At 38.2% G+C, this 60,948-nt stretch overlaps 3 protein-coding genes across 6 annotated transcripts; 2 read left to right on the plus strand and 1 right to left on the minus strand.

Annotated features, from left to right (window-relative positions):
• Positions 1 to 21,305: 21,305 nt before the first annotated feature.
• pus7l (pseudouridine synthase 7 like) lies at positions 21,306 to 30,987 on the minus strand. Of its 2 annotated transcripts, none has more exons than XM_047389121.1 (10): positions 30,792 to 30,987; positions 29,708 to 30,503; positions 28,629 to 28,788; positions 28,281 to 28,494; positions 27,780 to 27,878; positions 25,021 to 25,102; positions 24,310 to 24,475; positions 24,054 to 24,180; positions 22,410 to 22,463; positions 21,306 to 22,318 (listed from the first exon to the last, which is right to left on the minus strand). In XM_047389121.1, exons 1-10 carry the CDS (start codon positions 30,810 to 30,812, stop codon positions 21,995 to 21,997), a joined length of 2,043 nt encoding a protein of 680 aa, XP_047245077.1. In that variant the 5' UTR covers positions 30,813 to 30,987; the 3' UTR covers positions 21,306 to 21,994. The 2 variants fall into 2 exon arrangements, with proteins under 2 accessions (XP_047245077.1, XP_047245076.1); XM_047389120.1 differs by having other exon boundaries at positions 28,275 to 28,494.
• A 12,171-nt stretch (positions 30,988 to 43,158) lies between these two features.
• On the plus strand, positions 43,159 to 50,066 carry LOC124883127 (tetraspanin-8-like). Of its 2 annotated transcripts, none has more exons than XM_047390058.1 (9): positions 43,159 to 43,390; positions 43,626 to 43,691; positions 45,869 to 45,985; positions 46,083 to 46,157; positions 46,307 to 46,402; positions 46,909 to 47,001; positions 48,265 to 48,342; positions 49,016 to 49,078; positions 49,411 to 50,066. In XM_047390058.1, exons 1-9 carry the CDS (start codon positions 43,331 to 43,333, stop codon positions 49,549 to 49,551), a joined length of 789 nt encoding a protein of 262 aa, XP_047246014.1. In that variant the 5' UTR covers positions 43,159 to 43,330; the 3' UTR covers positions 49,552 to 50,066. The 2 variants fall into 2 exon arrangements, with proteins under 2 accessions (XP_047246014.1, XP_047246013.1); XM_047390057.1 differs by having other exon boundaries at positions 43,161 to 43,390; positions 49,016 to 49,099.
• Positions 50,067 to 52,814: 2,748 nt separating this feature from the next.
• Positions 52,815 to 60,272, plus strand: LOC124882972 (tetraspanin-8-like). 2 transcript variants are annotated; one of them, XR_007042043.1, is made up of 9 exons: positions 52,815 to 52,966; positions 55,468 to 55,536; positions 56,161 to 56,277; positions 56,385 to 56,459; positions 56,611 to 56,706; positions 58,276 to 58,362; positions 58,645 to 58,769; positions 58,980 to 59,063; positions 59,265 to 59,322. XR_007042043.1 is itself a non-coding variant. In XM_047389720.1 (9 exons), the coding sequence occupies exons 1-9, from the start codon at positions 52,907 to 52,909 to the stop codon at positions 59,397 to 59,399; spliced, it is 795 nt and encodes a 264-aa protein (XP_047245676.1). In that variant the 5' UTR covers positions 52,817 to 52,906; the 3' UTR covers positions 59,400 to 60,272. The 2 variants fall into 2 exon arrangements, 1 of the variants encoding a protein (XP_047245676.1); XM_047389720.1 differs by having other exon boundaries at positions 52,817 to 52,966; positions 58,645 to 58,716; positions 59,265 to 60,272.
• Positions 60,273 to 60,948: the final 676 nt, after the last annotated feature.

Genomic DNA, 60,948 nt, shown 5'->3' on the forward strand with positions numbered 1-60,948 from the left:
CAACAGCGTTAACAGAAATCTTAAATAAATGGTGCTATTATATTTACATTACACTGGTATGCAGCTTGCTACTTCGATGTTGAGTTGGGTCCTTTTCAAGCAAGCTGAAACAAAGGACACATTAGATGCAAGAACTATGCATTAATTTACATTCTTTAACAGGGTAACAGCTGCTTCATGTTGCCTCTTGAGCTACTGCGGAAATAGTGGCTTGTTATGCTGGACTACAGCCCAAATTGCAATTAAAAACTGTGTCAAATGCTCCCTGGTTAATACATGAAATAGTTTTGGTAAGTTTGCAATGCTAAACCACAATGCTGTACAGTGCCTTGGAAAGTATTATAACACTTGAATTGATTTCACATGTTGTCATGTTTTGCTGCAAAACAGCTGCAAGTCTGTTGGAGTATGTCTCTACCAGCTTTGCACCTCTATAGACTGACATTTCTGTCTGTTCTTCTTTGCAAAATACCCCAATTTCAGGGAGATTGGATAGACAGTGTCAGTATACATCAAACGTAAGGTTTTTTTGCCCAGAATCTCAATTGGGTTTCAGACTGGACTTTGTCCTGCTGGAATATGAACTACTGCCAAGGTCTCAATTTTTTGAAGCCTCTGACACATTTTCTTCAAGGATTGCATGGTATGTATCTCCGTTTATGTTTTAAACAACTCTGGCACTCTTCCCTTATCCTGCAAAAGAAAAACATTCCCACAACATGATACTGCCACCACCATGTTTCACAGTGGAGTTGGTGTTTTCCTGTTGATGTACAGCATTGGTTTCTTACCATACATAGTGTTTTGCATGTAGGCTAAGCAACTTTGGTCTAATCTGACCAGAGCACCTTCTCACAGATGTTTTTATACTTGATTTGACTAAATGAGAGTCTAAGCCAAAAGGATTATGCAATTACCTTGGAAACGAATATGATGGGAACCACCCTGACTGCGTTAAATTTCCCACTCTCAGAAAAATCAGCATGTCCACCCAACCAAGTGTTAGGTGAAGAACAATAGGTGAAGGTCGGAAAGTAAACAGGCAAGTAAATCAAAAGCTTTGCCTTCTGGCTTACCATTTTCTTCACCTTGACAGAATGGAGGGCAGTCCCAAACGGTGTTCAATCTCCTAACAAAGGAAAATGCTTCTTCACCAGAATTCTCCAGACAAAATAAAAAAACAAATTTTGTTTCATTTTTACTTAATCTGAAATGACAAACAAAAAACTTGTGTGATGTGTTTATGATTAACAAGATTCATTCTTTTATTCATCTGTCTTTTATAAAATACAAATTTTATGACAGCAGTATGTCTTGAGCAAAGCCAGATATTATGACTCTTGAGTGTCCTGAGTTTATGTTACCTTTGGAAGCCTTGAACATTTTAATGCTCCCTAAAGGACCTGAGCACAATCTGGCTGTGAGTCATCCCTCTGTTTTCTGTTTGTTATATTAAAATCAGTTTGAGAAGTATTTTGCAGCTTGCAGTCATGAACTTTTCTTTAGCCTGAAGAAGGAACATTTATCTCCTTACACAGTGCGTTTGACCAAGTTTAAACCTTGTTTGACGCAAACGTTCAGGCTGCAGATTGCATCGTGAGCCGACCCTCAGTTGAGACTTATTTTGACAAGTTGAATTTTGTTGATACAGAAACAGTTGGGATAGAGTGACTAGCAAATGTTCTTAGCTCACTGCCTGAATGTGGAATACTCTCTAAAGTAATCAAAAAAACATGCTGGGTTTGTGCTGCCTCAAAGAACCATGTCGGTGAATGAAAAGCAGGCCACTGCGGTTTACTTGTTTGTATTTACTCAAATAAAGATCAAAACAATAGTATGATAAGAAATTTCAACGATATGGAAAAAATGCTTGAGGTGTGGAATCAGTCAGGCTTTTTTCTTATTATGAACTAGAAAGTGGTTATGTTTTATCACTCCAAACATCTAAAAAAACAGAAATCATGTTTCCCTCTGTGTGGCCTGAACTGCTCTTGCCCTGAAACAATCAAAGATGAACTCATCTGCTGTTTCTGCCCTGCAGAATGCCACCAGATGAATGTTTTTGTTGATCTCTAATGATGAATGATTTATCTTCCTTTTTCTCCCACTAACTGGAACATATCCATTTCCGTTGCAAAAGAAATGAATTTTTCAGACAACCGTACACACACAAATGCACATCAGGTTTTTCCAGATGCTTCGAAACAAAGACTCGATTCTTAGAAAATTTCCCCCAACTCCAAATTTGATTAGACGTTTGAACTGGTTCTGCTTCCCAACCCTTTTTGTTTTTTTTGTGATCTGTGCTTTATTTGCTGGCAGTTAGTGTCATGTCAGTGTACAGCTCAGCCAAGTGATGCTTCTCTTAAATGGGCTAGAGAAAAAGTGGATTTCACTATTTATGATAAAAAAAATTGTTTAATGAGATGGTTCAGAATTGATAGTACTTTATATCTTTAAATTACATCAAATTAGTTACTATTTACATGCCTAATTGTGGTAGGAGGCTGCATGCCAATAATGAGCTTCCCCTCTGAGACATATTGTAACATGGATAGGATTTGTCTTTAGTGGTTGAAAGAAGCAGACAGTAATATTCAGCAGGACAGTCAAAACCCACGACCACATTGGTACTGGGAATTCTAGTGGTTGTTATTTTATTAAACCCACTCTTCTTCAACCTTACAACGCCTAGTTGGATGGCTGCTGTCCCATGATACATGCTTAACAGACCCATTAAATTACTCATGAGTTAGAGATTATAGTACACTGCTCAAAACAATAAAGGGAACACTTAAAAAACACAATATAACTCCAAGTAAATCAAACTTCTGTGAAATCAAAATGTCCACGTAGGAAGCAGCACTGATTGACAATCAATTTCACAGTTGTTGTGTAAATGGAATAGACAACAGGGGGAAATCTTTGGCAATTAGCAAGACACACTCAATAAAGAAGTGGTTCTGCAGGTGGGGACCACAGACCTCTTCTCAGTACCCAAGCTTTCTGGCTGATGTTTTGGTCACTTTTGAATGTTGGTGGTGTTTTCACACTCGTGGTAGCATGAGACGGACTCTACAACCCACACAAGTGACTCAGGTAGTGGCAAGAAGGTTTGCTGTGTCTGTCAGCGTAGTGTCCAGAGCCTGGAGGCGCTACCAGGAGACAGGCCAGTACACCAAGAGACGTGGTGGAGGCTGTAGGAGGGCAACAACCCAGCAACAGGATCGCTACCTCCACCCTTGTGCAAGGAGGAACAGGAGGAGCACTGCCAGAGCCCTGCAAAATAACCTCCAGCAGGCCACAAATGCGAATGTGTCTGCACAAACTGTTAGAAACCGACTCCATGAGGATGGTATGAGGGCTCACAGCCCAACACCGTGCAGGACGCTTGGCATTTGCCAGAGAACACCAGGATTGGCAAATTCACCACTGGCGCCCTGTACTCTTCACAGATGAAAGCAGGTTCACACTGAGCACATGTGACAGACGTAACAGAGTCTGGAGACACCGTGGATAGCGATCTGCTGCCTGCAACATCTTTCAGCATGACGGGTTTGGCAGTGGGTCAGTAATGGTGTGGGGTGGCATTTCTTTGGAGGGCTGCATGGCCCTCCATGTGCTCGCCAGAGGTAGCCTGACTGCCATTAGGTACCGAGATGAGATCCTCAGACCCCTTGTGAGACCATATGCTGGTGCGGTTGGCCCTGGGTTCCTCCTAATGCAGGACAATGCTAGACTTCATGTGGCTGGAGTGTGTCAGCAGTTCCTGCAAGATGAAGACATTGAAGCTATGGACTGGCCCGCCCGTTCCCCAGACCTGAATCCAATTGAACACATCTGGGACATCATGTCTCGCTCCATCTGCCAACGTCACGTTGCACCACAGACTGTCCAGGAGTTGGCGGATGCTTTAGTCCATGTCTGGGTGGAGACCCTTGAGGACAACATTCGCCGTCTCATCAGGAGCATGCCCAGGCGTTGTAGGGAGGTCATACAGGCATGTGGAGGCCACACACAATACTGAGCCTCATTTTGACTTGTTTTAAGGACATTACATCAAAGTTGGATCAGCCTGTAGTGTGTTTTTCCACTTAAATTTTGTGTTTGACTCCAATTCCAGGCCTCCATTGGTTAATAAATTTGATTTCCATTGATGATTTTTGTGTGATTTTGTTGTCAAAACATTCAACTTTGTACAGAACAAAGTATTCAATGAGAATATTTCATTCATTCAGATCTAGGATGTGTTATTTGAGTGTTCCCTTTATTTTTTTGAGCAGTGTATAAAAGTTCAGCTCATGTTCACAGTTCACCCTCCAGCAGCATGCACATTTCTTCCATAATTTTCTACAGAGTAGTGGAGCAAATTAGTGTTGTGTGTACAATGTGCTGAGAACGAACTATGTAAAACATTTCCAGTTAGATAAGGAGAGTTGGCAGGCCAATTGAGCACAGTGATACCATGGTCAGTAAACCATTTACCAGTGGTTTTGGCACTGTGAGCAGGTGCCAGGTCGTGCTGAAAAATGAAATCTTCATCTCCATAAAGCTTTTCAGCAGATGGAAGCATGAAGTGCTCCAAAATCTCCTGATAGCTAGCTGCATTGACCCTGCCCTTGATAAAACACAGTGGACCAACACCAGCAGCTGACACGGCACCCCAGACCATCACTGACTGTGGGTACTTGACACTGGACTTCTGGCATTTTGGCATTTCCTTCTCCCCAGTCTTTCTCCAGACTCTGGCACCTTGATTTCCGAATGACATGCAGAATTTGCTTTCATCTGAAAAAAGTACTTTGGACCACTGAGTAACAGTCCAGTGCTGCTTCTCTGTAGCCCAGGTCAGGCGCTTCTGCTGATGTTTCTGGTTCAAAAGTGGCTTGACCTGGGGAATGTGGCACCTGTAGCCCATTTCCTGCACACGCCTGTCTGATATAAAACATTTTAAAAAGAAAACATTCTAGTAATTTAAATGAATGATATTTTATAAATTTTTAGCCTGCCTTACTTTTCTGTTTGGTAGTTGCTCTGACTGTAATGATTTAGATCTTCTTTTTTCTGTACATATTTCACACAGAAAGATCATTGTTGGAGTGTTGCATCCTACCACCATTTCCCATATAAGTACTCATCACTTTTGGTGTAAATAGCTATGTATTGCAAACATGATGATGATTTAGAGGTTTTAAAATAGTGTTTGCATAAACCACTATGAGACTGGAGTTGTTTAAGATACTAGAAGTCTGTTTTAGTATTTGCCCATCTCTCACCACCAGCTTCAGACACATGGACTAATCTGGAGTTATGCTGACTACAGATGCCAAGAGAATCATCTACTGCATGTGAGATAACATAGCATATACACCTTTAGCAAAACCTCACTTCAGAAATCCTTAACTAGCCTTTTAACATATGATTTGTAGGTGTAAATATAACTTCAACTTGGTAACGGTTGTACCAGTAAACAACTCCTTTCACTGATCCTCAACAGGCACACTTTTTAAATCATACATTGAATTTACATGTTTTAAAACCTCTCATTTCTCTACAGTTTCTGTTTATGTTGTGGTTTACAATCTCATTCAAAGGAAATTATTGGTAGACACTACAGTTTACCATTGCTACGTATTGAATGACCTCTGTTGTTTTCAAAAAGTATTGGTCAGTGTGGAGTGACAACTCCAAAACCAATGTGTTAACTTCCTTATTCAGACATTTGAATTGATGACCCTGATATTTTGATATATTTTATTCCAGGAACAACAATTGAATGCAGTGGTCCCCAACCTTGCTCATCAAGGTCCCCTGTCTTGCATGTTTTAGGTGCCTCCTTGCTGCCACACACCTGACCTAATTACATAAAATGATGTTCATTTGTATGCAGCAAAATAACACATTATGTATTTTTACTATTACATGGTTTATATTAGTATTATGATACTCTCTCACCAAAAATGTTCAAAACTCTGCAGTCTCTCCTATCCATTTTTCTTGTGGGAATAACATTTTCTGCAGGGCAGCCTCAATATGCAGCTTCAATGTAGGGTAATTCGGTTAAGAAAGCTACCATAATATTCTGGTAATATATCACCTGAAACGTGCATAGCTTTGTCATATTTATCTAAACCTACACCTGACTCAACTCATATCGATACAGTTACATACAGATAAATTCTCCTTAGGCTAACAGTGACATGTTTTCTCTCTGTTTTGATGTGACTTGTTGATAGTAACATATTTTATTGCAGTTTTGGTCAAATGTGAGTGGAATAAACTTACAACTCCTAAAAGTATAGCTCACTCTCAAATGTAAAGTGCAAAAAAACCTTTATACTGTTTGGGAAAACTCAGACTCGTTAGAAAAACCAAATAATGTGTGCAGTCTACATTACAGTTTTGCAAGCAGTGCAAATAAAAACAGAGCATAAGTTTTACAAATAGGCTGTGCAAAATGTGGTTCACATAACCAAGGACATTAAACCAATAACGGGTATTGGGAGTTGAGTTTCTACACAAAACGTTTGTAAATCAGAACATTGGCTTTGAACATCCCAAGCTTTAAGGAAATAATAGATGAACTAAGCTTTGCCTAAACATTTCTCATAAGCTAATAGATAAACCACTGTCAATGACTAACAGGATTGTTATAGCCAACTCAGCATTAATATCAAAAGTACTTCTTCCATCCGGATCTTTAAGTCCAAGCTAAAACTTTACCTTTTTAGATTGGCATTCCTGCCTGCTTATTTTGCTAAATGGCCTGCTTGCAGCTTATTGTTTATTTTTCTATACTGCTTGATTAAATTAGCATTTTTTTGTAACTTCCTTTGTTCAAGAAGGCTTCACTTAATCTTTTTTTTCTGCTACTTAATTTATTTGTTGTTGATTTTTAAATCATTTTTTAGAAATGATTTAAAACACTTTGGGCAGTGGAAGTTTGTTTAAATGAGTTAGATAAAACGTAATTTTATTTAATTTTCTGTGTCTGTATTCGTGGTCTGTTCCTGCATGTTTTTTTATGATGTGGTCTTATTTAGTATTTTGTGGTAATATTTAACACAGTTATATAGAATCATTAATCATTACATTTAGACTTCATGGAGTCAATTTGTCATGCTATTGTCATGCAAACTGCTGAAAACAAAAAAACAGACTGTTTCTTTTGGGTCATTCAATGGATTTATGTAACCAAATAATTTTGCCAGATAAAACCTAAATACATAAATACAAATAAATAAAGATAAAACATAAAATACACCAATATTATAAAGTGCATAAAAGCTTAAGCTAGAAAGCTGTAAAGCAGTCTAGTCTCTCTGCTTTTGATCCCGTTTACCTGATGGCAGCAGTTTAAAAACTTCACAGAAAGGGTACAAGGAGTCCTTGACAATGTTCAGCTTCCATTTCCTGTAGCAGCTCAGAACCAGACCCTGGACATAGGGTAGAGACAGCTCAATGATCTTCTCAGCTCCCCTCACTGTCCTCTGCAGAGCCCTGTAGTTTGCATACCATAAATTCTATCTTAGCAGTTTTCTGGTTTTGTATTGCCGTAGAAAGCACTTTAAAGTACAGGTCCTTCTCAAAATATTAGCATATTGTGATAAAGTTCATTATTTTCCATAATGTCATGATGAAAATTAAACATTCATATATTTTAGATTCATTGCACACTAACTGAAATATTTCAGGTCTTTTATTGTCTTAATACGGATGATTTTGGCATACAGCTCATGAAAACCCAAAATTCCTATCTCACAAAATTAGCATATTTCATCCGACCAATAAAAGAAAAGTGTTTTTAATACAAAAAATGTCAACCTTCGAATAATCATGTACAGTTATGCACTCAATACTTGGTCGGGAATCCTTTGACAGAAATGACTGCTTCAATGCGGCGTGGCATGGAGGCAATCAGCCTGTGGCACTGCTGAGGTCTTATGGAGGCCCAGGATGCTTCGATAGCGGGTTTTAGCTCATCCAGAGTGTTGGGTCTTGAGTCTCTCAACGTTCTCTTCACAATATCCCACAGATTCTCTATGGGGTTCAGGTCAGGAGAGTTGGCAGGCCAATTGAGCACAGTGATACCATGGTCAGTAAACCATTTACCAGTGGTTTTGGCACTGTGAGCAGCTGCCAGGTCGTGCTGAAAAATGAAATCTTCATCTCCATAAAGCTTTTCAGCAGATGGAAGCATGAAGTGCTCCAAAATCTCCTGATAGCTAGCTGCATTGACCCTGCCCTTGATAAAACACAGTGGACCAACACCAGCAGCTGACACGGCACCCCAGACCATCACTGACTTTGGGTACTTGACACTGGACCTCTGGCATTTTGGCATTTCCTTCTCCCCAGTCTTTCTCCAGACTCTGGCACCTTGATTTCCGAATGACATGCAGAATTTGCTTTCATCCGAAAAAAGTACTTTGGACCACTGAGCAACAGTCCAGTGCTGCTTCTCTGTAGCCCAGGTCAGGCGCTTCTGCTGATGTTTCTGGTTCAAAAGTGGCTTGACCTGGGGAATGCGGCACCTGTAGCCCATTTCCTGCACACGCCTGTGCACGGTGGCTCTGGATGTTTCTACTCCAGACTCAGTCCACTGCTTCCGCAGGTTCCCCAAGGTCTGGAATCGGCCCTTCTCCACAATCTTCCTCAGGGTCCGGTCACCTCTTCTCGTGCAGCGTTTTCTGCCACACTTTTTCCTTCCCACAGACTTCCCACTGAGGTGCCTTGATACAGCACTCTGGGAACAGCCTATTCGTTCAGAAATTTCTTTCTGTGTCTTACCCTCTTGCTTGAGGGTGTCAATAGTGGCCTTCTGGACAGCAGTCAGGTCGGCAGTCTTACCCATGATTGGGGTTTTGAGTGATGAACCAGACTGGGAGTTTTAAAGGCCTCAGGAATCTTTTGCAGGTGTTTAGAGTTAACTCGTTGATTCAGATGATCAGGTTCATTGCTCGTTTAGAGACCCTTTTAATGATATGCTAATTTTGTGAGATAGGAATTTTGGGTTTTCATGAGCTGTATGCCAAAATCATCTGTATTAAGACAATAAAAGACCTGAAATATTTCAATTAGTGTGCAATGAATCTAAAATATATGAATGTTAAATTTTCATCATGACATTATGGAAAATAATGAACTTTATCACAATATGCTAATATTTTGAGAAGGACCTGTACAGTAATTAGCCAGTAAATAAGCAGACAATCAGACAACAGTCTGAGTATAGGTACACACATAAGCTGAAGGACTTGAAGTCTGGCTATTTGTGTTAAAGAGAAAGACCGCATGGATTATATCTCATTTACCCTCAATAAAGACTTCCTTTTGCTTTATATATGCTGCACATAAGACACCGTGTTTGAAATAAAGAGAAATCCGACAACTTGTGATAAAAATTGACATTACTTTCAACAACAAAGGAAAACGGTATAGCACAGGGCTCTATGAATAGAAAGTAATAGAAAAGAGGTGTATATTTAGGACAGAAAGAGTCAGAATTTTAAACCTGCACAGCAACATCAGTGCAAACACTTTCTTCTTTGGAAACTAAAGACAGCATATGTGACATTTTTTACTATGGCAAAGCATCCTGCCAAATTTTGCTCGTTTTGAACAATTGCATTCTACAAATGCACACACAGACAGCTGGGAGTTAGTCAGCTAGGTAATTACAGGAGGCCAGCCAGGCTGCAAACCAGCTTCGCCGCTGAAATGCTGATTGATTAAAAGAGATGACAGTGACAGGAAACAAAATGGTAAACCCCAGCAAATTTACCTCTCAAAGCATGAATGTCTCAGGTTTTATGGGAATCACTGCAGGTTCTATATAGTGAATGTGAGGACATTGTGGAAGACATCTTTTTCCCAACCTGTTCAAAGGCTTTTGTAAAAGTTAAAATTTAGAAATAATGTTATTAGTTGATTTTACTGTAAAAATAACTTTTATTATTGTAATAAAAAACACGATTAGGAATGAAGACCATAAATTAAAAATTAAAGCTTTTCCGAAGCTACAGAGCAAGAGAGAGTAAGATTTTTTTTTTCAGACACAAGATCTGTGTGGAACTTTGGCCATTTATAGCTAATAAATAGTAATTATACAAATGTATATGTTGAACCACCTTGTTCATTTTGTAGGCTTTATTTTTTGATTAACTTTTATGATATTCAAACCATTGTGAAAAAATTGCTATTTTATGGAAGATAAAGGAATTTTCTGATAGATGGGCTGATATCACAGAACAAATGACACGAGTATGATTTTATATTTAGCAGGGCCACCGCAATCTGGAGTCAGAATCACAAACACTGTATTGAATCCCAAGGGACAAACTGGGTTATATTACCCTTGCTTTCAAAGATGACATAGACAAAAGCCTAAGTCTAATTTTTATATTTCAGTGCCGAAGCTAAAACTGATAAAACTAACTGATAAATCTCTCCTTAAAAATTGAGAGTTTCTAAATGAACAGATATTTGAGATATGAGCTTAAACATGTTTTAAAAAGAAGTCATTTGATCATTATTGTAGATATTGTACATATTTCCTCCACCACTGTTGCTTGTGAACCAGCTGACACTCCTAGCTGCTGCAGCATAATCAAAGCAGCTCTGATAGTGACTCTATTGCTAAATTTGAAGACTTGGTAAAAATGAGACTTTCAGTATAGAATGACTCACATTTCTAGATAGAAAGAGGGCAATCTGTCAGTTTTTCACCCAAAGCTCAAAAATATACATGGTTTCGGCATTTCCATTAACTTGTGTTAAAAGCTGTGCAGTAATGCCTTTTACTGTTGTTTGCTGAAGTGTCACAAAGAAGCAAAAAGAAGAAATCTATAAGGGCCAAATACTTTGTCACAGCAATTTAAGGTCCAGAAAAAAATGTATTTATGGATTGAACTAAATAAACACATTAGTTGCACTCATTAAAGCTCCCTCAGTGTTAGACTTTAATGAACAACTTCAGCTAAAATTATGATCATGTGCACGTTAAAATGTTTATGATTGTAGTAGTTATACAAGGAACTGGCGTGAGATGGGTTTCCAAAAAATAAACTCATGAAAAAACCAAAAAATACTATTTCATGCTTCTTAGTGTTTTCAGAGCTGGCATTGTATCGACTTAACAGTGTTTCATTTTTGCATTTGGAGAAAAAACAGGCTGTGTGCCTTTTCCTCTTGAACAGCGGAGACGTCATTAAAAATAATTTGCCCTTCAGCTCTTTTGCTGCCGATCAACAGTTTTACTCTGGCACAGGCTGCTCACTTTCACCAAGCAGAGATTTAACAGCTTTTTTCTTTGAAACTTAACAGTGTGAGAAAAATGAATAGCCTAATAGCACATGCAGAAGCAGTTAACCACAATCCTGTTGGTGTTGTTCAAGAGTTGTTGCTAAAGTTGGGTAATTTTATGGGTCACAAACAGGGCAGGAAATTGACGTTTTCCACTGACTGTATATGGTGACTGGCCACATACAACCCCCTCACCTCTAAAAAAGAAAATCTAATCCTAACAGCCAGATGTCTTATGACCTTTCTGTTATATTTTATTTGAAAAAGAAAACTTTGGTTTCAATCTGGGATCCAGACCAGGATCGGATCCATAGCCAGAAAAGGAATGTGGCTAATGGTTACAACATAAATGTTTCACCCTGGATGACTTCCCAATGTACAATGGATGGTGTTTGAAAAACCTACATGTACAAAATTAACTATGTGAAATGTAATTTATATTTATGTATTTATGCGCTTTGGTTGCACATTATGGTCTATTTCTTCTGGATGTACAGTAACAAGTGATGCTGCCAAAGCACTGCAGCATTAATGAAACCATTAATCGACCTTTTTTCATTCATTTTTTTTGTTCTTCTTTCCACTTGTCAATAACATTGTTGCAGTTATTAGGTCAGTGTATTTTCCACATGCAGTCCTTTCCACATGTGGGACACTGACTGTAGGCTACAGGCATGATCGAGTTGCCTCTGGGCCAACACAGAGATCCAGTGGTATAATAGTGTCCCAAAGTGAAAATGTCACGACTCGTGTCTTGCTCATACTCCTGTCATACAATGGCCTGTTTGCCTTTCATTTCTATGGCAAAAGATAACATGCGGCTTTAAGTAAATAGAAACATGATTCTGACTTTCTGCACATGATACTGTAGCCTACACAGTTTTACCTCTAGGAAAGGCACAAATTTTAAAAATATTTCACCAATTTCAAAAAAATTCCCTAACATGAGCAGTGACACATATGCACCAATGCCATGAAAGATATTTATTAATATTTGCTATGACATTTGTGTATTTGTGCAAATGTCACAGCAATAACCTTGAAAGCTGTGTTTCGACAGTTAAACAATTTCCTAACAATGACCAACCGTTTGATGTCTTCCAGTCAGGCTTCCTCCTCACCACGGTACACAGACTGCTCTTGTCAAGCTGTTCAATGACATCCGTATAAATGTAGACTGTGGAACAACCACAGTGCTGGTATTATTGGAGCTTACTGCAGCATTCGACACTGTTGATCACTCCATTTTATTAGAGCGCCTGGAAAACTGGGTCGGCCTTTCTGGTACAGCACTCATTTGGTTTAAATCCTACTTGAAGGACAGGGACTTTTTTGTCAGTAGGTAACTTTACATCAGAGACCACAAAAATCACATGTGGCGTTCCCCAAGGATCCATCTTAGGACCCCTCCTGTTCAATATCTACATGTTCCCCCTAACTCAGATTTTAATAAACAACAACGTAAGTTATCATAACTATGCAGACAACACACAGCTATACGTTACAATATCACCAGGTGACTATGAACTTATTCAAGTGCTGGGTAAATGCTTAGAAGAAATCAATGCTTGGATGGGCCAAAATTTTCTTCAGCTGAATCAAAACAAAACTGAAGTAATAATCTTTGGACCAAAGGAACGTTTAAAAAAATGCATTAACTAACATTAGTGGGAAACATATGCCGCCTTGGTTGCAATGACACCAGAAGGAGTTTGATACAAATTCAAAATGACAGTCCACAAGATGTCATTGTCATGCAGGCACTCTTTCTACATTGATATAGATTCACTCATCTCAGCATTCGGCATGCTGAGATGAGTGAAGAATGAGTAAAAAATGAGAATGTGTAAAGACCATAGCACTTTTAGTCCTAAATGGTCAAGCAATCATTAAATATGTGGAAATAACCCTGATGTGACACCACAGCAAAAAATAACTTAGTCCTGACGCAGTAGCAGACTCAATTATTCATTACAATATGCACACAGAACAATGATCATAGATGTGACAAAATGTGATGATTCCGAAAATGTGCCTTTTTTTTACATTATAACCTAAGTAACAAGAAACAGCAACATAGAGAGAAAGATTAACAGTGTGATAGCAGTGTTAGTGTTCATGTTTAAAACCATGACTGGTTTCAAATTAATGACTATGAGACAAATTGCATTTTTAAAGTACAATTTCCCTAATACTTTACAAACATAGTTGACAAGTTGGCAGGATGTGTTTTTGGAATCAGCTACTTGTGCCTGGATGTTATATAAAAACATTTTGAAAATTGTCCAAGGTCTGGTTTTAATAAGAACTCTGCTCAGATTTGGTCTTTTCCTTGCAATCAGGGGGCCAGGATTATATGCGCCAATTCCTTAACTCAGTTTGTCATTTAAGTAAATGACGTGAACAGATGCATGAAATGCAGGTTTAAAAGTTCCTATAAAACACTTCACATCCAAAATTTCTACACTTCATTTTCGTCACGTGACAGGTGAAAAATAAACTATTAGACCACAGAAATGAGCCGCCAGGACTCCAATGGTCCTTTTCTGATGCTCCTAAAATGGATGTTTATACTGGCTGTGCACAGCCGCCTTGTTTATATGGTGTGTCAAGTCTGGACAGTACCGGGCTGTGATATCTGCACCAACACAGGTGACAGGACCTCAAAGCAACAACAAACTCGCACTTGCACTTTACCTGTAAAGCGCTTTGAGCGGTCTGTATGACCATTTACCATTTACCTTCAGCATGCTCAGACAAGCACAAAGCACAAGGGTGAAACATGAGTATAAGTGTCTGCACAGGTTAGGACAGCAAGCACGGACTGATGATCAGCTGAGACGGATCAGACAAGACAAAGGCCGGCAGAATTATTTTGCAACTCATCATTATTGTGTATACAGCAGCACTTTCTGTAACGGATATAAAACCAATAAGTGTCAGACAAAACAGGTCTTTAGGTGCACCTACATTTACTGTAAAAATTACAATTTTGTTTATCATCTTCCTATATTCTTATTTGACAGTTTTACATACTTAATTGTTAAGCAAGTATATGTTTTATATGTTCCAAAATACCTACCTTATATGGATCACTTAAAATTGTGCACTTGTGCACAAATTACACTTGTGGCTGTATGTAACATTCTGAAAGCAAAAAAAAAGATGCTGCTCATGGCCTCCAGGCCAGCAGGGGGTGCCAAAGAGCAATAGTGAAAAATAAAATGTCAAATTTGAAGTTGTTTGCCCGCTTCTAAATTGGTCTGAAAGTGGAAAAAAATGTAATACAATTATCAGTCCTAATCTAATCACACTGGTTTATTTCTTTTGCCTGTGTTTATTCTTGAGTCACATTTAAAGCACGCTAATAGATCTCTGTAAAATACAGATTTTTTTGTGTTTGCTTGCAAATGACAGGGGACAAATTACTGGTGCAGTTTTCCTTGACCTGAAAAAGGCTTTTGATACGGTGAATCATAATTGACCAATCTCAAGGCTTTCATTATTTAATTTCTCAGAACGCTCATTGTCTTGGTTTCAATCATATTTGAAAGATCGTGAACAGTGTGTTGTCATTAATAATAGTAAATCTGTCTTTTGTAAAATAGTAACAGGGATTCCACAAGGAACTATCCTAGGAACGGTCCTTTTTAGTCTGTATGTTAACAGTCTTCCTGAAATTTGTCCTGAAGTTAACCTGCAAATGTATGCTGATGACACCATTGTTTACACATCGGACAAGAGCAGTATTGTAGTTAGTGAAAAACTTCAGGACAGCCTGCAGAGATTATCCTCATGGCTAAATGACTCTTGTTTAACTCTCAATACAAAGAAAACAAAGTGTATTTGCTTTTCAATCAAGAAAACATCATTACAGTCCTTGAATATCCAGATCAATGGGGATCCTATCGAGCAAGTATCACAAGAAAAGTATTTAGGAATAATTCTGGATGCTCAGCTAAATTTTAGGAGCCATGTTGATAAAATCAGCAAAACTGTTAGATCAAATATAAATTGTTATAAAATTATTAGAAACTGTTTAACACTTCACTGTGCAGAGATGTTTTTGAACTCAATGATTCTCTCACATTTTTCATATGGAGCCACTGTCTGGTTTCAGACTGGTCAAACTATACTCAAACCATTAGCAAGTCTCTATAATCGGGCTTTAAAGGTTTTATATCAAAAGCCAATCAGATTCCATCATTGTCACATTTTGGCCAAATTCGGCATTTTAGACTTTACTAATTTTATAAATTATAATCTTTTAAAATTGATTTTTAAGTGTTTACATGGATATGCACCTACACCATTAAGCGATTGCATACAGAGACTGCAGGGCAATAGCAGATCTACCAGAGCAGCATCAGATGGAAATTGTAAGGTCCCCTTTCGAAGAACCACTTTTGCTCAAAGTGCTCTGTCCGTGAGAGGAACTGCAGATTGGAATTCACTTCCTGTTGATTTAAAGTCTGTAACCAGTTTTAGTACGTTCAAAAAACAAACAAAACTCTGTTTATGTCAAAAACAGAATTGTACCCATTTTTGATATTTTATGTTTCACTGTTGTTTGTTTGTTTGTAGATGTTGTCAACATTATGTTGTGCTATTTTAAATGATTATTACTTTAATTTTTAGAGGTACTTTAAAAAAAAAAAAAAAAAGCCCATCTAGGGACAAGTGCTGCGAATTAGCTGTTGCTATTGCACTATGACGCAAACATGGGACTGCTGTTTTGTTCAGTTGGTCTATGTCAATGTGTGTCTGTCCTTATCAAATAAACTTAAATAAATAAATAACCAGTTAAACTTTGAGAGTCAGCTCGTATATGTATTCAAAAGCTTTATGCCGGTGAGGACAGCCAAATTAAATTAGCAGTCTGAGAAAATAAACACAGTCTTCAAATTTGTGGAGTTTTCTCTACATATAAAGAGATTAATCCAACAGGTTAGCAAAACAAATGTTTACACAGGGTGTTTATTTAATTGGTTTTCTTGTAAACCATGAAACTACTGGTTCTTTGAGGGCAGGTGAGTGATATCGTCCTAACTGGAAGTGGGCACCTGATTTAAATCCTGCTCAGGGCCCCGTACAATCTTTGGCTGGCCCTGCCGACACTACATTTGAAAGACCCAATATTTCCTTTGGCGCAGATTCTGAAAGTTTGCATCTTTCCAGATCAGGTCCTTTGGCTAAAACAAAAAAGCTATGATGTTTACCAAAAATTTGTAACCTTTTTATAGCCTTTCTTCTGACTATCTGCAAGCAGAAATCCAGCAAAGTGTACTGATGCTAAACCTCTTTCACAACTCCTGACCTCCTTCTCATTTTCCTGCTTTCGCTCTTCCTTCTGATGAGCGAGATGCATAATAATTTTGTCATCTTGGCTGCTGAATTTGGGTCAACATTTTTCCACAGCCGGCTGGACCAAGAATCTACGCCAGAGGCTGAAAAAAGACTCACTCTCCGCTGTCTGTGTGTGTGAAAGGATTCAGGCTGACAAATATATCATTCATCTATTTCTGCCTGCAATGTAAAATCAGACTAATTGTGGTCTGGTTCAGTGTTTTGCCATTTTATTTAAGGAATCAGAAATTATCCTTTTAGTAACTTACAGTTTCTTCAAAACCTGTATATACCTGTTGAACTTTTTCACATTTTGTCACATTATGACCAAATGTACTTTATTGGTGTTTTATGTAGTAAACAAACACAAATTAGCACATAAATGTGAAGTGGAAGGAAATGCAGGCATTTATTTTATTTCGTACAATTCAGAATCAGAAAAATGCGGCAAGACATTGTTAAGCTACATTTCACTGTAGCTAAAAGTCTCTCAAGAGGCTACACATTTTGCCAAGTCTTCTTTGCAAAATAGCTCAAGTTAAGGCAAAGTGGATGGAGAGCGTCTGTAAACATAATTCTATAAGATTGGTAATTGGATTGTGGCCCAGACTGTGACCGGGCCAGTTTAACTGTTGAATGTGATCTAAACCATTCCAGTGTAGTTCTGGCTAGATGTTTTGGGTTGTTGTCATGCTGTAAGGTGAACCTCCACCCCAAGCCTTTTGCAGCCTCTAACATGCTTTCCTCTAGGTTTGCCATGTTTTTAACTCCATTTAACAGCCCATCAACTCTGAAGAGCTTTTCTGTCCCTGCTGTGGAAAAGCATCCCCACAGCATGATGTGGCCCCAACCGTGTTATATGCTGAGTATGGTATGTTAAGGGGAATGTGCATCCGCCACATGTAACTCTCATCTGTCTCATGTGATCAGAGCACCGTTTTCCAGATGTTTGCCCCATCCCCTGGTAGCTCTAGCTAAATGTTTAGAATGTATATGCTGCAAACTAGGTTGAAAAAGGGCGGGTATACATATTTTTGCAAACCACTGTAGCTGTTCATTTCTAGTACAAAGGCTATTACTAAATTCATTTTTCTGTTATTTTCAGTCAGAAGTGAATATGTTAAGGAACTAATTATGGCCAATGTGTCTCTCTGACAGACAATCTAGCTTACAGCCAGGTACTTAATCAAGCAGTGCTTTAGTGTGAGGACAGGCGGCGTGTCAGAACCAACTTCAGACTGAAACATCTGCCACCCTAACTCGCTTCTCAAACTGTATACTGTTATGGTAATGTAATATTTATAAAAGCATTAAAGGGTCTTGAGAATGTGTTTGACTCATTATGAGGGACATTTTTTCTGCTGCTCTCATTAAATCTTTCAGTTTAAAAACCCCTCTGCATGGCAATTAAACCAGCGTAATGCCTTTACATTATACAGTCGTTGTCCATTAATTTCAGTAATGTGATACAAGTGCTGATTTAATTCGTAAGGGTGTTAATATGCAGAGCCTGGAGTAATCCGATGGACGCCTCAGCATCTAACTTGCATAGTTTACAGTATCTTTGCAAAAAAGCAATATGAACTTAATTTGCTTGAAAATGTGCCTTTATTGCCATCTAGAGGACATTAGTAGGTAACACATTAGCCAGAAAAATTTCTGTAAGCCATACCTCACACTTGTGCGAAGTGGGCAACCACACAGGGCCTCGTCATACTAGGGGACCTCAAGCTTTTTTTATGTAAATGCATTTTTTACATATTGTGTTTTTCCGTCAAGGACACATAAAAAATGTAAAAGAAAATCCAACAAATTTAGCGGGTTTTTCATTGTGGCTATGTCATTACGCCTCCCTGAAGAAAGAGGTGGGAACCAGACCTGTCAGCTGCAAGAGAACTCCACCGATTTTGCAAGCACGAATTGGGTTCTTAGAAAAAGAAAACATTTAAAAAGGAGGAATTTAATAAGTGACTATGGGGATCACTGGATAAATTTATCAGCACTTCCAGAGATGTGGTGGCTGAGCTGATGCCCAAAGCTAGCCATCTGAATATGCTAATGTGGTGGAACCAATTAGCATCACCCTCACTGGCGCAGTGCTAGAGCCTAGCGGGCTTCAACAACAGAAGGACTGAAACGTGGGCCCTGAGGATGAAGCCCTGATAAAGAGCATTGCTCCGACAGTGAAGTCCCGCCGCATCTTGCAGATCTTAACGTTCCCAGCAGTTGGTCTGTGCACTTGGATACCAAAACATTTGATTTACTTGTGGAAAAGGGACCACTTAAGGTCTCCAACTTTGATTTCCCTGTGAATTAAGAAAAAATAAATTTTTCTGATATATTTTTCTGTTCTATGTAAGAAAGTTGCCCAATGGTGAAAAAGCTTGCAGAGATTGGCTTGTCTGTATTTTGCTTTTGTGACAAAGTGTTTAACAAGAGTGCAAGTCGACCAAAATGAGCTAATAATGGCAGTAATGATTGAAGACATTTGAGTACTCTGTTGAAACAACACGAAACGTCCCCTGATCATATCGCACATAATGGATGGAGACCAAACGAAGATTTGAAACACACACAGCTCTACACGAGTCACATCAAAGAGAGATAAACAGAGAAAAAGCACATTGGCAGGACGTTTTAACATGCATTTTAGCGGCTGTTCAGTATTTGAGCATAATTTGGCATTTCGAGGGGCAAATTCAAAGCTTTATAATGACAACAATTTCTCAATTAATCCCAAATTTTTGGGATAAATGGGGACGATTGCCAAATTTGATCCCACTATGCAAGAACATGTCAGGTGCATAAAAAGTAAGCAAACTTATGCACATTATCTAGGACCTCGGATCCAAAATTTGTTAATTTCTCTTATGGCCACAAACGTCAAAAACTCTATTGTGAATCTTTTGTTATTATGAAAGTTTTGTCAATATGACATCATTAGAAGTGGATGTAAAGTGGATGTAAAAGTGGATGTAAAAGAACATCTCATTGACTTCATCCCAGTAAACGACCAAACTGGAAAGAGACTATCAAATGCACTACTGGCGGAACTGGAGGCCCTTGGACTGAATATAAATGACTATCGTGGCCAAGGATATGATATTGGAGGAAATATAAAGTGACAAAATCAGAAATACATTCTGCGTCTCAATCCCCGGGCTTCATGCCATGCGGTTGCCACAACCTGAATTTAACAATGTCATTTTTTGGTATTGTATGACTTTATACCATATTTGTTACCTCTCCTAAATGGTGGAAAATACTCAAAGCAAAAATTCAGAATCTCACGGTTAACCCTCTGTCTGAAACAATGTGGAAGTGACGGGTAGAGAGTGTAAAAGCAATACGCTATCAAACAAGTGACATTAAGGATGCTTTACTCCTCGTGTCAGAGGACAGTAACGACCCCAAAATTAAAAGTCAAGTCATGTCGGTGGCTAATGAAATGCAAAGCTTTGAATTTATCATTTCCATGGTGATATGGTATGATGTCTTGTTTGCTGTGAACACCATCAGTAAGACACTCCAGTCAAAAGACATGCAGTTTGGCGGGGCCTTATCGCAGCTATATGGATTCATTGACTTCATGCAAAAATACAGAAACACTGGATTTCTGTCTGCAAAAGGTACTACAACAGAGATTGCTTCTGATATGGACACTGAACCTGTAATAAAAGCAGCACGACGAGTGAAATGCAAACGAAAGCAAATGAAAATATTCCAGACCCAGAGTAGGTGTATATATCGGGCTATTTTAATGTGATAGCGGACCAGGCCCTCACTGCTCTCCATAACCACTTTAAACAAATGGAGTTTGACAGAATGTTTGGATTTCTTTTTGATGTGACCAAGCTGCGTGCAATGGAGGAGACTGGACTGCAAAGGCAGTGCATGAGATTAAGTGATGCTCTGAGCACGTCTGAAACGCAGGATATAAAAGCATACTATAGAGTTACTGTGCAGTGAATACGTTGTGTATAGTTATAATGAAAATGAAAAGTGTTATATTGAACCTCTGAGAATTCTGTAAGGAGGAGTAAATTAGCAAAAATGTGTTTTAGTACATTAAAAAAGAAAATACCTTATGTTTACTTGTTTCTATCGCTTAGACAAAAATGTGGCTTGGCTTAAATAGTTGCTCATAAGAAAATTCATGGTATTTGGCTAATGTAAGCAAAAAAGTATTGAACGTGTCAAGATAATTAGACTAGATTAAACTTAATTCCTAGGTGTGACAATTATACTGAAAACAAATCAAAAGTATTTTGGTTTTATCCAAAGCATTATTGATAAATGAAAAATATATTTTCATTCTTAGGTTATCTAAAACCTGCTCCCTGACCTGCCAGCTGCGCTCCTTGGTCTTCATGGTGCTTTTTGTTAACTAATGTTCTCTAACAAACCTCTGAGGCCTTCGCAGAACAGCTGCATTTGTGGTGAGAGCAAATTACAAGCGGGTGGACTTTACAAATCATTGGTGACTGCAGAAAGCAATTAGTTGCACTAGATTTATTGAGAGGTATCAAAATAAAGAAGGCAGGAGATATTGTACACAACACTTAGATTTGTTGTTTGTTAACATATTTGAGTGTTTGTGTGAGGTCATTACAGCCACTGTATGTATTGCACAAAAAAAGCCAAGAGTTATAATGTTAAATTCTGTGAACATACCAGTTCACTTCTTTATTGCCAAAAATGTCAGATTTAATCAAACCAACAGTGCTTCTATATGTAAAGAGCAAAATGTTGCCATAAATTGTTCTAATTCATTTTTTTCTGTAGGAGAGAGTGGACTTGATACATTAAATCTAAGTTTCACAGTGTCCTAAAAATCATAAGCACATCTATATCATTATTTGGTATAAAAATGTTATTTATATTTTTTAATAAATGTATATATTTCTTCTACATGTTTGAAATAAAACAATCAAAAAGCACCGCGCAGTATTTACTGGAGAGTATACAATACTTTGTTACACAGATTACATCTGCCATAATGGACTAATATTTTATTTTGGGCATTAAAACTTTCTCAGGAGGATGCATATAAGTCCCTCCATAAGTTAACATTAGAAAACAGTTGTAATTTCACAAATAAATGTATACAGTGGTAAAAATCATGAATTGATGTCAGTTTTTTTTTTTTTTTTTAATAACAGCACAAAAGACTAAAATTTTAACATTTCTACATTTAAATGAGTTCATGTTTGTCAGCCTTTTCTTTACAGAATAAACTATCAAACTGGTGTTTTGTTACATTTGTAACCATGCTCATGCTTTTTAGTACAACATCACTGACAATAACAGTCGAAAAGAAATACAACAGCTTTAACTTTTGCTTTCAAGTCTCACACTTCATGATCTCTCGGAGGCAGATGGTGGCATAGCAGGAGGAGTCCAGGTCAAAGTTCAAACTGAGTGTGGGAGACTCCGTGACTGATTCTTGCTTCTTTGCACCATGGCTGAAGGCTGCTCTCCGCAACTGGTAGCTGAGGTTGTGTGGGATGGCCAGCAGAGGGCGGTAGCAGCCAGGAAGGTTCAGTTTGAGGCTGCTCACTCGGAAGCGGCACTCGGCCAATCCGTCTCCTGCTAGTCTCTCCTGGTACCAGGTTCTCATGGCGTTCTCTGGATATTTTACAGAGTTTCCAGGCATTGGTAATAACACCTGAGAGGACGACAAAATATTAATGATGTAATAAAAAAGACTTAATTATTGCATGTGACCAGCAGTAGAAGTAGCTCAGGAAACTCCATACATGTTCTAGTGAGTAAACTCCTGCTTGCTCCTCCTCACATGTCACCACATGGATCTGTAGAGGCAAAAGGAGTCAAAATTGAGTGCCAAAATGAATGCCTTAGTTATGTAAAAAGGTTTAGAGGTCCCTATGCGAAAAGACCCCCAAAATTGACACAGAAATGTCAGCAAAGGCCCTAAATGTTCCAAGAACACGTTGATACATAGTTTGCTAGTTTGAAATTAAAGGAACAGTGTCTTCACCCCCTGGATGCAGCAGAAGGAGGTAGCTGCCACCAGATTCCTGAGGAGGCAGGCGGTCCAAAACCCTCGACTGGCTGTAAAAAACCTGCAGCAAGATTCGATGGGTGCAGCCACAGGGGTTTCAGTTTCCGTGGTGAGGTTCATACTAAATAACGAAAGGCTCCATGCCTGAACTCCTGACGTACACCACTACTGACCCAAAAGTACAAGAAAAATAAGCTCTTATCTGCTCACATCTATATAAATAAAATCTGTTCTGTAGAGCGATTAATTTAAACTAGAACTTTGCAGGCCTATGGTCTGAAGGAGGAAGAGCGAAGCATAAGCTGAGAAGAGCATACTCTATACAGGGAAGCATGGGCATGGCTCAATGGTGTTCTGGGGCTGCTTTGCTTCCTCTGGCACTTACAATCTGCAGAGTGTTGAAGGAAAGATAGATTCAATCAAGTGTTAGCACACCCTATGAGAAAATGTCATGCTGTCTGTGAGGAAGCTGAAGTTGGGACATCCTTGGACCTTCAAACAGGTTGATAATCACAAGCATCTCCTAAAGTCCACGGAAGCTTGGTTTTAGAACAAGTCCTGGAGGATACTGGAGTGGCCATCACAGTTGCATGACTTGAACTCTTAAAGATCTAAAATGGGATTTGAAAAAGAGGATGTAGCAAACAAACCCAAGAATATTGATGAACTGGAGGACTTTGGTTATCAGCAGTGGGGTAAGATTCTTCAGGAACATGGACAGAAGCTGCAGTCTAAATATGAATCACATTTCCAGCAGCTCATAGTAGCAGAAAGCTGCATGAAAGGGCTGAAAACTTTGAGACTGCAGTCATCCTTAAAAAGTGCCATTTTTGTGTTTCATTTTGAGAGACAACTTGTCAGTTGTGTTGGGCTCTTAGATATAATGTTGGATTTGTAATTGCAAACAGCAGCCAGTTTGTTTATTTCGACAATAAAACCTAATTTGTAGTGAGGGTGGAATAATATTGATTGCAACTGTAGAAATGTTTGCGAAAAACTATATAAAAACCTTTTTTTCAGTATTTTCACTGTATTCATCAATAACCCGAGGAGTTAATAACTTCTCTAAATGAGACAAACAGTTACACTTGATCAATGAAAAGCAATTTAGTTTCAAGAGTCATTTATTAATATCAAGAGTCATTTATTAATATCAAGAGTCATTTATTAGTATCTTATCAAGCTAATTTGATTTACCATTACATTTTTTCAGGCTCTCTGAAGTTGGAAGTCCCAATATTGGCTGCATTCTTGAGAAAATATTACTTGAAAAGTCTAAATAGTATTTGGTTTACATCTAAACACAAACATACTGATGGTTGGATGGTATTAAATCTTCCATTTTAAATTGTTGTTTCTGCTCAATTTCTCATCTTACTTGGGGACAGGCGGTCTCTCCAGTGTCCTCGGTTCTCTTCTGCCCTGTCTGTGTCCACACCAGGTCACCTTGTCTGACACCAAGACCCATAGTGGAGAGCCTGTGTGCCGCTGCATCATTCCACACCCTGATAACCACAAAAGGGTCACTATTGAATACTACAGCTAGGAATAACATACTTGGATCTAGTACCCAGTTTTTTATTAAGGTAATCACAGGATATACTGAACTTGTAATCAGTGTAAATCTAGCTGACCTGCTACAGTAGGCATGAGGATAGAAAACCCTCATGCTGTGGGGCAGGCTGAGCCATGCCTGGACACAACCATCCGGGCCAGTACCGTAGCGATTCAGGGCGCGGAGCATCAGCCTCTCCCTGGGCTTGGACAGCGGCATAAGCGCCAAAGATTCCTTAGCGTTGCCTGTTGCAAGGAAACAAACAGTAAACAAATTGCTGTTCAGCTAACAAGGCTATCTGTGGCAGGAAAATAGATCATCACTCCACAAATTACTGGTTAACAGGAGACAACAGAAATCTCTGGGCTGTACTGTATGAGACTAACTAACAAGATCATGGCCAAGTATCATATCTTTGTAATCAGAGCTACAGTGCATTGGAAAATTATTAATCCCATATGACATAAAAGGAAAGAAAACCCCAAAGTGAAAATCAAGCATCATTTTCTTTCACTTTAGAATTATGTACAATAAAATGCATAAAAGTCTGTGGTTGTAATGTGACATTATGTGAAACATTATGGTTAGAGACTTTTGAAAGGCACTGTTTAGATGGGTCAACAAAATTATATTTTGTCAATTTCATTTGAGTAGGCTGTGTAAGTAGTGTATTATTAACAGAGGAAGCCTCAAGAAAGTAGACAAATGGAAACCCTTTGGTTCAAATGAATGGTGACTTTCTACAGGAACTTTAACTCTTTATTAGGAGAAATAAAATAAAAACCATAACCTGTTTGAAGGAAGTGTCTCTTTGCGAGGCTGGGAGGATCATCACTTTCCTCAGGAGAGAGGAACAGACGTACAGCACTGACCTGAAATAAAAAACAGAAAAACAACAAAAGTGTAACAAAACCCAAAAAATGTTTTGTTAAACTCTACAGGTATCCTTGTGGTGAGATTGTGAATTGTTATTCTGCTACACTGATCACTGTGATGTGGAACACCTGAGGACCTCAAGTGACTGAAACCTGACTATACAACAAATCATCTCTGCTCTTCCTCACAGGTATGCTGCTAATTTTTGTTCTGTACTTTGCACATTACAACACTTACATTCTGCACTCATACCACAGTTTTCACATCTTATTTTAGGAACCCTGATTTGTAGATGATTTGAATTAGATAAACAGATCGTTTAGAAATTAAACAACATGGTGTCTACCTCTCTGTTGTGGCCTCGAAGCTAGGTCATAATAATACTAAAATAATAAAGATATTTGTTATATAATGAAAAACGTACTAAAAATAACAAAGCAAAGAAAGGCAGTAAAGCAATAAAACAACAAAAAAATAAATAAATAAAATACAGATTATATATATATATATATATATACAGGTCCTTCTCAAAATATTAGCATATTGTGATAAAGTTAATTATTTTCCATAATGTAATGATGAAAATTTTATATTCATATATTTTAGATTCATTGCACACTAACTGAAATATTTCAGGTCTTTTATTGTTTTAATACGGATGATTTTGGCATACAGCTCATGAAAACCCAAAATTCCTATCTCACAAAATTAGCATATCATTAACAGGGTCTCTAAACGAGCTATGAACCTAATCATCTGAATCAACGAGTTAACTCTAAACACCTGCAAAAGATTCCTGAGGCCTTTAAAACTCCCAGCCTGGTTCATCACTCAAAACCCCAATCATGGGTAAGACTGCCGACCTGACTGCTGTCCAGAAGGCCACTATTGACACCCTCAAGCAAGATGGTAAGACACAGAAAGACATTTCTGAACGAATAGGATGTTCCCAGAGTGCTGTATCAAGGCACCTCAGTGGGAAGTCTGTGGGAAGGAAAAAGTGTGGCAGAAAACGCTGCACAACGAGAAGAGGTGACCGGACCCTGAGGATGATTGTGGAGAAGGGCCGATTCCAGACCTTGGGGGACCTGCGGAAGCAGTGGACTGAGTCTGGAGTAGAAACATCCAGAGCCACCGTGCACAGGCGTGTGCAGGAAATGGGCTACAGGTGCCGCATTCCCCAGGTCAAGCCACTTTTGAACCAGAAACAGCGGCAGAAGCGCCTGACCTGGGCTACAGAGAAGCAGCACTGGACTGTTGCTCAGTGGTCCAAAGTACTTTTTTCAGATGAAAGCAAATTCTGCATGTCATTCGGAAATCAAGGTGCCAGAGTCTGGAGGAAGACTGGGGAGAAGGAAATGCCAAAATGCCAGAAGTCCAGTGTCAAGTACCCACAGTCAGTGATGGTCTGGGGTGCCGTGTCAGCTGCTGGTGTTGGTCCACTGTGTTTTATCAAGGGCAGGGTCAATGCAGCTAGCTATCAGGAGATTTTGGAGCACTTCATGCTTCCATCTGCTGAAAAGCTTTATGGAGATGAAGATTTCATTTTTCAGCACGACTTGGCACCTGCTCACAGTGCCAAAACCACTGGTAAATGGTTTACTGACCATGGTATCACTGTGCTCAATTTGCCTGCCAACTCTCCTGACCTGAGCCCCATAGAGAATCTGTGGGATATTGTGAAGAGAACATTGAGAGACTCAAGACCCAACACTCTGGATGAGCTAAAGGCCGCTATCGAAGCATCCTGGGCCTCCATAAGACCTCAGCAGTGCCACAGGCTGATTGCCTCCATGCCACGCCGCATTGAAGCAGTCATTTCTGCAAAAAGATTCCCGACCAAGTATTGAGTGCATAACTGTACATGATTATTTGAAGGTTGACGTTTTTTGTATTAAAAACACTTTTCTTTTATTGGTCGGATGAAATATGCTAATTTTGTGAGATAGGAATTTTGGGTTTTCATGAGCTGTATGCCAAAATCATCCGTATTAAGACAATAAAAGACCTGAAATATTTCAGTTAGTGTGCAATGAATCTAAAATATATGAATGTTAAATTTTCATCATGACATTATGGAAAATAATGAACTTTATCACAATATGCTAATATTTTGAGAAGGACCTGTATATATATACACCCCTATATATATATATATAATTTCAAGAAATACAAAAATAAAGGATATTTATATATATATAAAGTAATAAAGTCGAAAAACAAAGGAGAAAATAAAATACTACATATAACTGTGTATTTTGTAATAAGACAATGTGAAGAATTAAAAAAAATACTAAAAGTCATAAAAATAGTAGTTATGAAATGTAATAACGTAATAAGATACACAAGCAAAAAACAAATAAAATACAAAACATTCAGATGTATAGTAACAACAGATAAAATAAAAGGTTTTAAGTCATAAAGTAATTAAATCCAAACCAAAAAACTATTAATATCTAAAAAAGAAACAAAACTGGTAATAAAAACTGAAGACGGTGATGATAATGATAATAACATTAAAAATAATCAATACAAACCACAATATTACATAAAACTAATAAAAAGAAGAATAAAATACAATCCAAAAACACAATCTAAACCATTTGTAATGTCTTGAGGAAAAAAACTATTATAAACACAAAGTCAAGGCTTGTTATAACTCAGGTCTCTTACCATATCCTCTTTCAGCAGAGTCAATCCTACTTGATCGGACAGAACACTTTGTCCGCTTCCAAACCTCTGCGGCCCGTAGTAGTTGACGAAACCTCTCCTCTACAGATAGACACAATGAAGATGAATGTGGCAGTAGCTACTGTAGCCAACATCAACAGCAAGCTACTCTGATATTTAAAATAAAACGTGTTTCTTAGCATCTCAAATTGTCTCTCTAATGAAGACTTAACTTAAAAAATAACTGAATAAAAAAGAAAATAAATCCAAATATTTAAAACGTTATATTTGCAGGTAAGGTAAAGCTGTTTTGTTGATTATGTAGATGGCATACTTATAGCTCATCTATAATTTATTCATAATGACAGTTTTTGCTTTTACTCAAAACAGCTCAACAGAATGGTTTTAATGTGTCTTTAAATCAGAACATCAAATAAACATACAAAGTTGGAAAACAATACAGTTGTTCAAATGGTGACAAGATTTAACTTGAAGGACCTTTACGTTCTCCACTGCTTCCTTTATGAGAGCTGCCAGGCGACCATGCACGTCAGCACCAGAGAAGTGTTCATCCGAGGCCCCATGTGGCCTGAGGTTGCGGACCACAAGGTCAAAGTGATTCCCCTGCAGTCTCCCCAGCTTCAGAGGCTCGCCGACGGAGCAGATCTGAGATAGACGCATCCCTCTCTTCTCAAATTCTGCTGCTTTCTCTTTCAACCTGGTGAAAACCCATTAGATACAAAGTAGATGTCATAGAAAGATCTTCCAGTCATCTGGAAATGACTGGAAGATCTTGTCTGACAGGTTTGAAGCCCAAACCGACCAGATTTACAAAGACGTCAACTGCACTACCGTTGAGGTGAGACCTTCTTGACCACCATGGACTGGTAGGTGATGGCTCTCTTATCTTTGATGCCGGCGTAGGTGAAATCTGACGGCAGGACCCCGAGAGCAGCGGCCATGTAGCTGATGGCCTCCAGAGTCTCCAGGTTCTCCTTACACAGAGTGAATGCTGAGAAACAAATGCACAACACATTAGTGGGATATTTCAGCCAACTAAAGGACTAAAGCAGATTACATTCTACTAGAAGGCTTATGTGTTTTTGGAATCATTGTTCTGTACAAACACTGTTTATTTGAGGTGAAGTTGAGAAATTGCAAGTCCTCCTCCATTATTCTGTCCACTTTATGGAATGCACCCGTACAAAACAGGCCCACATCACAATGCTGTCCCCACCATGCTTGAGAGTTGGTACAGTATTCTTAGTTTTAAAATCGTCACCTTGACTTCTCCCAATATACTTTGTCATTGTGGCCAAACAGCTCGATCTTTGTCTTGTCTCTCTATAAAGCTTTTCTCCAGGACGCATTTGGTCCGCACGTGTAGGTAATTTCAGTTGAACTTGAAGGTTGTTGATTTTGGAGAAGGCGGTCTTTCTTCTTCTGCTTCCTATAATTGGCTTCCTTTTCCTTACAGTGACACTGGTGTTACAGCATTTTCCAGTTTATCATAGGCCTGAGTCTTGATAGTTAATTGATTGTTGCTAAACATCTTCTGAACTTCTGGTCTTAAGAGGGTGACAGTTTGTGATGGATGGTTAAAATTTGGACAGGATTGGATGCTCTAACTGGACAAGGATCCCAAACCCACATTAAAACTTGTTTTTGGGGGGGTCACTGTGGCACACCTGTAGAGCAGGGGTTCATATATGGAGGCTCCTAGTTCCTGACACACCTGTCTAGAGTTTGACTCATGACTTGGATCATTGCTGCATTGCTGATGTCTTATTGCCTCTCTCTCCCCACTTTCAAAACTGCAAATAAGCCTTTATTTACCCTAGTGCCACAAAATCTTGAAAAACAAAGTTTTAAAAAGAATAAAGCAAGTTAAAATTAAGTATCTAGAAATATCCTGACCTCAGTCCTGTTACCTGTATAAATGTCTTCATCCTTGCGTTCTTCAGCTGTTCTCTTCTTCGGCTTGCCATGCTCTCTCAGTCTCACTGAGATTGATGTCCTGCCCTGGCTGCTGAAGCTTTTTGTCTCCACCAGTTTCCCAAACCTTCGGTTAAGAAAGTGGTGCACTGCAGTCCTGTGCTCCTTGCTGTCATCTGGTCCAAAAGTGTAGGATGATCCTCCCACCTTGGCATCAATGAATCTGAAGAAGTCCTCCGCCTCCTCTTCTCTGACCAGTCGGGCCAGCTCCCTGTAGTCAGGGTCTTCCCTCACCCTGATCTCTGGCTGGATGGTGATGGTCAAGAGGAAGGGAAAGCGGTGTCGGACAGCTCGGTGGACGTTGGCTCTCTGGTGTTTGTCAGCGAAGGAGCCCAGAGAGAGCTCCGGACCAGATGGCCTTTTTTCTCTTAGGGTCATCACAAACTGCTCCAAATCTTCACTCACCGAAGGGCCTAAGATAACATCTAAATCAAAGCTTCCTAAAGCGGGCAGCGGGGTGTCAGAACCAGCCTCCCAGTCTGATGTAACATCAGCATCTTGTGAGCCTGAACAGTAAAGATTCTCCTTTGACTCTGCATTCATTTGGGTTTCCTCTGAGGAGGCGCAGCCTGCTGTCTGCATGACTTGGGCTGTTTTTACCTTCTGTCCATTAATGTCGATCTCTGTGACAACAAAGTCCTCGATGAAGGTTTTGATACTTCCAACGAAGCCTTCATGTTTTGATATGAAGTATGCAGGAACTCTTACAGCTTCATTGCCCTTCATAGTCACCTTATAAAACGAAAATGTTTTAGAGATATAGAGCATTACAGAAATATCATAATTACGAAATAGAGACGACTGGGATATTAATACTTTCAATGCACATTTAATATTGAGAGAACATAAAAAGCACATGAGATAAAAAAAAAATAGGTAATAAATGCATTTTTGCTTTTATTGACTAAATATGATTTCTAATGACTAGATGGACAAATCGGAGAAAACTTCATTGGTAAACACCATAAACCGCTGTGCACTTAACAGCTGGAATTGTCTTAACAAAGAAACCAGACCTACCTTTAATGGTGACTCGGACATTCCCTAAAATCAAAGGCTTTTACAGCTTATCTGACCCTCTTCCAATGAAACCGTAAATGTATCATGACTTTATTTAAATCACTCCACTGTTTGTTTACGGAACGATGCCGCACGCGCCGTGTAAATCAGCAATTTGTAAACACGGCCACGCCGAAACACAATCAGTCTACTTCCGTGTCATGTGACCGTCATGTGATGTTTCTTAAAGGGCCAGTGTTTCTTTTTTCTTAAATAATGTTTGTGTTTAGACGGACAAAGATTAGTGGAAGTCAAGTCTGCGTCTGTTATAAAAAATATTTTATAATAGATTTTTAAATTAATTTTAGATCATATAATGGCCTACTATGATTTATTTTATAATATTTTAAGAATTAGCTGCAGCTTCTTTTATTCTCACATTAGCCAAATAAACTATCATGCAATTAAAGAAAGCAATGCAGATAAATATAACTATTTGTTTCTTTATTGTGTTTTATTTTTATGAGGAATGGCAACAAATTAGAAAAAATATACTCAAATGCTGTTTTGCTGTTTTAAAATGTTTGCTATTGTGGTGGTACTTTGAGCTGCTATTTTTCATTAACAGTTTGAGAACTACTGAGCTATATGTCATTGGCGGATCAAAATACATCCAAATAACAATCATCATGAGAAATGAGATGAAATCATAACTCTAAATCCGTTATTAAAAAATGAGGTTAACTAGTTCAGAAAACCTATGAATTCAGTATTTGTTTGTATAAATCCTTGTATGCAGAGGTAAATACAGTGTTAAAATTGTTTTAGGGAGCTTTTAGTGCGAACTTTTAATAAAGTTCAACTTCAACAAAGTGTCAGATTTAATAAACTGACACCTAATCTAACAGATGATTAGGACATGTTTATTCTGCAAGCTTTGATTAAATTTCTTACTTTAAGGTCAATAAATAATAAAAATAACTCCTTATCAGAGTGGTGAATTATACAGTGTGTTGCTGTTGTTTTGTCACCAGTGTCCTGCTGTTGAGAGCTGCAGAGTGCTTCATTGAGATTTGCTTGACAAAGAGGTAACATGCATTTATCATAACACATTCATAATGTCAAACTAAAGGCATCAATAATTTACACAATGTCTACCGAACACAAATAAATGCAAGGTCTTCTGTTAAAATCTGAGTTAAGTCATTTGTGTGGTAATGTGTCCAATGACAAGGAATAGCAATGTCCATTACTCTGTGTTGTTCCCATTATGTTGATCTGGCTCTGGTTGCGTTACAGATAAGTGCCATTATCAAATTGACGCATTCTATTTCTGTTATTTCTACTTTGATTCTGTTCTTTGCCACTGATGGATTTGGAGCCTGGAAATAGATGAGGTTGCCCCTAATACTGGTAGGTAAAAAAAAAAAACTGCTCCCAATTTTTTGCTTTTGTTGGGGTTACTAATAAGTAATAAACAGTGGAAACAATAATGAAATGGCAACATCTGATTTTGTATCAGTTTGCAGTTGAAATAATCCTGAGCAGTCTGTTTCTCCTTATATTTTTTTTATTCACACAGAAAAAGAGGTATTTTGGAGCAGGTATTTTGTAAATAAGAAGTTAAGTCTCAAGTTATTAGCTTTATATGAAAAACCTAAATTCTCTAATTCTCTAGTTTTTATGTTACTTGTTTTAAGTTTTTATGTTTAGGCAGAAATGGAATTGAGGATCACTAGCAAATGCTGATGACACTGAATTGGAATGCCTCAAAAACACGCAGGCTGTTGTAAATTGAGTACACGCTTTGAAGTTGATATTCTTTCTTATTTTACTGGTAACAATATAATTGTAATACGTTTTCTATGTGCCTTGAGGGCCAGGGTTGAAAAACGCTGAATAGAATGTTGTTGAAAAGTTCATTTATTGTAGTAACTTAGATATGTAGATATGTAGATATATATCTATATCTATATCTATATATCTATATATATATAGATATAGATATATATTGTCAAAATAAAGTGAGATCTTTCCATGTAATCCGTGCAACAATTAATAAATCCATAAAAGTTACAATAAATATCCTTATGTATAATCTATGCAATAATTATTAAAATACACAGTTGAAGCAGTAGAGAGTGAAGAAAGCATGAAAGTGAAACAAGCATATTCTCATGTTCTGGGACTGAAAGACTGGAGAGGCCTAAGTGGAGCCACATATTAACTTGTCTTATCTTTTGCAGAAGTATAAACAACAAGTATCGAAAGAAATGATGTATGATGATTTTCCATTCTTTTACAAGTATTAAATGAAATTAGTAATCTTTGATTATCTAGTTAAAAAGATGTATGATTGAAATATGATAAAGAACTAATAATTAAGGTAAAAAACATTTAAGATTTAAAAATTCTCAATCAGCTATATATATGAAAAAGATATAATGTTGATCAGTTGTGATGTATAAATAAAAAGAATGAAGTGATGGTTTGGTAACTGTGTGTTAAAGTAAATGCAGAAAACTGAGAATGGAATGTATAATACTGTGTAAAGTTTAAAAGTGAGCAGATTAGGGAGACAACTGTAGGATGACTAGGAGTGACGAGAGCCAGCTGCATGCTGACAGCGAATCTTTTGAAGACCAACGCAAGGAAGGGAGGATGAGACTAAAGCCAGCTGCGTGGCTATTAATGGCATCTCCAAGGCTGAAAAACAGCACCAGAAAGTCACGATGACCATGACTAAAGTACTGAGCAATAACTGAGAAGCTGAGCAGGGTAGGTTGTGCAATAACTGAGAAGCCTAACAAAAGGCTCACTGGTGAGAGCATCTGCACTATAAAGGCAATGCTGAAGGAGGAAACAGCGGTCATTTCCTCACAGAAGACCAGCAAAGAAGGTCTCCGCGCTGGCTAAGGGGCCAGCGCGGAGCCACCGAGGGTAGCTCCCCGTAGCAGTCCTCCAGCAGAGCCTGCGCAGCTGGGGCCTAAGGCCGGCTGGGTGACACTACATAGAAAGCATAGTCCTAGATCCTGTCGAGGTAGGAAAACTTTACTGGCCGTCCATTAACTCTTACATTACTCCTCACCTCTCATCGACTCTTTTTATTTGGCACCCCAAAGGATAATTCTCAGTCAGAGATCAGTTGTACATTTCCACAAGTTTATTAAAACCAATCTGAATTCAGAGAGGAGACACTACACTTACACGGGTACCTGGAAACATCTGTGTGTTGTCTCCTTTGGAGGTGCGCCACAATACCTTTATATACCCCTCGCTGCTATGCAGTACACATACACAATCATTCTGTCTGTGGATGTCTCCCCGCAACAATATAACAGTTCCCTATGTCCAAATAAGGAGTGTTTCTGGTTATTCTCTTCTAGCTTGTCCTCCCCTATCTTTTTGACCCCCATTGGTAATCCCTTGTCCTCACCAATTTATGACCTGCACTTTCTATGCTCCGCTCCCTAAGGACCTTGCACTTTTTATGCTTCACTCCCTAAGCTTGACCCCCCTATATCTGCACACAGGTTACACACATAGATAGCTTATATTCTACATTACACACATAGATAATTTATATTCTACAATCCCAGCCCACAGGTCACCACCAACCTGTCTGCATTTGTAAAAGATTTTCCCCGCTCAGCGACACACCTGCTGAGAAGCCAACTCTGGTAATCGGCAGCTCCATAGTCAGAAACGTGGCACTAGAGACACCAGCGACCATAGTCAAATGTCTGCCAGGGGCCAGAACGGGCGACATCAAATCCTACCTGAAACTGCTGGCTAAGGATAAGCGAAAATACAGTAAGATTGTTATTCACGCTGGCGGTAATGACACCCGGTTACCTCAATCGGAGGTCACTAAAGTTAGTGTTGCTTCGGTGTGTAAGTTTGCCAAAACAATGTCGGACTCCGTAATTTTCTCTGGTCCCCGATCTGTCCAGTGACGACATGTTTAGCCGCATGCTGTCATTCAACCGCTGGCTGTCTAGGTGGTGTCCAGAAAACAATGTGGGCTACATTGATAATTGGCGAACATTTGGGAAAAACCCGATCTGATCGGCATCCATCCCACTTTGGATGGAGCAGCTCTTCTTTCTAGGAATCTGGCCGAATTTATTAGTTCTCCAAACCTCTGACAACCCAGGGTTCAGACCAGGAAGCAGGGTCGTAGTTTAACACTCCTCTCTGCAGCTTCTGTAATGCTACCCACCCATTACCCTATTAAGACAGTGTCTCGCCCACGGCTAAAATTGAATAGATTAAAACATAATCTAAAACGATGAAATCAGGAAAATCTAATAAAAATAAACACAACTCAGACTAAAAAGAAAAATAAAACAATTAAATGTGGCTTACTGAACATAAGATCTCTCTCTTCAAAGACTTTGCTAGTTAGTGACTTGATTTGTGACAATCAGATTGATTTATTTTGCCTCACAGAAACCTGGCTGCAGCAAGAGGATTATGTTACTATAAATGAGTCAACTCCTACTAATTATAAAAATTTTCACATTCCTCGAAATACTGGGCGAGGAGGAGGAGTTGCAACTATCTTTCAGTCCAATTTATTGATTAGTCGCAGACCAATCAATAGCTACAACTCTTTTGAATATTTAATCCTTAGTTTTCCTCATCCAAATTGCAAAGCACTAAAACCACTTCTGTTTGTTGTTTTGTACCATCCACCACGCCCTTACTCTCAATTTTTAGTTTTGAGACCTTTTATCTGATTTAGTGTTAAATACAGATAAGGTTATTATAGTGGGGGATTTTAACATTCATGTTGACACTGAAAATGATAGCCTAAATATAGCCTTTAATGCTATCTTAGATTCAATTGGCTTTGCTCAAAACATTAACAACCTACCCACCTTCGTCTTCATTCTCTGGACCTTGTGCTGACATATGGCATCGAGTGTAAAGACATAATATTTTCTCATAACCCTGACCTCTCTGACCATTTTTTAATAACCTTTGAGTTTAATTTAACCGACTACTCTACACCTGAAAGAAAATTTCATTATAGTAGATCATTATCAGACAATGCTGTAACAGACTTTAAAGAATCTGTTCCCCTTTTGATTTCCTCATTATCACAGAGAAACGCAGTGGAGGGCAATAATTTTGTTTATTCCCCTTCAGAAATTGATTCTTTTGTTCATAGTGTTACTTCATCATTGCGTGATGCATTAGACAATGCAGCCCCCTTGAAAAATAATGTAATTATTCATAGGAGGCTAGCTCCCTGGTTTAATTCAGAGCTGCGTACTTTAAAGCACAATGTTAGAAAATTGGAGAGAAAATGGCGCTCTACACACCTAGAGGATTCCTACTTAATCTGAAAAAATAGCCTACTGTTGTATAAAAAGACACTTCACCAAGCCAGAGCAGCTTATTTCTCATCATTAATAGAAGAGAACAAGAATCCCGACCAAATTATTTAAGGAAGTGTTCCCTCTGATTAACAGCCCCATTTTAGATATGATTAATCTATCTTTAGTAAATGGATATGTACCACAGGCTTTTAAGGTAGCTGTAATTAAACCTTTGCTTAAGAAACCTTCGCTTGATTGAGATGCTTTAATAAATTACAGACCTATATCCAATCTTCAATTCTTATCTAAAATTCTTGAGAAAATAGTTGCTAATCAAATGTGTGAGCATTTACACAGCAATGACCTGTTTGAAGAGTTTCAGTCAGGCTTCCGAGCTCATCATAGCACTGAAACAGCTCTTCTGAAAGTCACTAATGATATTCTTATGGCCTCAGATAATGGACTTGTGTCTGTACTTGTCCTGTTAGATCTCAGTGCTGCATTTGATAAGTCGATAACAATATTCTCTTAGAAAGGCTGGAATATGCTGTAGGGCTCAGGGGAATAGCGCTAGGCTGGTTTAAATCTTATTTGTCTGACAGATTCCAGTTTGTTCATGTAAATGATAAATAATCTTTAAACTTCAGAGTTAATTGTGGAGTACCACACGGTTCAGTACTTGGGCCAATTCTCTTTACTATATATATGCTTCCAATAGGTAAAATTATCAGGCAGCATAGAATAAATGTTCACTGTTACGCTGATGACACTCAGCTTTATTTATCCATGAATCCATGATGAGCCCAACCAGTTAGATAGACTACAAGCATGTCTTGAAGACATAAAAACTTGGATGACTTTAAATGTTCTGCTTCTAAATTCAGACAAGATAAAAGTTGTCGTCTTTGGACTGGAGTCTTTAAAAAAGAAACTGCTTAGTCAATCACTTAACCTGGATGGCATTAAATTGACCTCTGATAATAAAGTAAAAAACCTTGGTGTTATTTTTGACCAGGACATGTAATTTAAATCCCATATTAAACAAGTTTCTAGGATTTCCTTCTTTCATCTCCGTCACATTACCAAAATTTGAAATATCCTGTCCAGGAGTAACGCTGAAAAACTAGTCCATGCATTTGTTACTTCAAGGCTGGAGTATTGTAATTAGTTACTATCAGGATGTCCACAAAATGCAGTTAAAAGCCTTCAGCTGATTCAAAATGCTGCAGCAAGAGTTCTGATGAAAATTAAAAACGGAGATCATATTTCCCCTACTTTAGCTTCCCTTCATTGGCTCCCTGTTAAATCCAGAATAGAAATTAAAATTCTCCTCCTCACATATAAAGCCCTTGATGATCTAGCTCCATCATACATCAGATATCAGATTGTTCCATACGTTCCTAACAGAGCACTTCGTTCTCAGACTGCAAGTTTACTGGTGGTTCCTAGAGTCTCTAGAAGTAGAATGGGAGGCAGATCCTTTAGTTATCAGGCTCCTCTCCTGTGGAACCAGCTCCCAGTTTTAGTCTGTGAGGCAGACACCCTGTCTACTTTTAAGGCTAGGCTTAAAACTTTCCTTTTTGATAAAGCTTATAGTTAGTGGCTTAGGTTATCCTGAGCTATCTTCCTTATTTTTTACCTCTGTCTTCTTCCCTCCCTGTTGGATGGAGTAAGGGGGAGTCAGGTTTAGTCTAAACCGGGTCAGTTATGGTTGAGGTGCAAACACACCCTCCATTTCTGCTACCTGTATGACCCCCTCTCTTTTTCAATGGTTATGGTAAATCTGACAGAGAGAGGTATCCCAATCGTTGTGGGCTCTAGATGGACAAACTGTCTACTTTTAAGGCTAGGCTTAAAACTTTCCTTTTTGATAAGGCTTATAGTTAGAGTGGCTTAGGTTATCCTGAGCCATCTCTGTAGTTATGCTGCTATAGGCTTAGGCTGCTGGAGGACATAACGACCACTTTCACCCTCTTCTCTACATTCTCACACTACTCTCCAATTTTGCCTTATTTGCTGTTATTTCAGCTTTTAACTCTGTTTTCTCTCTTTTCTCTTCCTAGAAGCTACACCTGGCCTGACTCTGTGTCTACCTGTGACACCTTTTCTGGAGAGGGGCATTGTATAAGCTTCTGCTGGCAACTTAATGCTCACCCTCTACCGATGATCCACATGCCCCTGTCTTTCAGTGTTTAACCCTTTCTCTCTCCTAGACATGGCAATTGACTGAGCTTCTACTGTGACTAACTCTATGTGCTCTCTTTCAGACTTTAACCTTGAAAACTGGCTCAGAGTTTATCTGTTCTTTCTTTCTAGGTGAAACGACTAAAGGAGCTACATCCATTAACATTTACTTTTCCTTCCCATAGAAAGGACTCCCGAATTGGTGCTTCTTTGTTCTCTTTGTGTCTCTGCTCTGTTTTCTCAAACCCCCAGTCGGTCGTGGCAGATGGCCGCTCACACTGAGCCTGGTTCTGCTGGAGGTTTCTTCCTGTGAAAAGGGAGTTTTTCCTCTCCGGTGTCGCTACATGCATGCTCTGTATGAGGGATTGCTGCAAAGTCAATGCCAGTGACTATCCACTGTCTCTACATGCTCATCCGGGAGGAGGGAATGCAGCAAGTCACTGACTGGATGCAATCTGCTGGGTTTCCTTAGACAGAACAACTTTTTATCCAGTTTGAACTGAATCTGACTGCACTGTTCAATGATTAGGATTAATTGGAATGTATGTACCTGACTTTTGTGAAGTGCCTTGAGACGACATGTGTTGTGAATTGGCGCTATATAAATAAACTGAATTGAATTGAATTAAAAGAAAACTTTTTTTATTACAGAAATGTTTTTATTTTAAAGATATGTTTTATGCCTAAAGATTATTTTCAAAAAATCCTCATTGGAACATATATTTTAATTTATTGAATATGACTACTACTATGACTACTTTGCAGATATAGGAGGGAGACGTTTAGGATCTCTGTAAACGTTCAATGTAGGTAACTTTTTTGGTTACCCAGGCCTGGGTCACGTGGGTCTGGGCGGTGCCGACGCTGTCTGCCTATCTCTGCCCCAGGAGGGAAGGGGACCACCTCCTGGGTCTGGCGCTGGTTGCCCCTAGGGGGTACCAGCGCCTGGACCTGGGAGAATAGAGTATGCATGGGGAGTGTGAGTAAGTGTATGACCTCCATTGTTGTTTGTCTTTACGTTGGGTGCAAGTGATTTTATGTGTATGCATGAGGGTGGGAGTGGGTGATTGTGACTGTGTGTGCCTGTTTTTTTTTTTTTTTTTTTTTTGTGACAGGTTGGGTCTTGGACTGCTCTCTCTCCTGGATCAGCTTATTTCCTCCCCGCCACACTACCTGCCAGTGGTTTGAGTCTCTGCCCGCAGGTGTACTCGTGGTTCTCAGTGTCCGGGGCTGGGTGCTTTGGTGTATGCTGGCTCACTCCCGGTGGCTGCTTGCCGGGGCCTGGCCCCGTGGGCTCTGTCGGGCCTCTGCTTGGGGGGTGGTGTGTCCATGGGTCTTGGGCCTCTGGGTCCATGGCTGGATCTGCTCGGGCGTGGACGGCTGCTGGCGGGGCCTGTGGGCTCGTCGCTGCGGCTCCCTGGGGCTTCTGCACTGTCGCTGGTGGGTGGTTCCCCTGGGACTCACCACTGCTCTTCTCTGGGGGGGTTGCGGTAGTCCCGGCGGTGGTTCTCCTGGGGTTCTTGTGCTTTGGGGGGCCTTTGGATGTCTGCGGCTCGGATCTCCTCAGTGTCCGTCCGGGGACCATGGGGCAGGTCTGTGGGTTCTCACACTCCCTATTGCATATTTTTGTGGAGAAACCTTGTATACAAAAGCGCATCCACACTCATACTCACAAATGTTAAGCTTCAGGTGTTGACAGATACACAGATCTTCTATATAGGGCTGCACCTCTCACTAAGTACATTTTATGTATGGTATGGTAATTTTCCCATACCATACACAGAAATTTGATTCTTTTGGCAGAGGTGGGATTCCAAGCGTGGGGGTGTCAAAAATCGGCAACAACGTTGATGTCATTTTTTTAAGCAAAGTGGTTCACAATAAACTGCTCCATCTGTGTCTCTTGGACACCAACGAGTACTTATTTCTCATGATTTTTAGATTTGTTTTTAAGCATTGTAAGTGCTATCTTATTGATTAAAGTCTCTCTTGCCCCCTCTCTCTCTCTCTCTCCTTTTGTTTTTTTTTTCTTTTAGAAAAAGAAAACAAATAGCTGCTTTTTTGTACTGGGGAGGGGACAGTCAAATAAGCAGCACACTAGTTTTGATACATTTGTATTTTCTTATTTGTATTGTTCGTATTGTTTGCAAACTGGTTTTTCACTTAGTTCTTCACTAAGTATAAAACAAAACATGAGACTATAGAGACATTGCATGGATTTAATGCAAGGGAATAAAAAACAAAACAAAACAAAAGCAGATTGCAAGGTTTCTTTGGAGGGGAGTCAATGGCACAAAATTTAATGATTCTCCTGTGTTAGGTTTACGTTTTACGTTTACGTTTCTTGTTGGTTTCTCTGCACTTTCCCATTGCTGTTATTTTCAGTTCATTCATATTTGACCAGGTTGATGACTTATTCTTGTGTTTACATATTTATGTTCTTTAGCTTATCCCTTTGTTTACTTATTGTTATATTACTGTACCTATTGAGTTATGCTTTGATTATCTGCTCATCTGTGTTAATTAGCCTCCCTCCTTCAGTTGCCTTCAGGTGTCTCCATTTTCTCATTCACTAGCTGCTTCTGATATCCCCTGATTAGCTCCCGTTGTTCATTGGTCCATTCTCCACTCTACCTCAGTATTTATACTCTCTATGGTTTTTATTGTTCTCCCCTGGTTCCTCCTGTTGATTATCCTTCTCCATGTTGGTTATTTCACCTGTGTTCCACATCCAGCAGCTACCTGTAAGTGTATCAGTATAAAGGAACAGACCTACTCACCATGCGACTCCTATACTCTTGTGTGCACATTGGTCAAGCAAACACCCAGCGTTTTATGACACAAAAGGCACAACAGATTGCTTAATTTAGTTTAAAAGGCATTTACTTAATAAACTGTCAAAAATTTAAATTCCACCTAAAATAAACAACATAGCCAAAAAAACAACATCCAAAATGTCAAGGTACCTCGGATAACTAAAGAAGCAATATTTCAGAGCAGACAAGTTTTATTTGGATGCCCGAAAATATTTATTGCAACAAATTTTAATGTCTTTCAGCGGCAAGTGCTTGGATATCTTCATGTATCATCAAGTTTTCAATATTTTATATCAATGTTGATCAATGGAAAGTGAGATATGTCAGAGTGGATGTCAATTTTGTTTATTAATATAAGCAACTACTCATTTACACATTGTCAAAGTTAAAAACCTGAAGATTCTTATAGTTTTAATATATGTACTAAACAGCATTGGCTCCGATTTCATCACTCCATGGCCATGCTGCTAAACATGTCTTGGAGTGGTGAATGCATCTCTACCCCCTTGAACATCCCTTCTGCAGGTCAGCAGGTGAGCACAGAAACAGAGGGTTGTGATAGGCTGGTGGAGGGGCTGAAAAGAACCAAGCAGAAGCTGTAAGCCTCAGCAGAAGGCACCAGAAGGCGGCAGGCAGCAGCAACGCTGGTAATGCTGAGTGCAGCTGGAGCTTTTTAAGCTTAAATAACCTTCCAAATTATTATGGTATGCTTTATATATTTTGCTGTTGCTCCAGATTTGTCAACTGCAAATCCATGATTCAAATCTCTGTTTGCAACACACCCAAACTCTATTGGATTGTGATCCTCATCACTGCATAGGTCTTTGGAGCACAATCAACTCATTTTCATCAAAAAAGTGCGTTATCATGACAGATGTAGCTATTAGAGAGGTAGGTGATAATCAAAATCAACAAAATTGTGCCCATACATGGATAGACAAACACTACTGAAGTAATCTGTGTCATGTAAACAATGCACATTTTGTTCTAAGTATTGAACAAAGTGTGCCATTGAAATATTTATATATATATATATATATGACCACCAACTGAAACGTTAATACAAGATGCATCTATGTGTACTGATTGTCATCAGAACAGGCAAACTGGTGAACCTGAATTATAGTCTCAGGTCTAGGCTGTCAGGAGTAGTATCTGGTGTGATCTTGCACTGCTATAGTCCATCTGCTTGAAGGTAAGAAATGTTAGGCGTTCAGAGATGGTATTCCGCATAGCTTAGTTGGAACGAGTGTTTTGTTTTGAGCAACCATCTCCTTTCTATCATCTAAGAAAAGTCTACTTGTTTGGCTCTGAATTCTAACATCAGCAGGGCATTTTTGCCCACACAACGGCCACTCACTGGGTATTTTCTTTTTCGGATGATTCTCTGTAAGGCTGCAAATACACTTTCTTCCTCATTCTGAAGCCCAGTTTAAACCCCGTATAACCCGGTCTTAACCATGTATAGAAGCCTAAATACATTGAGTTGCAGCCATGTGATTGGCTGACTCCCTATTTTTTTAACAAGCAGTTTAACAGTTGTAACTAATAAAGTTGACTGTAAGTGTATATGAAATCACAATAACCCCTGAGACTTTATGCCCAGAAACAGAATCAACTTTATTAGCCAGGTTTGTGTGTACAAACAAGAAATTTCACTTCAGTTTCCATCGATCACATTGTATATCAACACCAATCCAAACATCACTGCAAACAGCAACCGCAATTTGTAAAAACACTTAAATAATTAAGGACAAGGAGCACTATGTAAAATTGTGTGTTTTTTTATTTTTATATATAGACCTCCCAACAGACTAATAGGACTTCCCCAAACTCTTCCTCTGAATTGTATAGTCAAAATATTTTGCATGTTGCAAGCAGTTTTGTATGAAATAAAAATTGAAGCTGAAATTGTCAGCTGTATTTGTTAATTTTGTTGAGGTCATCAAATGTAGTCTATTCAAACTGCTAAGTATGCATTATCTGAACATCTGTGGAGAAGTGAAAAAACATTGCACCAGTATTTCTTTCCATTGACGCATTCACACTTACAACCACAAAATCACAGCCCACAAAAGACATCCTTCTTTCCAAATGGGGAAATAAAGCAATCCCATGTATTATGGAACACATTTGTTCCTGTCTTTATTGTTCTTTCGTGTCACCTTCAAGAGAAAACTGTTTATACAAAGTTTGGTTTGGATTCCATGCCTACTGAGCCCAGGTGGAGAAAATGGGAAAAGTGAACATCTGTTTGAAATGGAGCTCCATTTGTGTGATAGCTGTGATTGCAGTAAGTGTTTTCCTTTAAATTCCCTTGTTTGTTGCATTTAATTATTTTTCAAAAGTTAGTTTATTTATTATGTCATATCATCTCTTATTATGAAGGTATCTAAATAACTCATAACAGTATTAGATTGATTTAGAAATTATTACTATTGTTATTGCTATTTTATAACTATTTTAAGGCAATAGTTAATGAAATCAAGTAATGTTTGTAGCTCTAAATAATTTGGTGTGTTTTGCAGGTTATCAGTATCCTGTTGTTGGGATTGGCTCTTCTTCTTCATGGATTCTTACTCTATGATGAACAGGTAACATAACAAATAAGGAAGTTGCTGATTGTCCAGTTTTTCTAGACTATCAGCAGCGGGTGGCAAAGGGAGCCAGCATGTTTATAGTTCCTGTTTAATATATAGATTTTAGGTTTGAATAAAACTGTTGTCCAATCATTGTTAGGTTAAACTGATGTTTGAACAGCATTATTTTATCCCTAATATCAATCTGAGTCATTTAAGAAAAGCAATTTGCAGAGATAGCTTTTTCCAGTCCAATGCTACCTCAAAGTCAGATCCATGTACAGCTACTACATAATTATATATTCAATGTAAAAAGACACATAACCTTTTTCCTCCCATTGTCTGACATTATATTAAAATGAGCCTTCACTGTTTTAAGGCAGTTAGGGTAGTTTAGGGTTAGGGATATTTATTAATACTATTACTAATAATTACTATTACTCCTAAGCCTCTTTGTTACTGATTTAATGACATGCTTAGGATGATTTTTCATTTTCAAGATTAATTTGCATCGAAACTTTAACTTTCATGATGCTGCCATCCTGTGCTTCCCATTTTGGATTCCATTCTTAGACTTGCAACCTTCCCCTTTTTTACATTGAGCATAACAATGTTCATTTTGGCCAAACACCTTTAGATTCATCATACCATAAGACATGTCTCAAAAAAATCAAAGTCTTTGGCCCTGAGTGGATTTGCAAGCTACAATCAACTTTTTATGGTACTTTTAGAATAATGGCTTCTCCCTTTCTGAGGGATCTTTTAGCCCATGTAGGACTTGCTTCACTGTGGATAATGGCCCTCTCTTTCCAGTCAGAATCCACCAGGATCTTCGTAAGTCTTTTGCTTTTGTTCTAGGGTTGAACTACAAACTACACATCAAAACACGTTCATCATGGCAGCACAGAACCAATCTCTGGATCAGTATAATGGTTATAAAGTTCCAGGGCGTTTATGCTTGCATATAGTTGTTTGAACAGATGAAGATACTGAAGCACATTCAGGAATTTGGAAATATCACCACAGTATGAACCAGACATGTGGAGGCCCCTGATTCTTTTTTTGGGATATCTTGGTTGATTTCTTTAAAAACGTTTTCAGGATGTTACACAAGAAACCAGTATTGTTTGAGTAGTTGCCTTAAATTACATCCACAGGTGTGCTTCCAGTAAACTCGGAAACTCAAAAGGTTACAAAAGCCTTGACATCATCTTCACTTCTCCAGCTTGTTAAAAGACATTGTAATATTAGTATAGGTATTCTGGCATTTAGTAAACAGAAACATTTTTTGCAATTCTAACTGACCTAAAACAAGAAACCATTAGTATGGTTTAATATCAGACAGTAAGAAAAAGCAATCTTTACAGTCCATGTTAATATATGATCTGTATATTCTTGAAAACTGTGATGTCAAATAGCAGTAAAATAACTGTCTATGTTTAATTAATATTACATGGTTTGAATTATTGTGTCCACTGAATGATGATCCTGACAGTTACTTGCCAGCAACTGAAATTTTGTTTCAACCTGATTCAACCTCTAGAGGGTGTACCTCACCTCTGCCCATTAAAGGCTGGAGATGCAACCCTGTAAGGATTAAGCAGGTGTAGAAAATGGATGGATGGTTCCAGTTAATTACATATGGAAAAAGTTATTCTCCCACTTTACAAATTTGGCACTTTGCTTTAAACGTCAAAAAATGTAGAAATAGTCTTTCAGATATGGTCTTTAAAGGTCTCCCCAAATATTGGAGCACAGCCCATAGAACAGGTCATATGACATAGACAAGAAGCTGCAGCTGCCAATACAGTTTCTCTATCACTGTGAACATTATTGTTGAGGACAGAAACCCAAACTAATTAGATCAACAGAAAAATGTGCACAGTCTGTTACACAGTTTTGTAAGCTGTACACACAAAAATAGGACATGAAATATAAAAATGGGCCATGCAAAGGGTGTCAGACAGTGCACTAACAACAAGCTTTCGGAGTTGAGTTTTATCAATGATTTAGATGCTGATCATTTGAAAATATGCCTTGATCAAGACTACGAGTCGATGCCAGGGATCAAATGAGACATGCCTAGATTAGTGAGATTCAATAGAGATATCTGAGTAGACTATGTAAACTTTTCTCTATCTAACCCATAGACCATACAGTTCAGGAAATTTACACAACTGTTTTCTCCACAGGCAGAGGATGCCATTATGGGGGTGCATTTCTTGTATGGGTTTACTTCGGTAACTCTGATCCTTGCCCTATTTGGTGGTTTTGGTGCCTTGAAACAAAAGAAATGGGCATTGATAGTGGTAAGAAAAGAAAAGAAAATTTCATGTTTGAGGTAATGAAAAAGTTTAAAGAACAGAAATGAAAATGAAACATTAACATGTCATTATTTTGTCTCAGTTTATAATTGGAATGACTTCAGGCTGTCTGGTCATGGTTGTGAATGAAATTCTGACTCAGGCAGTGAAAACCAAGGTATTTGCAAATTATAATTTTTTACATTGTGTACTGATTCTGTGTTCATGCATTTTGTAAATGTTAAACCCTGAAATTTGAAAATAATTTGATATCATATATTATAAATGATACAAAGCTCCAGTTGTCATTGTTTTTATGTTTTATAGCTGGAAAATCACATTAGGAATCACTACCTAAACATCTTGCCTCAAACTAATGCCACTAAAAGTGATTTAGCTGTCCTTGATTATGCACAGCGCAATGTAAGTAACCTTTTATGGATTTGTTACTGTGTACATGCATTGGCATTTATGTTTAAGCTGACTGTTGATAACAGGCATCATGCCCAAAAAATGGGAAGACCACGGTAATTTGGAAGGTGCAATAACAACTCTCACACTGAGTTACACAAAACCATTTAAGTAAATTCGCCTTCTATTGAATTGTATATGTAAATTAATCTGGTGCCAAAAATCAAAGCCAGGTATACCTAAGGAACCTAAAGAGTGTCACAGTGTTCACTGCCTTGCAATGTATGGTGATGTATTGAAAAAACATGTTACATTGGTTTAAATGTTAGGAAATGAAGCAGATTTTGTGCAACATCATCTTTAAAGTATGTGTTGCTTCAGATTTGCTCCCACTTCAAATCCCACTTCGGATTTGTTGCCACTCCCACATCATGACATGAATCTTCTTCATCACACACACAAAGCATTTGTATAGTGTTGTATAGTAATGTTAATATATGTTACCTTTTCTCTCTCAGTTACAGTGCTGTGGAGTGGAACAGGGTTACATGGATTGGAAAAACAACATTCCAGAATCTTGCCTGTGTAACAGCAAGTCCACAAATCTGTGTGTGAGTTTCAAACTCTTTTCACTAAATGATTTACATCATGATGTATAGGGTGATGGTGTTCTTCAATTATTATTATTATCCACTTTGAGTACTAATTAGGTTGCTGAAACCCGTTTATTTTGCATAGTTTAAACAGAGTTGATTGCCAGTATGCATTTTTACAATGCAAATTTAATAGTGAATCATCTGTCTAGAACTATGCATGTCTAAAACAAGGTTCACCTGAATCTTTCTTTATTCAACACTATCCATTGTTTTTTCAATTCTTATTGGCATATATCAATATATTTTAGAGTCTATAAATATATAAAGTATAAAACATAGAAATTATAATCAGTCTTCCTTTCTTTTTGAAGCAGGTAGGTAGTTTTAAAAGCACTTTTTGAAAACAAAAAAGCAGTTTTAGCCACAGAGCTTTCTTTGCTGGTAAAAAAGATCTGTGGATGGTTACAGATCGAATTAAATCAAGAACCGCTCTCCCCAAATGATTCTCAAGCATGTGAAGCCACTATAATAGCTTAAGCTGGAAAATCGTGCTCAAAATAATATTTGGACAACTACATTACTCTATTCAAATCCTCACAAGTACAACATAGATTCATTGTGTGGAGACTTGTATAATCGCTTTATGGCTTGCTAATTTATATAGACATTGCAGAATTCTAGTGCTTTAAATTACAGTTTTGTCACAAGTTCTCATATTCCACTGTGATAAGGGGGGCTCACTACAGAGCATGTTTAAATCCCTATATAAGGGTCCTGGTTTCTAAGATCTCCAATCTTCTGCACGCATGTAACATATCTCTATATAAATTTGGTCTTCATAAACTCAAATTCAATTTGGAAACTTTGCTATTACTAGTTTTGCTTTGGATGGACATTGTCTTGTGCATTGATACCTGAGTTTGTCGTTCCAAACGTAACATCACTTTTCAGCAACTTTCAGCTGAATTCTTGGCTGTTGTGTGTTTGCTTTTTTTCTTCCCTGCTTTTTTACGCATTTCTTCATTTTGGACGTGGAAATATAGATCATTACACAATTTAACCAATATAACTTAAGCATAAACCTTAGCATAATTGAAAAAAATTGTTTAACAATGATATGTGCCCTCTAACATTTTATCAACCTTGCAGATAAAAAGTATTTGACCAACTATCAAACAGGCCTTTAAAAATAATTTTTTTGGAGGGGCATGTTTGGGTATTTTCCAATGTCATAAAGAATCCTCAGTTTACCTAATGATTCCTGTCAACATTTTCTAGGTGGTTGCTCCAAAAGGCAGTTACCAATTTACAGTGGAAGGTAGTGTGGAAGACCAGTCCGTCATGATTTACGCAAAGGTAATGACCATCAAAATCCTTCTTTTTGTATTATTAGAATATTGTAATGTTAAAAAGAATAAACAACCTGTAAGGGTTCCCTTTATTGTACATTATACTATATTATCTGTTTCATTTCAGAGTAATTGTTTTGCAACTGGAAGGTTTTGCGTTTGATTCCAGCTTTCTTCCTTGCAATATGCCATTGTGCCCCTGGGCAAGGCATTAAACCCCAAGTTGCCTACCATTATGCAAATCAGTGTATATAAATGTGCACATTTAAGAGTGTGACTGTTTGAATGTGGTTCCAGGGTAAAGCCCTTTGAGTGGTCTGTATGATTAGAAGAGCGCTATAAAAATTCAGCCCTTTAACGCACTGCATTTTCGACACTAGACAGGAAACAGAGCATGAAAAATACTAGTATTTTCCATATTCCGTTTCCTGTCCTATCCTTATCCAGACCAGTAAAATACTTAAATTCCATACATTTTCAGACATTTGCAAACTGTTTAAGAACCCTCGATCTTCTGCTATCTCCTCTTATTACTCGCAGTACAGCTTTGTGTGTGTTTTCTTTTTTTTTAGTGTTGAATGTTTGTAATATTTACATAATTATTTGCAAAGAAAGTAAATGATTTAAATTCGGATATGACTTTAAACATTGTATTAACCGACTTTTCCTCCTCTTTTTAGCCTTGTCTTTCAATCATTATTGCAGAAAGCATGTTTCACCTTAATGTACAGTCCGGCATAAAGGTGGGATTCATATTGTTATGGGTATGTACTATATAAACACTGTAAGTGTCAATTTACTTATTGTTTGCTGTTCAATGACAATTAAAAAATAATCCCTTTTTTATATTATGGATTATATTACTTGAATAGGGTGATTTGAACTGGTTTTGAAAGATCTTACAATAATCAGATTGATAATACCTGGGCACAGTTTTAATATAAACAATATTGATTTCAACCCTTTTTCTGCCCATTTTTATCAGTTTCCAAAAACTGAAACTCAGTATGAAGAGATGCATGACAAAGGAGCAGGAACTGGCAGTAAAAACTTTCTCTCTTTCACTTTTCCATAGATGTTGTCAATAGGGTTGTGCATTGCCATTCTGTGTCAAATGAATAAGAAGCTGGAAACCCCTGCTGTGGTCTACAGTAAGGAAGCAAAAGCAGGAAACTACAGTTGTCTCATAGAGCCTCCCAACTCTTGCACTGACTGATTTCTCTGCTTTTATTCATTTTTCTGCTGCACATGACTGCAGAGGTAACCATGCCAACATGTTTAATGCTGTGTAAAATTAAACCAATATCAGATTTGCTGACATTGTTTATACAAAACAAATTAAAAATGTGTGAAATGTCACATCTTTGACAATCTGATGTAAAACCAAATCCATTATAGGAAATAAACAGTATTATATTGTGGCAACCCCCCATATTCTGGCTTCAAGTTTTTATTAGTTATCTAATGCAGACCTGATAATCTTCATTTCAATGGAAGAAAAACATTATTTGAATACATGTTAGACTTGCCTGTTGCACTGTTTTTCAGATAGAGGAGGGAGATATTTGAAAGTTAAAAGTTTTTTGTGAAATCTTTAGTTATTGTAATCTTTGTTGATTAGTTGTTGTAGTCTTACCTATACAACTTGATGTTTTAGGGTTTCTAAATCTGAAGTGTGACATGCATTTGTTTTCAGCCCTACTTCTAAATAAAATCCAGCACAAACAACTACCTTCAGACGTCACTTCATTTGTAAATAGAATCTACCTTCACTGTATTAAACTTTAGTATAAATATAGCTGTTATGTTAAGGCCTCAAAGGTTTACAAGAGAACATTCGAGAACAAACAGCATCTATGCAGGTATTGCGCAATTATTTTAAGGAGAACAATAATTGCCTGCCAAGATAAGCCTAAAGGCCAATCACTGTATTTCTCTTTAAAGATTAATGAGTAAAACCAAAACAGCTGCTCCACATTCCACTACATTTTGTTGGACACACATTTACTGATCAACATCTGAGAAGAAGACAGTGTCCTCACACACTTGATTAGACAAAGTTCTTCACTACTCCTGGGGAAAGCTGAAAGGTCAGGGCGCAGTGTGCAGCATTTCCCAAATATTACACGCAGAGTCTTAGCTGGAATGGGGAACCACAAGGGAACATTCTTCAGAAGTGTTGCGTCATTTTTGAGTATGTGCATTTGGGATTCATTTGAGGGTCTTATATCCAGATGAGTTGCACAACATCCTGTAAATCTAGGACACGCTGGCTTCAGTTGTGCAATAGTTATTTAATCAGCAATGTTATAAAATCTAAAAACTCAACTGCTTTCAGAGAATTTTTGAGTTTTGAAAAGTGTGAGTTTTGTTTTTGTTTTTTTTTTGAAGGGGGTGATTTCCACATTAAGTACTTATAAATTATCAACTCATGTTTACAGTGCTCTAGAGTGCTCACAAAAAACACTAAAATGTCCAAGAAATGTCATTATTGACATACCCTTGTTTTTTTTCTGTATAACTTTAAAAGAAAGCATAATTGCCAAGTAAGCATAAAAATGCATAGAGAAAAACGTTCGGTATAGTTTTAATTTTCATTGACATAAATATAAAAAAAAATGAAAGTATACATTGTCAGTTTACTTTTTTACCAGTGCTTAATTTATTGAGGTTTTGGTTTTAATTGCTTTAAATGTTTGAATCAATTAGGTTTTAAGCCACATTGGTTGTAAGTTTTAACTCAATAGCCCTGTTAGTAATATATTTACTGAGTAAAGCATTGTGTGCTTAATATATGAATTTTTGTTTCCATGAACATAACTCCAAAGCATTACAAAACTGCAAAATACATTTAATCAGTCAAATAGCTGAAGGAGCTTCAAAACATAAAGAGAACATCAGAATCAGAATCAGAATCAGAATCAGAAAAGCTTTATTGCCAAGTACGTTTTTGGACATACAAGGAATTTGTTTTGGCGTAGTCGGTGCAATACAATACAAATTAAACAGTATAAACATATCTACAATATAATATAAATATATGTGCACAGTTTTAAGTGAGTGAGAGTAAGTATAGAGCAGTATAAGATGCAAGAGCAATACAACAGTGCAGGTGATCATTGTGCAAGTAAAGCAGGAGTCCAAGCTGAGCGTTAATGTAACGCATAGAGTTACAGGTTACAGGTGTCCTGTCAGCAAAAAAAAAGGGGGGGGTATGGGGGAAAGGGAGAGTGTCAGTGTGGTTTCCGGGCTTTGTTAACAAGGCTGGTGGCAGATGGGAAAAAACTGTTCTTGTGGCGTGAGGTTTTGGTCCGGATGGACCGCAGCCTCCTGCCAGAGGGGAGAGTCTCAAAGAGTCTGTGACCGGGGTGGGAGGGATCAGCCAGAATCTTCCCTGCCCGCTTCAGGGTCCTGGAGGTGTACAGTTCCTGGAGCGACAGTAGACTGCAGCCAATCACCTTCTCAACAGACCGAATGACACGCTGCAGCCTGCCCTTATCCTTGGCTGTAGCAGCGGCGTACCAGATGGTGATGGAGGAGGTGAGGATGGACTCAATGATGGCTGTGTAGAAGTGCACCATCATAGTCTTTGGCAGGTTGAATTTCTTCAGCTGCCGCAGGAAGAACATCCTCTGCTGGGCTTTCTTGATGAGGGAGCTGATGTTTGGCTCCCACTTGAGATCCTGGGAGATGATGGTTCCCAGGAAGTGGAAAGATTCCACAGTGTCAATTGTGGAGTCACAGAGGGTGGTGGGGGCAGGTGGTGCTGGGTTCTGCCTGAAGTCCACAACCATCTCCACTGTCTTTAGAGCGTTGAGCTCAAGGTTGTTCTGGCTGCACCAGTCCAACAGATGATCCACCTCCCATCTGTACGCGGACTCGTCACCATCAGAGATGAGTCCGATCGGGGTGGTGTCGTCCGCAAACTTCAGAAGCTTGACAGACTGGTGACTGGAGGTGCAGCTGTTGGTGTACAGGGAGAAGAGCAGAGGAGAGAGAACACAGCCTTGGGGGGAACCGGTGCTGATGGTCAGGGAGTCAGAGACGTGCTTCCCCTGCCTCACGCGCTGCTTCCTGTCAGACAGGAAGTCAGTTATCCACCTACAGGTGGAGTCGGGCACACTCAGCTGGGAGAGTTTCTCCTGGAGCAGAGCTGGGACATGCAGTCATTCAGCCCACTGACTGCAATACACTGTTACCTTAAGGAAAAATGTTGTTGATGCAGCAATGTTACTCTTGTTGAAACACAGTGATGGCTTTATGTGGAGTATCTGACCTCATTAATCTGTTTGTGGTCTGTATGTGCTTGAGTTTCAGAGAAATCTAGTTCAAAAATCAACCTAAAAGTCAAAACTCTATGTAACTGATAACACTGCAATGCATGCAAATACTCTTTTCAGATGGTGAATGTATTTTTCATCAGCACAACATATTTTCCTGTCATTCTCCTCCCACTGGCCACAATTCTCCTCCCACTGGCCACAATCCACTACTTGTCTGACAATAACAAGCTGCCAAAGTGGAAACTAAACACATTTCAGAGTATCTCTCTTACATGTTACAAGAACAAAATGGGGAAAGTCAACATCTTGTTGAAACAGAGTTACACTGGCGTGATAAGTGTGATAGGGGTAAGTGTTTCCAATTTCTTTTTATTTCTCTTTGCCAAAACATCTGTTGAAAAAGGCATTAAAAGACCAATTGCTGATGTCAAGAGCTTTTATTGTATTATCCTTAAAGTTAACTATTTTCCTTCTACTATACTCCAGGCATCAAATCAGTTATGTTCATTGCTTTATTAGCTTTGCAGTTAGGTTTGTTGAGAAGAAATATAACTGGTGGTGAAAGTTGTCAGACATGTAATGAATCCCATATGGGATATGTTGAACACAGTATTGGTATACAAACATTGGCTATTTTCCACATGTTTTCAATATATTATACAGTGTTTAAATTGCTGTCTTAAGAGTTTCTAAGGGCTTAAAACCTTAACTAAATGTAACAGTCAGTCAGTCAGTCATTTTCTACCGCTTATTCCATAGTGGGTCACAGGGTAGCTGGTGCCTATCTCCACCAGTCTATGGGCGAGAGACAGGGTACACCTGTCCATCGCCAGTCCATCGCAGGGCTAAATGTAACATTAGATACAAATTAAGTGCATATGTTGTATCTAAACAAAACAGGAAACAAATATCAGATGTATCTACAATGATTGCCAATTTTCTTTTCAGTTTTTGTCTTAATGTTGGTCACTTTTCAGTGTTTCAGATCATTAAATGCATATATACACCCCACAAGAGACTAAGTTCTTTATTAAGGGAATAACGTAATGCAAACCAACGTGGTAATATGTGAATATTAATTTTCTCCCTGGTAAATCATGAATACATTGTGATTAAGCACTTTCTTTTAGGTTAATTTCACTAGCCATACCCAGGCCTGATTATTGCCTGACTTGTAGAATTACGAAATCACTAAAAATAACCTATCTGATAAAGTGCGGCTGACAAAACAAACAAACAAAAGCGTCTGTCATTTAGAAAAGAACTAGAAAGCCACTTCTTAGGTTTTGGCTTTTCAGAGAACCACAGTGAAAATGATTATTCACAATTGGAGAAAACTTTGACCAGTGGTCAAACGTCCAATCAGTGACTGGCCAGGCAACATTTCTACAAGAGAGCATTAACAGCTCATCCAAGAGGTCAAAAAATAACCCAAAATAACATCTGAAGCAATGCAAGCCTCGCTGGCCTCATTTAAGGCTGCAGTAGGTAACTTTTGTAAAAATTTATTTTTTACATATTTGTTACAACTGATACTATGAATATGGGACAGATAATCTGTGAAAAAATCAACCTCTTCTGGTTCCTCTCAATGGTCCTACCTCTATTTGCAGAATTACACTGCTCCCAATCAGAAACAACCAATCAGAGCCAGGAGGAATGTCTTAGCAATGTAAATCAAGCTCATGTACACGCTGCTCACATCCCTCCCCAACACAGCGCTCAAGCTCAAAATTGCCGGTGTGCTGAAGCTGTGCTAATGGCGCTCAATTATTGGCTGTATTGATGATTTGAGGACCAGGTTTGTAGTCAAAGTATGGGCAGACCATAGTCAATGTTAAGCATACTATTGATGTTTTGTCCCTACCAGTGAATGGGCCGTAACTATTTATCCGCCGTTGTGAGGTAGTCATCTTCATAGACACTAAATGCGCATATATTTTTCTTTTATTATTATTGTTAGGTAGTCATTTTTATTCCTTTTGTGTTGAATAGTGCTTGTTAGTTAGGTGAAGGTTTCGGACCAGAATAATGGTATATCAGGATTATTTGGTTTCAATAAATCTTCATATATATAATTAAGAGAAGCGTTTGTGTTTATTTCGTGCAAGAGTGATTTATCTGTCAAAACAAGGTCGAAGATCCTCCACTTTCGGTGAAGAGGTTGAATAAACAGTGACAGTTGGTGGTTTTGGTTAATAATTTGTAATTATTAAAGAGCTTTGAGCCCGTAATCACCACACCACAGGACATCTCTGATTTCTATTCGTAAGTAATGATTTTTGGTTAAGAAATTAATAATTGTTTTCTCTAGTTATGATTTAAAATTTTAATTATTGATAAATATTAATCAATAATCATAACCGTTACATATATATATATATATATATATATGTGTGTATATATATGTGTGTAAATGTACATATTTGTTTACATTTCTATATATATTTATCTTTTGTTGACTTTGTATCAGGAGCACACAAGACAAACAGGAATCAGGAAGATTATTATGTTGCATTACCGCATTACTTTTTCAGTACCTGGACTACCTCTCCTAATGGATTGAACTAAGATTTTTGCTACCTATTGTCAGGATCTGTGCCATGTCTGTGTTTGGTGCTGTTTACTGTGCTTAGCCTCTAGATGGCGTTTGAACCAGCTGAAATATGTAAGGGGAACAAATGGTTTTACTAACGCCATCCTGGATTTTGAGTTTAACTTTTTTTTTTTTTTTTTTCTCAAATAAGGGATGTTAAGGTCTGTTTCTAGTGCTTTTCATTCTATTATAAATGAAAAGTATAGCTCCTGTTTGGTACTCCGAATAATGCATTGTGTTGTTGCTGTTATAGATAATCGCTATCCTGCTGTTGGGATTCACTCTCTTTGGTCATGGGGTCATAACATCACACCTTGAATGGGTAATATACATACACACAAACAAAATACTGTACTTTGAAACAAAAATTTGTTTTTGAAGCTTTTAAAATTAGTACATGAATACTGTTATTTGAAGGTATAAGAAAACTAACTGAATCTTTTTGGTTAAAATTCACTTTTACAGTAACTGTGTTTACTATACCTAGTGGGAAGTTAGGTTTTCTAAATCAAAATGACAAAAAAAAAATTACCCTCTGAAGTCAAAGGTTGGAGAACTGTTCTGAGTTCCATATCCAATATGGCTGCTACACATATAAAACATAGTGAACAGTGCAGATAAAAGTTATTACAACCTCTATCTGTTAAAATGTTGCTTCAGTGTTTTAATGCCTAAATATCAAAGAAATACATTGTTGTCTTGTATGAGTCATAGTAATTAGCGAAACAACAATTAGCAAATCCCCTTGATTTTTCCAATTCTAAGTTGAGTGCATTCTAGGTTTAATGGGAATGCACTCAATTCGGGTCTAACATAATTCCATGATCCCAGTTTTAACTTCCGAGACTAATCTAATGCATCCTTGCCAATATTGGCACAGATACTAAAAACTGGTCCTTCCCAGTTCACAATGTGCCGACCGGGTTCTGTTCTCTTTCATCTACAGGAAGACAATTTTATGCCATCGCTGCTTTTCTTTTACGGGTTTTCTACTGTCACTCTCATCTTTGCTGTCATTGGTGGGTTTGGTGTCTGGAAAGAGAAGAAGTGGGCTCTCATATTGGTGGGTAAAAGAAAAAAAAAAACACTTTTTGGTAAAGACAAGAAATTATGTTAAATGACTGGAACCCAATAAAAGATCATCATCTGATACCTTTTGTATGTTGTCAGTTTGCAGTTGGAATGATCCTGGGATGTCTGTACTTTATCATAGCAGAAATAATTGGGATAGCGGTACTCTCACAGGTACTGTCATCAGAGTAATTAGGTTAAAGCTTTATCTGCTGAATATTCTGTGTATGTATTTAGTGATTCGCAATATACCGGTAACTATTACTGTAACTTCATAACTGTCCACATCTCTCTCATCTACATCATGCTTTGATATGTTGACTAGGAGGAAATTATGCTGAAGAATAAATACCTCAACTTGTTGCCTCTGTCTAATATGAGTGACACTGACATATCGTTGCTCGTCTATGCACAGAGTGAAGTAAGTATATAAACTTTAATTCATTTTGGATTTTTTTTTTTTTTTTATAGTTTTGTATCATTTATTTAAACTCTTGGTCATTTCAAGTGTTTTCTCCTCAATGTTTCTCCTCAATGTAGAATTTCAACATCTATCAGTAAAGTAAGTAAAATAAATTAGACTTTACTCCAGTAGTAGTGGCAGCATTTCCCACTTTGACTGCCAAACTTTGAGGTTCCGGATTCTGCAAAAATGTGCAATATCCCAGCCACTTAATGGATGACAATTCAATGCAATATATGCTTTGCCAAATTGAGTGTATGTGCTGCACATGTCTTAAGGGCATCACTACACAGCCTCCGTTTTGGGTTCTGACTTGTGCGGTAGACCTCAGCCTTAGATGCCTGTTCTTGTGCTGTCATAATTAGTGGATCTCTACTGTTCTTCAGTGAAGCCTTCTCAGACAAAATAAATGATTTCTGAATTAGGACAGTGACACATGCACCAGTGTACTTCCTTGATTGATTTTATGAACGTCTATGCCTTGATCCTATACACACAAAGGTTTGGAACTCAGCATCGGTCCTACACATGGAGATTTCATCAATAGCTCAGTGTTCATGTGAACTACAATTTGAGAAGCCTAGTCGAAGACAGTTTCATGACTTTACCATCAAGTGTGGCACGTACCACTGTTGTGCTTGTCATAGTTCTTTTTAAATGCCTGACCCACATGCACAAATGCTCTCAGAAGACCAGAGGAAAAGTTTAAAAAGATTATTGTGTGGCAATGATGAGTAATGGTGTTGAGATCAGCAGAGGAGGAGATGAGAGCATCAGAAGGCAGACAGGTTTTCAAAGAGGAATTAGACGATGAAGAGCTGGGGTTTCCAGTTGTGGAATGGAGATAAGAAGTTTTTATTTAGTTGCAGGCGTGCGTCATGGGAACTTGAGATCCAGGAACGTTCATGGAGGAAGAACTTTGTCTCAGCTTGGAGGCTGCCTTGGGATGGGAGAAACCCGAAGGAGCCTTTAGCATGGGAAACAACACATAGAAATAATATGCGAGCTCAGAGGGCTTTGGTTACCACATGGGTTAACACTCAAGCGAAGAATGACTGGCAGCCAGCTCCTCATATACACCAGCAGATGGCTTGATGTACACAAGAATCTTATGAAATACCAAGGGCACAGAAGTTGTGGAAAGTCAAGCCTGGTCAAATGAGTAATCACCTAAATATCTTAAGCCTTGGATGCCCAAACTAAGAAACCGCCTCCAACCCTTCATGGTTAGTAGTTATTCCTAGAAACTGCCTTCAGGATGTTCTAGGTATAACTACTAAGAAATTTGCTAAGAGAAGGATAGTTGTTGGAACAGCTAATATACTGATCCTAATATACTGATCACTATAGGAGATAAACCACACTGTGGGACAACCTGAATGTTCCCTGGTGTTTCTTGGACTTTAAGCTAATAAATCACTTCACAATGAGTGAACATGCAACCAAGTTAACAAAACACATGTTTGTACTCCCAATAACTTTGCTAAAACTGCAGAAAATGCTAATTTGTCTTAACTTTCCTCTCAGTTTCACTGCTGTGGTTTAGAGAGTTCCAGAGATTGGGAAAACATCCCAGAATCATGCAAGTGTGATGAAGACTCCATTGATCTATGTGTGAGTGTTAGTCTGTTCTAAGCTTTTTTGTACAAAATGAAATGCTTTATAAGAATTAAAAGAATGCAGTCCTTATTCCTTAAAGCAGCAAAAATGCAGCTTGGAGCTGAATCCTAGTCTCCAGTCATGTACTGAAGAGGGGGTTACACTTGTTACATTCATGCAGTCAGAATACCATTTTTTGTGAAATGGATGCTTGCACTGATCATGTGTATTATATGGCAAGATGTTGAACTTTAATAATAAATAATTTACCTGATGATATATGTGTCCATGATTTAGGTAGATGCTTCTAGACACATCGGCAACTTAAACGACCCTCTTAATACCGGGCCAAACAGTATTTATGCCAAGGTAACCATCAAATCTTTGTATCCTGCATTTCCAAGTTACAGTCATGTTCAAAAGTAAGTAGAACCTGGTCTCAGGACTCTTGCATGACTCAAGAGTCAGCCCATGATCAGTAAGGAAATACATTTTCTGTGTGTTCATTAGTTTCTTTTTTAACAGTAACTCATCAGATTTTCTTATAAATCATATCCTAAGGCTTTAGAAACACTTGCATCATCTAAAAGCTACATAAAAAGTTGCAATGACTGATCTTTTCTTCTTTCCAGCCATGCCTTCCAATCTTAATTCAACATGACATACGTATCTTCCACATAGCATTAGGCATACTGTTCGGATTCATGTTATTGTGGGTAAGTACTCTGCTCATTTTCATTATTGCATGATGTACATCTGTTTGTACACCACCTTTGAAAATAGTGTAGTCGTGCAGCAGCCCTATTCAACTGCTTAAAAAAATCTATATTTATTTTAATTTGCTGACACCTTCTACTGCTTTCAAAAATTGCAGCTTGGAATAAGTAACTAAAGAGCATTCTTTCACTTTTCCATAGATATTGTCAATCGGGTTGTCTATTGCCTCTCTGTGTCAAATGAATAAGAAGGTGGATACTCCAAACGTGGTCTACAGCACAGAGGCTAAAGCAGGGAACTACAGCTGTCTCACAGAGGCTCTGGAAGATGGCTGATCAAGTTTTTCTTTTTGCTATTTCCAAATGTTGATGTTGTTTTGAACAGGTGTCTCTCAACATATTTGAATATTATTGAAAAGTAGGAATTCAATTCAACACATCTCATTTTATTACACAAGTGATATATTTGGATTAACTTCTGGTAATTTTGATTTAGACTTTATGGCTAACAGCTAGGCAAATTATGTACCTCTCCACTCTTGCTGGCTTTGTTTCACAATCCTGTCAGAATCGCTGTTTGTTAGTTGTGCTCCTTTTTCTTCCAGTTTTCCCCCGATTTTCCATTAATATGCTTGCATACACAACACTCTGTGAACATCCTGCTTCTGTAGCTTCTGAAGCCAGTGACTGCCTACTGAAGAACTGTCAAGGCAGCAGTCTTACCCATGTTGGTGAATACCATAACAGGACGCTAATGTAACATTTCTATAATAAATAATCATAGATTTATTCTACTTTACACACTGTGAGTGTGTAAAACCGAAGTCAAGTTTCTAGTTTGTAAACACAAGCATAGCAAATAAAGCTGATTCTGATTTGGGATTTTCATTAGCTGTCAGTCACAATGCTCATTAACGTACATAAACTCTTGAAAAATATCACCGTGTGTGTGTGTGTAACCCTAACCCTTTTGAATTATTCAAATAAATTTTGAAATTTTATTGAGATGCACACATTAATATTGATATATTTCCTCTTCTACAAATATGCATAAAGAATTTAAATACTACACTGTACCCAATGTTGACTGTGTGAATTGTATAGCACTGGATATGACTGATGTGAATGCCCTTTGTGTATCTCCTATGTATCTCCTCTCGAGCCCCTAATCCAAACATTTTTATAAAAATAAAAAAACAAAAAAACAAACTCAAAACTCTTGTTTGGTCAATACATCACTCTCCTCCTAACCATGAACTAGTAGTAACAGCAGAGTAAATACCAACCCTTAAACAGTTTGTTTATTAGGCATATGTTAGCAAGATTAAATCCCCCCCACCCCCCCTTCTGAATGCAAATTGTGTAAAATTCTAACAAATGACACCAAAATACAATTTAAGCGAAAAACAAAAATCTAATTTTTATTCCTGCTATTTACAAAATATTATAACAAGTTCACGTCTTAAATAAAAAAATAAACAATGAAATGCAGAACAAAAAATCACCATAACTTCAAACATACAGCATATCAGGCATTTATGGTTTAAGTGCACAGGTAGATGAATTTCATTTCATAATATATAACCAAGGAGAGTTTCTGGCTGCAGGCAGCTCATGCAGAAAAATTATTATGGTTGTGAGTTGTTCAAAAGTTTTCTTCGGAACAGTGACCTCAACTGGAGTATTACAACCACTGTTGACTTACTTAAACAATTACTTATTTTCACACAAGAGCTTCTCTAGACCTCTCTGCAGTGCATGATTTTTTTCCCAAATTAATGTAAATGATGATCTGAACAGCATGTCTACTGAATATGCAACAAAGACAAAGCCATCTCCTCAATCATGTGGATCTGATTAGATATCATTCACTCATTTCATGTGC

The sequence above is a fragment of the Girardinichthys multiradiatus genome, chromosome 17 (genome assembly GCF_021462225.1).
Source record: "Girardinichthys multiradiatus isolate DD_20200921_A chromosome 17, DD_fGirMul_XY1, whole genome shotgun sequence".
In the NCBI taxonomy this organism is placed as follows: domain Eukaryota; kingdom Metazoa; phylum Chordata; class Actinopteri; order Cyprinodontiformes; family Goodeidae; genus Girardinichthys; species Girardinichthys multiradiatus.

Bases quoted from the DNA above. Each gene is read 5' to 3' on its own strand.
- LOC124883127 (XM_047390057.1), top strand. From the start codon at position 43,331: ATGGGAAAAGTGAACATCTGTTTGAAATGGAGCTCCATTTGTGTGATA. The intron at 45,986-46,082 runs GTAAGAAAAGAA...ATTTTGTCTCAG, and splicing joins AGAAATGGGCATTGATAGTG to TTTATAATTGGAATGACTTC. The intron at 46,158-46,306 runs GTATTTGCAAAT...TATGTTTTATAG, and splicing joins CTCAGGCAGTGAAAACCAAG to CTGGAAAATCACATTAGGAA.
- LOC124882972 (XM_047389720.1), top strand. From the start codon at position 52,907: ATGGGGAAAGTCAACATCTTGTTGAAACAGAGTTACACTGGCGTGATA. The intron at 52,967-55,467 runs GTAAGTGTTTCC...TTGCTGTTATAG, and splicing joins GCGTGATAAGTGTGATAGGG to ATAATCGCTATCCTGCTGTT. The intron at 56,278-56,384 runs GTGGGTAAAAGA...GTATGTTGTCAG, and splicing joins AGAAGTGGGCTCTCATATTG to TTTGCAGTTGGAATGATCCT.
- pus7l (XM_047389120.1), bottom strand. From the start codon at position 30,812: ATGTCCGAGTCACCATTAAAG. The intron at 25,103-27,779 runs GTAAGAGACCTG...TTTTTATTTCAG, and splicing joins CTCTGCTGAAAGAGGATATG to GTCAGTGCTGTACGTCTGTT. The intron at 24,181-24,309 runs GTCAGCTAGATT...TGTGGTTATCAG, and splicing joins CCTCATGCCTACTGTAGCAG to GGTGTGGAATGATGCAGCGG.